General features: G+C 34.3%; 8 protein-coding genes across 10 annotated transcripts; 3 read left to right on the top strand and 5 right to left on the bottom strand.

The window, feature by feature from the left end:
* Nucleotides 1-7,438: 7,438 nt before the first annotated feature.
* On the bottom strand, nt 7,439-9,363 carry LOC113687845 (uncharacterized). Its single transcript, XM_027205364.2, has 3 exons — nt 8,973-9,363; nt 8,324-8,453; nt 7,439-8,186 (listed from the first exon to the last, which is right to left on the bottom strand). The coding sequence occupies exons 1-3, from the start codon at nt 9,103-9,105 to the stop codon at nt 7,649-7,651; spliced, it is 801 nt and encodes a 266-aa protein (XP_027061165.2). The 5' UTR covers nt 9,106-9,363; the 3' UTR covers nt 7,439-7,648.
* A 14,164-nt stretch (nt 9,364-23,527) lies between these two features.
* LOC140007070 (uncharacterized) lies at nt 23,528-24,454 on the bottom strand. The gene has a single exon (XM_072049774.1). The coding sequence runs from the start codon at nt 24,452-24,454 to the stop codon at nt 23,528-23,530; it is 927 nt and encodes a 308-aa protein (XP_071905875.1).
* Nucleotides 24,455-36,539: 12,085 nt separating this feature from the next.
* Nucleotides 36,540-39,831, top strand: LOC113743437 (uncharacterized). Its single transcript, XM_027271444.2, has 3 exons — nt 36,540-36,649; nt 36,786-36,908; nt 37,747-39,831. The coding sequence occupies exons 1-3, from the start codon at nt 36,584-36,586 to the stop codon at nt 38,185-38,187; spliced, it is 630 nt and encodes a 209-aa protein (XP_027127245.1). The 5' UTR covers nt 36,540-36,583; the 3' UTR covers nt 38,188-39,831.
* A 4,276-nt stretch (nt 39,832-44,107) lies between these two features.
* On the top strand, nt 44,108-45,705 carry LOC113687530 (uncharacterized). The gene is made up of 2 exons (XM_027205122.2): nt 44,108-44,727; nt 44,816-45,705. Exons 1-2 carry the CDS (start codon nt 44,437-44,439, stop codon nt 45,446-45,448), a joined length of 924 nt encoding a protein of 307 aa, XP_027060923.1. The 5' UTR covers nt 44,108-44,436; the 3' UTR covers nt 45,449-45,705.
* A 3,421-nt stretch (nt 45,706-49,126) lies between these two features.
* LOC113688488 (G-type lectin S-receptor-like serine/threonine-protein kinase At2g19130) lies at nt 49,127-52,223 on the bottom strand. Its single transcript, XM_027206306.2, has one exon. It carries the CDS (start codon nt 51,902-51,904, stop codon nt 49,388-49,390), a length of 2,517 nt encoding a protein of 838 aa, XP_027062107.2. The 5' UTR covers nt 51,905-52,223; the 3' UTR covers nt 49,127-49,387.
* Nucleotides 52,224-57,463: 5,240 nt separating this feature from the next.
* On the bottom strand, nt 57,464-60,294 carry LOC113687896 (uncharacterized). 2 transcript variants are annotated; one of them, XM_027205424.2, is made up of 4 exons: nt 59,811-60,294; nt 59,488-59,696; nt 58,795-58,902; nt 57,464-58,415 (listed from the first exon to the last, which is right to left on the bottom strand). In XM_027205424.2, exons 1-4 carry the CDS (start codon nt 60,100-60,102, stop codon nt 57,717-57,719), a joined length of 1,308 nt encoding a protein of 435 aa, XP_027061225.1. In that variant the 5' UTR covers nt 60,103-60,294; the 3' UTR covers nt 57,464-57,716. The 2 variants fall into 2 exon arrangements, with proteins under 2 accessions (XP_027061225.1, XP_027061226.1); XM_027205425.2 differs by lacking the exon at nt 58,795-58,902.
* A 3,759-nt stretch (nt 60,295-64,053) lies between these two features.
* LOC113743638 (universal stress protein PHOS32) lies at nt 64,054-65,657 on the top strand. The gene is made up of 2 exons (XM_027271684.2): nt 64,054-64,915; nt 65,450-65,657. Exons 1-2 carry the CDS (start codon nt 64,165-64,167, stop codon nt 65,497-65,499), a joined length of 801 nt encoding a protein of 266 aa, XP_027127485.1. The 5' UTR covers nt 64,054-64,164; the 3' UTR covers nt 65,500-65,657.
* Nucleotides 65,658-66,024: 367 nt separating this feature from the next.
* On the bottom strand, nt 66,025-70,737 carry LOC113743637 (uncharacterized). Of its 2 annotated transcripts, XM_072048776.1 has the most exons (6): nt 70,527-70,737; nt 69,411-69,671; nt 69,241-69,283; nt 67,852-69,139; nt 67,565-67,711; nt 66,025-66,771 (listed from the first exon to the last, which is right to left on the bottom strand). In XM_072048776.1, exons 2-6 carry the CDS (start codon nt 69,413-69,415, stop codon nt 66,152-66,154), a joined length of 2,103 nt encoding a protein of 700 aa, XP_071904877.1. In that variant the 5' UTR covers nt 69,416-69,671; nt 70,527-70,737; the 3' UTR covers nt 66,025-66,151. The 2 variants fall into 2 exon arrangements, with proteins under 2 accessions (XP_071904877.1, XP_027127482.1); XM_027271681.2 differs by having other exon boundaries at nt 69,241-69,671; nt 70,527-70,736.
* Between the last annotated feature and the right edge of the window lie 306 nt (nt 70,738-71,043).

Raw genomic sequence — 71,043 nt, 5'->3', positions numbered from 1 at the left:
TTGACATAACATTGAATTGTTACATTGCCCAAAATTTAAACCTTCCTCAATTTGTCACCATCTAAATCTGTGCAATTTAATCATTAAAACTCATCCGTGGCAAAAATTTCAATCAAGGCAAAGAACTAGCTGAAGATGTCTGCTTGTGAATCCGCGTCCAATTATTGAAGAATTCCTAAAACAGGCTGAAACCACCATGGAAAGGAAAGAGCAGCAAAGCGGGCTTCCACCCTTCTTCGCATTATTCGTCTACTCCACAACACCGACCTTGTTTTTCACGTGTTTTAGCAATACCCATGAATGCAAAATGATTAATTATATGACATGTTCACTTTGTTTTTATCCATTAGACTTTGTTGATTAAGAATCTAAGGTGGTTATAAAACCTCAAAGTCAAAAATGAGGTGCTTCTTTACATAATATCAAGAATAGTTAATGAATTAATCAAAGAAAGAGATTCTGCTCCAACTCTAAGTTGAGATGGATTCAGTTGCTGCATTGCTGCAACTGGAGATTCTGCCAAAGAAAGAGAGTATTAATGAAAAGAATGCCGTTAAAAATTTGAAGTTTTATGACTGTCCCCGCAAGAAATTTGCTCATGTCAGTACGCTGGAAAGCAGCTCAACTTTCAACTTATATATAATTGTATATATGTGACTTCAAATTAATGTCAGAATCAGAATAATTCATCTGTCGATGTTTTGTTTACCAACTGGAAGCAATTTGTCTATTATCTAGTAGTGATCAGATATAAAAAGCTGCTAATTTCTATGACATCGTTGCCAAAATTTTGAGAAAATTTATAATGTCTTGAAAAAATATACCAGTGTTAATGCACCAAATGCCAAACTCGAAATTAGACGTGCTTGGACGAAAGTGGTACCAGGAAGGGCAATCCCTAAAAAGTTCTCGTATTGCATCCCTCCCTTTTTTAGGGAAGAATGATAGGGATTATAAGTAGAAAATTTTGGGTTCAAAACCTCTCATTTACAAAAATTTGTAAAAAAAAAAAAAAAAAAAAATTAACTTCTAGCAATCTCTAAGTTTGCACAATTTAAGTATATGGCTTCTGGAAATTTGAACATCAAATTATGCTTAATTTAATCAGATAAATCTCGATGTAATGCTGAACTATTATAATTTTTGACCAATATAGTAAAAGATTTTTAAGGTTTATAGGTTTATGAGTGATGCAAATGAAGTCCTTCTATTGATAAATGTACCACGTGCAAATTGATATGAAATGTCTATCACAATTCAATTTCTAGTTTTTCCTTTCTCTATAGACTTGTTTATGCAAATAGTCATGCGAATTCTTACCTAGGATTTGTGTCTCAGTAGAATGTTTGAATATCTAAACTTCAACAACCATGGTAGGGTCACTTAAACATCTTTAGGAACCATCTTATAAATTATCCCTAACACAGACAGAAGTACAAAGCAATAAACTTTTCCAACTTTTTAGTTCGATTATTCCATCTTCTTTTCTGATACTCATTGCAAACATTTTCATTCAACTCAACATCTACCAGCCAGAGTTCACCGATCAATTTTGTAACTATCATTCATCTTAATCAGCCCTAATCCACAAATCCTTTATTGTGGATATATATATAAGGTCAGTAAATGTGATTCGAAGGAACTCTACTAATGCAAACTATATATATTAATCTCAATTATTGTTGATCTTGATCCCTATCTTTTGATGTTTACAAAACAAATGGATGATACTAATATTTCTTCAAGATATACTTTCAGTTTTGAAGTTGTTTGATTCCATGAACAAGTGCAATTGAAAGGGGACTAAGTATGCTGAAGCTGTCGGACGCTCAAATAGTCAGGATCGGACGTCCGAAAGGATGAAAAACATCAAGAAGGAAACTCTGTCGGACGCTCGTAAGGAAGCATCGGACGTCCTGAAGGATCGGACGCATGCTTCGGACGCACATCAATCTCATCGGACGTCCTAAAAATTCCACGAAGATTTGATAACTCTCTGGACGACGTTCGGACACAGAAGCTCGGACGATAAAATACCATCGGACGTCCGAACGACAACTTGGCTGATTTTCGGACGATGGGATCGGACGGTGTTTAATCTGTCCGACGTCCGACGTCCCCAACGGCTAGTTGACTATTCAGCTACTTTCTATCTGTTGGATGCTTTAATGAGGCACTTTCTTGGTCCTATATAAATTGTGGTTGGTCAGATACTTCAGATAACTTTTGCACACTTTGTTTACAAGATCTCAAGAGATATTTTAGTTAGAAAATAGTCTCCAAAGCTAGATTTGTAGTCTTAGTGGTGTGAGATTCATTGTAAGCTTTTCATTTGTGAGTGAATCTTTCATGAGTGTAGCTCTGTGAGGGTTGTCCTGAGGGATAGTAAAACGTCCTGGCTTGACCGAGTGGAGTTCGGGGCAAGGAGGAGGTGAACCTTCCTTTGTACACAAGAGTGATTATAATTCATCAACTTGAAGTAGCTTGTTTCAATTAATCTACAAGCTCAAGAGGAGTTGGGTAGTTAATTGATTTGCAACTCTTTCCTTTTTATTTATTTATTGTTACGTTTATGATCTTTAATTTGTTTATCTCTTCTACTCACAAGCACTTGTGCTTTCTTATCAACTGTCTCATTGGTTGTCTTCGGGCCTTACAATTGGCATCAGAGCTTGGTCTCCTAGAGATTAAGCTTAACCGCCTAAAGTAAAGATCATGGCAACCATAAATATTTCTTTTTTAGAAAGGCAATCTATTGATAGACCACCTATGTTTAATGGTTCTCATTTTAGCATGTGGAAACAAAGAATGATGATTTTCTTACAATCCGTTTATATTGAATTATGGTATGTGGTAGAAGATGGTCCTTATGAAGTTAGAATAGTTGACTCTACCACTAATTTGAGTAGATTAAAGATTAGACAAGAATTGAATGAAAAAGACAAGAGATACCTTTCTTTGAATGCCAAGGCCATGTATATATTGTACAATGCATTAGATGTAAATAAATCTAGTAGGATTAAAGGTTGTAAATCAGCTAAAGATATTTGGGATAAATTGTGTGAATTTCATGAAGGTAACCAAGATATTAAAGAACAAAAGAAATCTTTGCTTGTTTCTCAATATGAATTTTTCAAAATGCATCCTCTTGAAAATGTTGATAAGATGTGTACTAGATTTTGTGACATTATTCAAGATCTTAAATTGCTTGGAAAAGAATATTCTTTGGGTGAGAAAAATAGAAAGATTTTGAATGCCTTGCCAAAAGAATGGGAAAACAAAATAAATGCTATAGAAGAGGCAAAGGATTTAAATTCTATGTCCATTGAATCTCTTGTGAATTCTCTAATCTCTTATGAATTAAAGCTGAAATTCAAAGTGCAAGAGGAAGAAAATGCAAGAATGTATAAGAGTGGCATAGCTTTTAAAGCATCTCAAGTGGGGGATAACCCATCCTTCATGGGTAATGAAAACATAGAAGTGGACAATGATATAACTCCTCACATCAAATGTTTCAAGAAAATCTTCAACAAGAGAAGTTCAAGAGGAGATTGCAAAATTACATGGGATGAATGCAATTCAAAAAGAGAAAAAGAAGAGTTGGCCCAAATGGCACTAATGGCCATTGGAGATGATGAGGTAACATCTTATAACTCTCAAGTTGAAAGTGATGAAGAAACTGATGATGATATTGAATCTTTCATTATAAAATTGCCTGATAGTTTGAAACAGTCCTATGCTAGAAACAATGGGGTAAAACAGAAAATTGGTTTTTTGCTTCGAGATAATGCAAATCTTTTTCAACAAAATAAAAAGTTGAAAGCTGAAAATGATTACTTCAAAAAGAGTGAGACTGCTTTACATTTTGAACTTGATAGAAAAACAAAACTTTGTGATTTGTTCAAAAAGGAACAAGGTGATTTGAAAAGAAGAATGGATGGTCTAAATGAATTGCTTAAACACAAGAAACAAGTCTGTTTTCAAAAGAATAGGTTGAATTCTAATTCCAACGAATTTGCTATCCATAGGAGAAGACAAGTAAGATTTATTAAACCTGTTCATGTAGATAACTCTTTGGTTATGTGTAATTTTTGTTGTCAAAAAGGTCACATGAAAAGTGATTGTTATGTGAGAAAGAATATGAGAAGAGGCATGAAATGCATGTGGATAGTTAGACATGATGCTAACTTTAACAAATAGGAGATTTTGTTAATCATTGCAGTGATTCTTGTTCACAATATTTTTTTTGATATTTCCGATACTTTGATCTGTGTTTTCGCTGATATTTTTGAATACTACTGAATTTGTATGGTGTCAAAAAGGGAGAGAAAAGAACTATTCTGATCTAACGATGATTTGCTTATCTCTCTGTGATATGTTGGCATGTTGGTATTGCTGAATTCTGGTATCATTTCTCTGTTTTGTTTTGAATATTGGATTCTCTGTTATTATTGTTGGATTATGGTTGTTGGGTATTACTCTCATCTTATGATGACAAAAAGGGGGAGAAATGGATGCTATGTGTTAGGGGGAGTTATTCTGAAATTATAAGTTTGGTTGCAATGAGTGAGGGGGAGTCTATGCTCATATGCTCAATCTTTTTCCTTCCTTCCATCCATTGTTTTGTCATCATCAAAAAGGGGGAGAATGTTGATCTTGATCCCTATCTTTTGATGTTTACAAAACAAATGGATGATACTAATATTTCTTCAAGATATACTTTCAGTTTTGAAGTTGTTTGATTCCATGAACAAGTGCAATTGAAAGGGGACTAAGTATGCTGAAGCTGTCGGACGCTCAAATAGTCAGGATCGGACGTCCGAAAGGATGAAGAACATCAAGAAGGAAACTCTGTCGGACGCTCGTAAGGAAGCATCGGACGTCCTGAAGGATCGGACGCATGCTTCGGACGCACATCAATCTCATCGGACGTCCTAAAAATTCCACGAAGATTTGATAACTCTCTGGACGACGTTCGGACACAGAAGCTCGGACGATAAAATACCATCGGACGTCCGAACGACAACTTGGCTGATTTTCGGACGATGGGATCGGACGGTGTTTAATCTGTCCGACGTCCGACGTCCCCAACCGCTAGTTGACTATTCAGCTACTTTCTATCTGTTTGATGCTTTAATGAGGCACTTTCTTGGTCCTATATAAATTGTGGTTGGTCAGATACTTCAGATAACTTTTGCACACTTTGTTTACAAGATCTCAAGAGATATTTTAGCTAGAAAATAGTCTCCAAAGCTAGATTTGTAGTCTTAGTGGTGTGAGATTCATTGTAAGCTTTTCATTTGTGAGTGAATCTTTCATGAGTGTAGCTCTGTGAGGGTTGTCCTGAGGGATAGTAAAACGTCCTGGCTTGACCGAGTGGAGTTCGAGGCAAGGAGGAGGTGAACCTTCCTTTGTACACAAGAGTGATTATAATTCATCAACTTGAAGTAGCTTGTCTCAATTAATCTACAAGCTCAAGAGGAGTTGGGTAGTTAATTGGTTTGCAACTCTTTCCTTTTTATATACTTATTGTTACGTTTATGATCTTTAATTTGTTTATCTCTTCTACTCACAAGCACTTGTGTTTTCTTATCAACTGTCTCATTGGTTGTCTTCGGGCCTTACAATTATCGACAATAAAATATGGATTAACTTTTTATACACTGACAGTATAATTATTTTTTTACACTAACAGATATGAATCTATGCCACATGTATATAATTTAAATTTAAATTTTAAATTCATGTTGTGTATCATTATCTGAATATATTAGTGTAAAAAAATTATATACTGTCAGTATATAAAAAACTTATATGTAAAACATAAGCACAAGTGGAAGTGGAAACAAGCTTCCATCAAATGTCCAATCGTCTATAGAATTTAGCATGTTGAAAGCCTAATGTGATGTGGTGCAAAGATACTCTACATGTCTTATTCCAATCCTTGAGTGCATTTTTTTTTTTTTTTGCTATAATGCTGATTAAGAAAGGTCTATTAGAGCTTAAGCTTAATGTCCATTTTCTTGAGCATAAAATATTTTCAGGAAAGAGTAACTAAAACGGAAGGTATTGACCATTGCTGAGAAAATTTATTTGTGCTCGTTGAATTAGAAATTCATCCATGGGATCGTTAAACCATCAAATCGTGCATATGAGGCAGCTATTTTAGATGTGCATTCACAGATATGGCTTTGACTGGTTAGCCATTAAAAGACTCTTTTAATTATCTGTTCAACTCACATACGTTCTTTTCAATAAAATATTACAATAAAATGCTTTAAAATGTTCTCATAAAATAAAATATAAATGAAGGAAATTAAACGTGCAAAATTTGAATCAAGGTGAGAATGAAAAGCAATCTTTTCCAATCATAGGGACTATAATGTCATAATCCTCGGATTGAGTTAAACAAGCACCTAAACTTGTATATGTCAAACTTCTAGCCTATAAACAAAAGAAAAAAATAGCTCAAGAGAATAAGAAATCAAAATAGAACCACCAAAACAATTTGTTAAATGAAAATATGACGAGGACTCAAAATTTATTGATTTATCTTCTACATTTATACAATATATAAAAGGAGAGCAACCCTGTATGATATAAACGTACAGTGTCACTTTTTGAAATTCCTAATCTACCCTTAATTAAGAGCAAATTGGTCCCAATTAGCAAAGAATTATCTCTTTGAGATCAAATTACAAGTCCTTCACACTAACTCTCTCACATCCCCACCTTTTGTCTCCATGATTTTTTAAATATAATAGCTTCCTCTAAAGTAGTAACTACATTTTGTAGATAAATACATATGTAATCTACCATGATACGCAACTTAATACGCAAAAAAAATAATCATACATTTTCTTGAGATAAGCACACACCTAGAGCGTGCCAAAAGCAGTAGTTGTTATGGTAATCCTGACCGCTCCATCGGCTATTTTAAAAAGGTTAGAGGAGAAACCAAAATTCATGGGGATGTCCACGGTCAAAAAACTAGTTGATCCAATCAAGTGGGCTTGTAAACCTAGCACTACCAAGCCCAATGCTACTTCGATCATCATTCTTTTGGAGCCGTAAATTACAGCCTAACAACTAAAGGGTGCCAATCCATAGTAAAGTTGGGATTAAAATCACTTATCAAAATCGACAAAGAAATAATGGAACTTCAAAATAAGTTCAGGCTGGCAGCCCATCGTACTAATAGGTTTGGGATAGATATGGTTGTAGTTTTGTTCGGCTTCATCAAGTTATTGTATTTTTTAATTATTTGGTGTACAAATATATAATAGCATTAATATTATTAGTATTAACCATAATTTTAATTTGATTTGGCTGTGTATGAAATATAGAAGCACATACAACAACGCATAGACAATTTCATGCAAAAAAAAAAAATTGGAAGCTAAATTAAAACCAAAATATTCGAGAAAAGCAGCAGAAAGGCCAGGAACTTCAATATAGCATCTAATTCTTCCAAATTGCGTTGCATTTGCATTTGCACCCTTGATGAAAAGTCTGAAAGACAGAATTTTCATGCATTCACACAATTTCTTTGACTGGGAAGTAAACGTTAAACACTGGTTGAACCTTGAAGAGGCCTGACTAATTTACAAACAGCACTCTCTATATTGTACTTAAAATCAGTTTTAGCTCACCATAGCAAGGTGTTCACATTATCATCGTAATAATCATATGAGCATAACAATGCTTCGCTGGTAAAAGGAGAAGGTGGATAGTATGCGATGTTGCAGTAGTCTGTCACAAATGGTTCTGTCCAAAAAGTTCCACCGGATTCTGCAGCTAATTCAGCGATGATATCACTGAAACCAGCAAGGGAATTCGATGAGTCTGGAGCATGAATGTCACTAGTTGTTGTCGTAGAATTTGACGAGGAACGCTGATGATCACTTGAGGGTGATGATAACGATGATGATGGCGATGGTGATAGTTGTGATGAAATTTGAGAACTTTCCAGTATTTCCTGAGTTGCAGGATTAGCTGGAGGATTTTCTTGTTCCTCCTTTCTTCTCTTTCGGATGTTTTTCTCCCTGTTGGAACGGCTTTTGGAGCTCCGTTTTGGTTCACCTGATCTTGATTCTTGTTTTGTGCTTTTATTGAGAGTAGTGTGCCAATGATTTTTAATCTCATTATCTGTTCTTCCCGGCAAGTGGGTTGCAATTGCTGACCACCTGCAAGAAATAAATGTAAAATGACACGATCAGATTAAGAGGTTGACAGGACATTTAATAATTTTCAGATTTATTGATGTGGGATTGTAATAGTTTTTTGCACTTTTGCTTAATATTAATGCAAACAGAGACAATACCTATTCCCAAGTGATTCATGCAGCTTAATGATAAGTTCATCTTCTTCTTTGGTGTAGTTTCCTCTTTTAAGGTTGGGCCTCAAATAATTCATCCACCTAAGTCTGCAGCTTTTTCCGCATCTTGACAAGCCTTCACAATGAAAAAAAAAAAGTCAGAAAACGTACGAGTGTACGAACATGTAATGTCACAACACATTCAAAACAAAGCATAACCAGAAAATGATACGAAACCAATGGCTATAGACGTTAACCTGTTGTACTATGCTTTTCATAGTTTCATCAGTGATTAAGACATCAAAGCTCCACCAAATGGTACCCAAGAATAATTCTAGTTTGACAATGGGAGTTCATATTATCAGTTTAGATTCTAGAATAAGAAGATGAAACGACACATTCTTGATGCAGGTTTAACGGTTCCCTAGCTTAATCAACTCACTGATGACTCTAAATCAGACTCGTGGATCGACAGGCACGCAGTTAAAGAGTCCTGGGCTAGTCCTATAACCTATTGATAATTAAGGCTTGGCCTAACTTTTGAGAGGCTGAGATGGAGCTGCAAACCCATCCAAGCATATAGGCATAAAGATTTTGTTGATGGGATAATGACACGCATTCATTCAGAGAAGGGTTTTCTACAGGACTTTCGTACCGGCAAACTTGGGAAGTTGACGCCAGTTCCAGCAGCCGTATCTAGTAACATAAGCTGTTAATTTCCTATCTTCTTCTGGAGTCCAAGTGCCCTTCCTCAATCCAGATTTATCACAGCAAGGAGTCCTCACCATTTCTTCTTGATCAGTGCGTGTTTTCCTCCTGTACTGCTTGTCTGTGTGTTGAGCTTGCTAATTGGATGATGCTTTGAAACTGGACGCGAATTCAAAAGTACTGCATATTTATAGTGGAAGCCAAGCCTCGCTGCCTTAGTACAAAAAGACCACAAAGACTTGCAAGACTACAAAGACTCAAACGTGTAACACGGTTGCATAGGAAATATGAAACCGATGTTGGGGTATGATGCAAGAAAAACTGGAGCTATCAAAACCTTTGGTTCTGCACTGGTGCCAATAAGATCCATCCAAGAAAATTCATTTTGTGGCATTGGAGAAAAGAAGTGCGGACAGATGGACCATGCGTGGACCCCTTGAATCTTGAGTGTGTGATCTGTGTAACTTCAAGGAAGCGAGAAGAGGCAGGGGTCAAAGCTCCTCCACGTGATTTCTTCTCACCTTGGACTGTGGATCGTGGTACCTTTTTTTGCTTTCTTATATTCTTTTTGAGTAAATTGCTCTTCCAATTCCAAGCAGTTTTTTAAAGTTTTCATACAAATATTCAGGCAGAATACACTTGTATTTCATATTAAATGTCTCCACTTGATCCAACACAATTAATCTGGAAGAGATGTGTGTGTAAATGTATATATGGTTTGAGAAAAAAAGGTGTTACATGTTTTAAAGATTTCATCAAAGTGATTGCGAGGGACCTATTTGACTTTCAAGTCCGGCCATTTCTTCCTTCCTCTTGTATGAATTCAGTCTCTTTTAAAGTAAAATAAATAAATAAATAAATAAAATTAAGGGATTGTATTTGAGAAAAATTCGGAAGCTAATTCCACAATCGCTATCACTACTACAGGTATGACAAATTGGGAAATAAAAAATAAATTTGACAAAAAGCCATAAAAATATTTTATAACTTTACAGCAATGGATTTTAGTTATATAAAAAAAAAAACAATAGATAACTGAAACTTTATTCTTAATAATTGATCATGAAACACGTAGAAGGGTTTGGTGCAAGTCATTAATTGGCTCAGATTGGCCTTAAACAAGTATTATGTATATGATTGAAACTGAAAACACATTTCTTGTCTCAATACTAATTTGGCAAACACCTCTCAATTGCATTCAGAAAGACGTATTTTTCTGTGACCCAATTAGTGAGCTTCAATCACATTCATACAGAAATGCATTAGAATACTTTGTACTTAATTATCACGCATTCCAAACTAATTGGTATCCGCATCAACCGATATACCAAACTGACAGTACAGTTTGGCGAATGGTGTTAATGTATATACACCTAACAATCTTCCAAACATTAAGAATTGAATTACCTTAGAAACCACAGAACCTTTACCTCTGATTTTTGTTTTACCACTAGGAATCCAATTCCTTTTATAAAGTCGGGTAGGTTTTTTCTGATTCTTTTTCTTATTGAGTTTTGACTGATTCTAGTAAATTCTTAACCAGTCTTTACAATTCATTCAGCTTCACCGTTCAACCGATTTTCCATTAAACTAATGGAACTTGCAAATGTGATCCAAGTTCAATCATAAAAGTCACCCTTTTATATTTCGCCGTTTTATCAAAACAAAATAAAAAAGTCACTTTTCATGCTACATGGATACTAATAAGTTTCGTTGAATGCAAAACAAGTGAATCACAAAGGTTAGCCAGTGGGTAGGGAAGGTCGTTTAGAATTTTCTCCGCTATCAGATTTAGGTTTCAAATTAGGGCACTTAAAGTTTTCTCCGCTATTAGATTTAGGGTGACAATTAGAGATGGGGCGGATAAGGGGAGAGGTAGAAGGGTAGTAAAAAAAAAGAATAAAATATTAAAAAACTTCTTGTAATTTGCCAAATATTCAATTTAATTTTTTCTGATTTGGAAACCTATATTACAACTCTCTGTTGTTTCAACTAAATTGAAAATTGGATGTAAAGCATCCAATTTAATGGTTGCATGTGAAACGTTAATATTGCTCCTGTACAAATGAACCATGTGATTTGTCGAATGGTCAATTTAATTCTCTCTAGTTTGAAAATCTACACTATAATTCCTTTCGATTTTTTACTATATTGAAAATTAAAAGGAAAGCATTTCACATATAGCAGGAATAATATTGACATTTCATGTAAAACTATTAGATTGGATGTTTTCCGTCCAATTTTTAATTTAGTCGAAACCACAAAAAGCTATAGTATAGATTTTCAAATCAAAGAGAGTTAAATTGAACATTTGACAAATCACAGCAAATTTTTTGGTATTTTACCCTTAAAAAAAAACTCAGGAAAGTGTTAAGGTTTACGTTTTATCATGTAGTTCTAGGTTGGATCGAATATTTGGTGCAGCCTGATATTCCAAAAGCATTTTGATGAGGTAGGGTACATCTGTTACACAGGCTGGGACAGTTGGTCCATTGCCTCTATACTGCTTTGTGTTTTTCTGAGCCGAGTCCTTTCAAACCTTTCCTGATTATAATTGCAATTATGCTCGTAAGCCAAAAACAGTTTTCTTAATCAAAATTATTGAGTATTTCCTTTTATTTCAAACAAGAACAGCTAGGCATTTTTGAGAAGAGCAAGCGCCTATGATTGCAATTAGAAGCAGGAAAGATTTGTAAGGACTGGTTCAGAAAAATAGTTTTCTTAATCAAAATTATTGAGGATTTCCTCTGATTTCAAACAAGAACGGCTAACCATTTTTGAGAAGGGCAAGCCCCAAAGCCACTCTTGTGGCCAGAAATAATGGAATTGCTAAGCGATAATGACGAGGAACCTCATCCACAAGATAGACATATATATGGCATAAAAAGTTGTTTATAGTTTTTGGCAAGATGTTGTCTATTGAGTTAGCGGAGTTGGTTGCATTAAGCACTGGTTTGCAGTGGGCAAAGGAAGTTGGAATAGATGCATTCATTCTGGAAAGTGACTCTATCAATGTGGTTCAAAGGCTTAATAGCAGGGAAGTGGATCTCTCAGTGCCAGGGCATGTGGTAGACAAAGTTCAAAAACTTAGAGATGAATTCCAAGAATGTCGGATTGCACATGTATGTAGGACAGGAAATACTCCAGCTCACTTACTGGCTAAGTTATCTTTGTTTTTGGAGGATAGAGTTACATGGTGAGATAACATTCCACCTTGCATTGTAAACACGGTTCAAAGACTCTGTCGAGTCCGAGACGTCTTGACCGAGTCATCACCGGCACGGAACTCTCCGTTTCGATATCGAGACAAGATAACTCCAATATATATGGATTGCCGAAAACTTGGCTGAAAAGCCTCCGACATGGATAGAAACGGTCGAGTCGTTTCGAGTCATCCCGAGTTGCTGGCCGACACAGATTTTCTTTTGCTAATTTATTATTATTTTTGTTTAGCATATTTTATATTTTTCATAATTTTTAGAATATTAAATACTTCAAATTTGCGTCTCATCAAGATCGGGACTGATATGCTAAAACCAATGTGAAACGGTTCGAGCCGCAATCGCAACCACGACTTTGAAAGATGATTGTAAATGCTGCTTTTCGTGATATGAATGGATAGAAAGTTTCTCTTTCAAAAAAGGAGTCATTGGTTAATCTCCTCTTGTGACCGGTGCTTCGATATTAGGAAAATTTGTACCATTTGGCATCTTCTCTCTGGCCCTTGAATATGCATACAGACTATAATCACCATATATATTCTTTTCATTCATTTCAATACTTTGTATCTTTATCTATTGATTGGGTTCGTTTTAAGTCTCTACTTTCCAATTCAAGGAAAAAACAGGGAAAAAAAAAGAAACAAAGAGAACTTATTCTCCATTTATAGTTGATTAGGATGGCTTTCTTTTTTTGGTAAAATACTAAAAAAGTTCCTATAATTTGTCAAATGTTCAATTTAACTCCCTTTAGTTTGAAAACCTACACTATAACTCCTTATAGTTTCAACTAAATTAAAAATTAAATGGAAAGCATCTAATTTAACAGTTCTACGTGAAATGTCAATATTGTCTCTATATAAATGAACTCCTTATGGTTTATGAATGCTCAATTTAACTCCCTCTAGTTTGAAAAATTACACTATAGCTCCCTGCAATTTCGACTAAATTAAAAATTAAACGGAAAGCATTTCACATATGGCAGGGACAATATTAACATTTTGTATACAACCGTTAGATTGGTTGCTTTCCGTCCAATTTTTAATTTAGTTGAAATCACAAGAAATTATAGTGTAGATTTCTAAATTAGAGGCAGTTAAATTGAACATTCGACAAATCACATAGAGTTTTTTTTTTTATTTTTTACCCTTTTTTTTTGTTGGTTGATTTATGTATTTGTTTCTTTGGTGGTATTAAAATCAGGCTTAGACAGTAACACTTAACGGAAAACATCTAAAGGTGTGGTTCTCAAGAACTGGGTTATTGAAAAAGGAAGGATCCTGCTCAAACCTCATGTTTGATGAAATTCATTAGGATAAGAACTCTAGTTCAAGGTGGCTAAGATGTCACCATAATGAATGATGTTAGTTGCTATCACGTCAAAAAAGCTTTTGATGTCTGATCAAATGAAGAGAAACGAAATAATGTACATCCCTATGCTTTGGCCCCTTATACAATTTTCTTCTTCTTTTCATTTTTTTTCCCTTGTCGATATATCGAGACTTTTCAGAGTTTGGTTGATACGTAAAGAGTATTTATATGAGCAATAATCACGTTTCTTTTTTTCAGATGATCACTAATCAGATCTAAACACTTGGATTTTTTTGGAGGCTGTTTTCCTTTCTCACTTCTTCCTAGAAGAAAGTCCATGTCCGAGTTTGGAAAAAAACAGGACATAATCATTACAATTTGATACCTTTTATTTATAATAATGTCCCACGCTCAGAAAATCTTTCTCCAACATGACGTTGGTTCATTGACTTTGTATTTTTCCACTCGACATGGCACATTTATGACCTCACAAGATTTTTATTTCTTCATCAAGAAGAAGGTATAATTCTGTTGTGATGGGCAAGGACTAAAATTAGTACTCTCACGTCTTGTGCATGACGACGGTGTAGTAGTTTATAAAATAATGACAAAATAAAAGAAAAATAAATGGTCTGGCACCAAGCATGACTTTTTTCCTTCGTTTTTTGGAATAAAATTAGTCAGTCTTATACTATAAAGTCTCATTGGTTATGGCCTGTTTAATAATTCAATTCAACATTTAAATTTAATGGGTTCAAATTTTAATATGTTCAAATATATTTAATAATTCAATTCAACATTTAAATTTAATGGGTTCAAATTTTAATATGTTCAAATATATTTAATAACAAAAAATAGAACAGTTGAATTAATTTAGTGACACTTAATACATTCTAAAATTTATTTTCAAAAATAAGTGATAAATTATTTACTTATCATTTAATATGATATACACTCAAACGTTCAAATGCATTTAATAACATGCTCAAATTTTGATATGTTCAAATGCTTTTGACAACAACAAATAGAACATTTGAATTAATTTAGCAGCATTATTGAAATTTCTAAGCAAAACTTGTTTTAAAATATAAGTAATAAATGTATCAGATTTAATTCTTAATAATTTAATAACTCAATGGATTCAGAATTCAGATTTCACACTTCAATTTCAGTAACTTAACCTATTGTTTTAGGTCTTTAAAGTCTCATTGGCTTCTACGGGAACCTTCGAGACACTATGACCTATGAAGTTTGGGTTTAACAAAAGACCCATTCTTTTGCCTCTCATTTCGCTCTACCCATAACCAAATATTTCCTGATTCTCAAAAATACGTTAATATGTTTATTGTAGAACACTTTTGTGAACCAGAGAAACCAGATAATAACCCTAACGCCAACCAATTTATAAAATTCTGTAAACTTTTAGTGAGCATACTTTTAAGTTTCTTCAAAAAGAATTAACTTTTTTTTTTTGGAGAATTGGCAAGCTTTATATAACAAAAAGGAATTAACTTTCATTAGATTGAAAAGAAAATTCTATATTTTTGATAATTGTGCCAGACTGACGTTGATCCTCTTTTAGGCCAAGTGAGATTCCAATGACATAAAGTTAACAGCATTGTTAATTTTTGTACGATAAATTAGGAGCGTGGAATTTTTCATATAAAGAAAGCAGACAAAAAGTAAAAAAAAAAAAAAAGGATTGGAACTAGTTTCTGGACTTATTATTTATATTTTAATCGCAGTCTTTGTTACTATTTTGATAATTAATAGGATTACTCTTTTTTACACAGTTGGCGTAAGGACATTTTTACACTAGCAACATAGAATACTTACCACATAGGCAAAAAAAAATCATAAAATTAAATAAAGTTTATGTAGCATGCATTCAAATGGGCAAACAAAAAAAACCTTACACTGAAAATAGAAAGATTAATCTAGGGTTAAATACCAAAAACCCCCATGTGGTTTGACTAATGTTCACTTTACCTCCCTATGATTTGAAAACCTACAATTTAACTTCCTGTCGTTTCAACTAAAGTGAAAGTCTAACAGAAAACATCTACAATAACGGTATTTCTGTCAGACTTTCACTTTAGGTGAAACGACAGGGAGTTAAATTGTAGCTTTTCAAACCATAGGAAGGTAAAGTGTACATTTGACAAACCGCAGGGGGATTTTTGGTATTTTACACATTCTCAAATGCACAACATTCTTCCAAGGGTTTGACGTATAGCGGGGCAATTTTGACATTTTCCGTTCAAACGTTAGTTTAGATGTTTTCCGTCAAACTTTTACTTTAATTGAAACGACGGGGAGTCAAATTATAGGTTTCCAAACTATAGAGAGGTAAAGTGAACATTAGTCAAACCAATGGAGGATTTTTGGTATTTAACCCATTAATCTAATTAAGATGTTCGACATGACAAATTCAAAACCATCGAATTTGGAAGGGAGGAATGGATTGAGTGATACGAGAGAGTGTGTGTAAACAAGAAATTTCAAATTCAAAACCTTCCACTTATACTTTTAAAAAAAAAATCCTATTTGTAACTAGCAGCCATCAAAGTGAAGGGAGGAAAATGGGAAGAAGCGTCCGGACAGAGTTTCTGTTTCACACTCGATCTGAACCCACAGACCGAGAATTTCAAAATCGCGTTTGGCCCAATTGTATGTGGACCAGTCATCAAACCAACAGTACTTTGACCTTGATGGAGTCTTCACACTGAAATTTGACCCTTCCATCGTTGTCAATGTTTTTCTCACAATGGTTCGCGTAATAATTGGAAAATCAGCTTAAATTTGTGTAAGGCAGCCTGGATATCCGTAGACACATATTTGTATTGGATACGTTTGGATTGGATTGGTTAAATTGGATTGGTTTGGATACGTTTACAATCAGCTTAAATTATTATTGTTTTTGAAGTTTTCAATTCATTTCGAGAGAAAATTTTTGATCCGATAATATTGCTTAGCACTCTCGAAATTTTAAAAATTTTACTTACCTTTTCTTAACAATGTGACGTGACAATATATCCTACCAGGGGCTGCAAAATGAGTGCTCTCATGTATCATACAGAACAAATTGGCTCATTGATAAGTACTAGTTACTTTTTTACAAAAAGGTTGTATATTCATATTCCCGCTATTAATATGAGAACTATATTAGTGGACGATCTGTAAAAATCTCTGTAAGTGATCTATGATCTCAACGGTATGTTCTGAACCGTGATGATGACCGGAGCCGAAATCATCCAAACTTTTATTTACAAAAAAAAAATAAATCAATTTACTCAACCATTTAGTTTAAACAATATATGACCAGCGAGGCTCAAATAGTTGGGAAACTATTGCACAACTGAAATATCCTTCGTTTAGTTCATCAAATTGGTTTATAATTGAAATAAAAAAGATATATCCTATTTCTAGTTTATGACATCAATTTTAGTATCTAAATAAAAACATATATGGATAGAAATATGAGATTTATAATAAGCAAACATGGTGGTTGTTGAATTTGCTTGGTCTAATATGGCCTTTTGCATACTTTTATCCCTTCGAATATCGGAATTTCCTTTATGCCTGAGGCTATTTCTCATCACAATGTGCTACCGATCTTCTTCTTATTTGTTCTTTCTTTGCTCCCTTTGCTACTAAATTGTTTGCCTTAATATTCCAGTCTTTTCATGCTGTTGTAGTAGCTGCAGAAGTCTTACTGCGATAAGGGTTTTCTGGCTTCATTTGGTGGTGTAATTTGATTACTTACTACATATGCCCTTTTGCGCTTTATAAAATTCACAAATGTAATGGTATAAGGTAGCACTCGAAAGATAATCTATCTCCTCAGTCCTCCCATGCATTTTTTACTCTTACTTTTGCCCAAAAGGACTAACAATGCTAAACAAAATGTGAAGATACGAGGGATTTTTGAAACTTTAGAGACGCTAACTAATATTATGAGAAACATTAGGAAAGGTTTATGAAATTATCCCCAATTCCAATTGTTGCTTCATTGGAAATCAACTAGACCACAACTATATTTTTAATGTCCCTTGCACAGCATAAATGCTTTTTCCTTTTTTTTAAATAAAGTTACAATTATCTTGTAATAGTGGAATCAATATTAATAAATTAGTACGAGTTAATATTTGAGCAACATTACAATCTAAGCCACAATTTGTAGGATAAATACCAACATAGCTATACTACCATCTTGAGGTAAACAGTCAATTACCTAAAAGGAACAAAAAAATAAAACTGCTACAGTAAACCATTGTAAAATGTTATTTGCACTCTCATTTTTATTGGTCACTTTCTCAATATCATTCTAATCATATAATTTTTATTTATTATATTATATGATAGAGTAAATATTATAAACACTGATAGTGTATACACTATCACCGTTGGATCCGTAACATATGTGCAAAAGTTGAATTTCAAATTCAAATTTTGTACATTTGTCATTCATCTAACGCTGACGGTGTATACACTGTCAGTGTAGCAAAGATTAATTCTATATGATAATGTTGATCACTCTCTTAATATCATTATAATCATATAATTTTCATTTATTAGATTATATGATCATGTTGATCACTCTTTTAATATCATTCTAATTATATAATTTTTATTTACTAGATTATATGATAAAATAAATTATGAGAATGTAAATAACATTTTCCTAAAAAATTTATAAGAAAAGAAAAAGTTGGAATCAGAAAAGGCGTTGCACGTGACCACGTACCAGATGCTGACAGTGCACGACTTTCACGTAGGCTGCCGCAATTTTCAGGGAATGGCAAATCGTCAAAGGCAGCAAATGATGGCAGCCACAAGATTTAATTATTTAAGTTTCGGATAATGACACTTTGCCCCCCATAAATTGGGGGACAATGAGACTTTTCCCACCCAACTAGAAATATTCTGTTTAGTATTTTATCAGAGATGAAGATGATGTGACAAGAGTTTTGTTTGAAAAAAACAGAAAAATGACCAAATTTATATTAGTTCACAAGTCTACCCTTTTACCCGCTGATAACTAACGGTCATCTATTTTCCATTTATAAAGGATCAAAGACTTTTTTTTAGAATAAAGGATCAACAATATCATAAGTAACTGAAAGAAGCCCAAAAAAAGAGTAAATGAAAGAAATAGAACAATTAGGAATGTTCACGGATCGGGTACTGACCCGCGGAGTAAAATTTGTTTAGATAAATATATGAGAGATAATGGTTATGTTATCATTATTAATTTTAATGATGAACAACTAATGAAGTTATATATTTTTAATTTTTTAAATTAATATTTTTGTTAATCTTATTTCCTTAAACATAGATACTCAGGGGGGTACGTGTAGGTACTCGAACCTTGTGTACTAGGTACCCATCCATACAGGAACCTTATGGTCGTGGGGTTCATGTCAAATCTTTAGAATCAAGTCAAAAATTCATAATTTTGCTTTGCAGGTTGGCTAACTAACCCGTGAATAACCTAACCGTTCGACTTCTTTGATTTACTTATCATATTGTTGATCCTTTGTCCTAAAAAGAGTCTCTATTCTTTTATAGACGAGAACTATTACTTATCAACGGCAAAAAGGGAAAACTTGTTAACAAATATAATTCAATCATTAATGGATCCTTTGTCACGTCGTCTTTATTTTGAAAAAATACTAAACAAAATATTCCTGATTGGGTAAATTGTCATGATCCTCACCTTAACAGGAGCAAAGTGTCATTACCCCTTTAAGTTTTGAGTGTGACAAACAGATGCAAAAATTTGTACAGTTAAGGTAGAGGTATTAACTACAACCAGATATATATATTGACCTGTCCAAACCTATTCACTAATAAACAAGCTTGGGTATGCAATGAATTTTGAAGTAGTCTAATTGGATACCTAATTAAACTCATTTAATGTTGGGTAAATTGCAAAGGACTGGCAAATATGGTGACAAGAATTGGCTTCAAATCGTGATAGATATCACTTTCCTTTAAACTTTATTTGTCCGGCATAATGTGCAATAATCTTGGACAAATATCCTTTAGGATAAGATGAAATTTGTTTATCTTAAACTCTTACACAAAGCAAGATAAACCCTTTGTGAACTAAGGAGTGCTTTTGAGAGAGTATACAATAGTAGGAAAGTGATTTTCTGCAGCAAACCACTCTCTACTTGACCTCTTTATATAGGAAGATTGTTTGAGAAACAAAAGAACTCATTAAATACTTGTATGAATAGATTCAAAGTATTGTGTACAAATTCATGCACTTTAATTCATGCATCTGATGATCTTTAAGATCAAAACATTAATCTATCCTTTCATTCAAGGATTCCCATATACATGAACACATTCATAAATGAATGTACATTTTAAAATCATTCACAATACTATACATGTACAAAAAATATGAATGAATATACATTAATTACATGTATGTACATCATACAAATTTTAAAAAATTTCCAACAATCCCCCGTCATTTCCAAAATTTAGAAAATGGAGTTCAAAAAGGTCACCGAATAATCTGACACTCATATGCATAAATAATGGTGTCTTTCGATTGAATCACTATCTTAGTAAAGGTTCTTTGAAATCAATCCTTCAAGATGGTAGACAAGCTTTAAACTATTTGGACATTGGACCAACCTCATAAACACATCATACACTGAGCAATGCACAACCATAAGTTCTTCAACGATACATTTTATGGCATTGTATCACTATCCTTTCATGAATGTAACAAAGTAAAGTCCTTAACTTTGTGGTTTGCCGAAAACCAACATTCATATAGGCGACATCTTAGTGCTCCCGCCATAGATAGCACTTTTAAGATTCGTTAAGAGTCCAATGACTCACTCTTACATTTGCACTGGCGAGAAAAACATGCACTATTCAATATTGGGATGTCTAAACTTCACATAGTGTACCAACCACTAGAATGGTGTACTTTCACTCATTGAATTCAAGACTAGACGTTGTATCTAGCGTTGAATTGAGATTTCTCCATTAGTGATCAAGAATTTTGGATTTTAAACCCATCCCCCTTGATGTTCTTGACACCAAATTTCTTGATAATTCTTTTGTCAAAGGATCATTCAAATTTTCATTGGATCTCACAAAGTCAATTGATATGACTCCATTTGTGATCAAATCTTTGACATAACTATGTCTTAAACCGATATGTTTTGATTTACCATTATACACTTGACTATATGCTTTAGCAAGTGTAGCTGCACTATCACAATGGATTGAGATAGGTGACAAAGGTGTTGGCCACAACGGTATATCACAAATTAAATTACGTATCCATTTAGCTTCTTTACAAGCCGAAGCAAGTGCTACAAACTCTGCTGCCATTGTTGAATCGGTGATACAAGTCTGTTTCTTAGAACCCCAAGAAATTGCACCTCCACCAAGCATAAAGATCCAACCACTTGTCGATGAGTGATCATCTTTATTGGTAATCTAACTAGCATCTGAAAATCCTTCTAAAACTGAAGAATAACCGGTATAGCATATACCATAGTCCTTAATGGCCTTTAAATACTTTAAAATTCTGGTTATACCTTGCCAATGTAACCTACTAGGGTTGCTTGTATATCTGCTCAATATACCAACTGCATATACAATATCAGGTCTAGTACAGGTCATTGCATACATTAAGCACCCTATAATCTTGGTATATTCCATTTGATATTTTGGATTCCCCTCATTTTTCACAAAATTTATTTTGAGATCCAATGGTGTTGAGGCTGAAATACAATCACTTTGATTGAATTTGTTAAGAATCTTTTCAATATAATGTGATTGAGACAACATTATATTGTTATCATGTTTGAAGATTCTTATACCAAGAATAACATCTGCCCCACCCATGTCTTTCATGTCAAATTTGTTTGAAAGCAAAGTTTTGTGATTTCAACTTGTTTCAAGTCAGTTTCAAAAATTAACATGTCATCAACATATAAACAAATTATGACACCTTTGCCATCATTAAACTTGCTATAAATGCATTTATCAGATTCATTTATTTTGAATCCACTAGCAAGAATAACTTGATCAAATTTTTGATGCCATTGCTTTGGTGCTTGCTTTAGTCCATATAAAAACTTTACAAGTTTACACACCTTATGCTCTTGACCAGGTATCACAAACCCTTCGGGTTGCTTCATATATATTTTTTCATCCAAATCACCATTCAAGAATGTTGTTTTAACATCCATTTGATGAATGACTAGATTTTGGATAGAAACTATAGCAAGTAGCACTCTAATTGTAGCAATTCTAGCTACTGAAGAATATGTGTCAAAATAATCCACACCATACTTTTGTGTGAACCCTTTGGCAACCAACCCGACCTTGAACTTATCAATAGTTCCATCGATCTTCATTTTCTTCTTGAAGATCCACTTACAACCAATTGGTTTTGAACCAGGTGGTAAGTTTACTAATTTTCAGGTTTTATTACCCATGATTGAGTCCATCTCATCATTAATAGCTTCCTTCCAAAAGGGAGCATCTTGTGAGTTCATTGCTTCTTCATAGGTCTTGGGATCAATCTCAGTATTGAAGCAATATGAAATTTGGTTGCTCACTGTATCTCTAGTTCTTTCAACTAGATACATATAAAAGTCCGAACCGAAGTTCTTTGACTTTCTAGGTCTTTTGCTCCTTCTCAATTCAATGGCTTCATTTTCACCATCTTTTGTCAATTCATTTGGTTTTGGAATAACATCTTTTATAGAGGTGAACCTATTTTCTTCAAAAATAGCATCTCTAGATTCAATTATGGTATTAACCGAAATTGAATCATTAGGTTCAATTACCATGAACCTATATGCTTTGCTATTTTGTGCATATCCTAAAAATATACACTCCACACCTCTTTCTCCTAATTTTCTTTTTTTAGGTTCTGGGAGTTTTACAACAGTCCTACAACCCCAAACTTTCAAATAGTTTAGATTGGGTTTCCTTTTATTCCAAAATTCATAAGGGGTTATAGAACTCCTTTTATTAGGAACTCTATTTAGGATATGACAAGCCGTTAATAAGGCTTCACTCCAAAATCCTTGACTTAATCTAGACTTTGACAAAAGTACATTAACCATTTCTGTCAATACACGATTTTTTCTTTTGGCTACACCATTTTGTTGTGGTGTATAAGGAGCAGTCACCTCATGTTTTATCCCAACAGACTCAAAATAGGTAATATCATAATACTCTCCACCTCTATCTGTTCTTAGACATTTGATAAAGGATTCACAACGAAATTCAACTTCTGATTTGTATGTTTTGAATTTTTGCAATGCTTCACTTTTTGAGTGTAACAAGAAAACATGACAGTATCTACTATAATCATCAATAAACGTCACAAAGTAATTTTTGCCATGCAAAGTAGGAGTACCATGTAAATCACATATATCACTATAAATAAGATCCAAGATTTTAGATGATCTTTCAACTTTAGGAAATGAACTTCTTATGATTTTCGTTAGCATGCATGTTTTGCATTTTCCTTCAATCTTATCATAATATGGCAGCAAATCAAATCTCATTATTTCATGTATTCTTTTGTAATTAACATGGTCAATTCTATTATGCCACAATTCAAAAGAAGACTCAACCAAATATGCAGAAAGAATATCAATCTTATTATTTCTGATAGCAAATACATTCAATTTAAACATACCATTGCAAAGATAACCCTTGCCTACAAACATACCACCTTTAGACAAAATAAATTTGTCAGCCTCAAACACAAGTCTAAAGTCAAATTTATTTAACAGACTACCCGACACCAAGTTCTTCCTAACTTCCGGTACATAAAACACCTTTGTCAAGGTTACAACATTGCCGGAAGTAAATTTTAATTCTACTTCTCCAATGCCTTGAACCAGAATTGTAGCAGAATTTTTCATGTAAACAACGGTGCTTTCATCCACCGATTTTATGGACTTGAAGAACGTTACATGTGTCGCGTAGCTCCAGAATCAACCCACCAAGCAAAATCATCTTCAATCATATTGATTTCAGATATCATTGTCACAAGATTTTTGCTTGTGTTTTGGGAAGACTCTTGATTCTTCTTCTTGTTTTGAAGAATCTTGCATTCGGACTTGTAATGTCCCTCTTTCTTGCAATAGAAGCATTGTCCCTTCTTCCTTTTCTTGGACTGGTTCTTGGGTTGTTGACCCTTCTTGCTTCCTTGAAACTTTTCAGTTTGTCTCTCTTCAATCACATGCACTTTTGAAGTAGAATCTTTGTTCTCTTCAAGGATTTGAGTATTCTTCTTTTCTTGCATGTGAATTTCCTCTTTTACTCGAAGAGATTTAGCAAGAATCTCAAGAGAGATATCCTCTTTCTTATGTTTGAGGTCTCTCTTGAAATCTTTCCAAGAAGGTGGTAACTTATCTATTATAGAGCAAACAATAATGGCTTCATTGATTTGTAGATTGTGTTGTGTGAAGTGATTAAGAAGCCCTTCAATCTCACTAAATTGCTCCATAACAGACTTACTATCTACCATTTTATAATTATTAAAAGATGAGACAAGAAAATTATTACTTGTAGCATCTTCTTGCATGTACTTGGACTCCCAAAGTTCCTTGGCAGTAGTAATTGAATGGTAGACATCAAACATGTTGTCACTCATAGTATTGAGGATGTGATCACGGCATATTTCATCATCGTTCTCCCATTTCTGACGTTTTCGGATGCCTTCAAGAGTTTCTTCCTTGGGATTAATCAATGGTTTTGGTGTGGTCAAAACATAGACCACTTTGAGTGCAGTGAGAAGGAAACGAACACGTTTTTGCCAACGAATGAAATTTTCTCCATCAAATCTCTCGAGTTTGACAATGTTAGATGCCAAATCTTTCAGGGTACCAGCCATTGTAGAGTATAAAATAAAGCCTAAAGCTTGTTGGGTAAATTGCAAAGGACTGGCAAATATGGTGACAAGAATTGGCTTCAAATCATGATAGATATCACTTTCTATTAGACTTTATTTGTCCGGTATAATGTACAATAAATTTGGACAAATATCCTTTAGGATAAGATGAAGTTTGTTTATTTTAAACTCTTGCACAAAGCAAGACAAACCCTTTGTGAACTAAAGAGTGCTTTTGAGAGAGTATACAATAGTATGAAAGTGATTTTCTGCAGCAAACCACTCTCTACTTGATCTCTTTATATAGGAAGATTGTTTGAGAAACAAAAGAACTCATTAAATACTTGTATGAATAGATTCAAAGTATTGTGTACAAATTCATGCACTTTAATTCATGCATCTGATGATCTTTAAGATCAAAACACGAATCTATCCTTTCATTCAATGATTCCCATATACATGAACACATTCATAAATGAATGTACATTTTAAAACCATTCACAATACTATACATGTACCAAAAACATGAATGAATATACATTAATTACATGTATGTACATCATATAAATTTTGAAAAGTTTCCAACATTTAATTGGTGGATAATGGGTTGATTCGGTTTAGTTATTTATACTTATTTAAAAATAATTATACATTTAAATTCAATTTCGGTGGGTGTTAAGCAGATAAATTTGATTTTCCTACCAATTTAGTCATAATAAAATGTTGTTACTTATTTCTTATCAAACAACATACTAACAATTTTTTTAAAAAAAAATAGATAGAATTTTAAGTAAGTCATAACTGGGTAATTAGGTATACACATACCCATTTATTAAATGGGTATAAATAAGTAACTCATTTTGATCTATTTATTAAATGGGTATAAACAGGTTAATTCAATTACACTCAATACCCAATTATGACCCCACCCAAACTCGACCAAATCACTCATTTTAACACCTCTATGTTAAGCAAATAATTTAAGATTTCCAAAATGAAAATTATACTCTGCTAATGTAGAAGGGGTAGAGATTATCTTTAACAAACTATATGTTAGGGCTGCAAACGAGTCGAGTCGAGTCGAGTTTTGAGCTAATCAAGCCGAGTCTCGACTAAATTTTACCAAGCTCGAGCTCGACGAGCCGGCAATTTTCAAGCTCGAGCTCGACTCGAATCAAGTCGAGCTCGAAAAAAATAAAAAATAATTATTTTATTTTTAAAAAAATAAAAAATAATTATTTTATTTTTAAAAAAATAAAAAATAATTATTTTATTTTTTAAAAAATAAATAAAATAATATTTTTTTTCTTAATAAATAATAAAATATTAAGGATATATACGTAATTTTACTATGAAAATAAAAAATATAAATATAAAAATATAATATACCTAATTTTATTATTAAATAAAAATAAAAAAATAATATATATATATATATATACTCAAGCTCGCGAGCCTAACGAGCTTAATATTCTGAGCTCGAGTTCGAGCTCGAGTTTGACTCAAACCGGCTCGAGCTCGACTCGAGCTTGACTCGAGCCGCTCGCGAGCGACTCGATTCGTTTGCAACCCTACTATATGTGGATCAAAAGCCTCACAAATTGATTTTGTCCAATTTAAATCAGTTGTGTAATTCTTATGACTTTTCTTTTGGTATAAACTCATACGACATGAGTATTGTAAATTTAAATTTGTCAACTCATACGACTAGGTTGGCGACGATATTAAAATTGTACGAATTTACACCAAATATAGTAAAAATTATATGAACTAATTTGAACTGGACAAAACTTAGACCCTGTTTGATAACTCAGTTCAGCAGTTAAATTAAATGGATTTAGATCTTAATATATTCAAACGGTTTGATAACAAAAAATTAAACATTTGAATTAATTAAAGTGACACTAAATTTTCTAAACAAAATTTACTCCCAAAATTAAGTAATAAACTATTCACTTATCACTGAATGTGATATGCACTCAAATGTATTAGATTTAATACTTAACAATTCAATAACTTAATAGATTTAAACTTCAGATTTCAGATTTCAATTTTATCAAACGCACCCTTAATTTGTAATGTTTCCGATCTGCTATATCCAGTATGTACTCAGACATGTCATTGATCAAGAGATTTAAGTGTTTAATCACTTCATTTTTCCTTTTGAACGTAAAGTATAACAACAAAAGTGTACGCTACAAGTATTGCTAACTTGAATTTTTTTGTGTAGACCGAAGCATGCTACAAATCGATGGACAAGCCATATTCGTTACTTACCGTATTCTAAATGTACTGAAACTCTACGAATTTCAGAGTTACCACAAACAACAATATGGATTTTCAAAAGAACATTGACATTATGAGACAAAAAATGACAGTTAATTATTTTCGAGAAGTTTCAAGAGGATCATGTCTAATGTTGAGAGAATTGATGACGAATTTGATTAATCTAAAAGCAAATAATGCTCAAAATCAATGACCAGACCAACCATAATAGGTGGTATAACTAGCTACCAAGAAATAAAAGGTAACAAGCTAAAGCCGTGTTGAGCTTGAAAGGCTGAACGCTAAAGGAGTATTAAATCTTTTTCGAGTTTTTGAACTTCGGCTTGAATTCTCTCCCTGAGCTTAAAAAAGAAAATCAATTTAAGTTCAACTTGATTGTGCATTAATTAGGCTCAAGGTCAAAAGATGAATTTTGAAAAGAAAAAAAAAAGAAAAGAAAGAAAAAAATTTGGTTCAAGGCTAGGATAAAAGCTAAATGTTTGCCTTTTTATTATTTCGAGGTCTGTTTCACGCTATTTTTCATATTTGATTAGAGAACTATGATCTTAGTTTGAACAATCACACAATTGAGGAATATAATTTAGGGCACGGGAAACTTTTACATCTTTTTTACCTATTACGGATTTCGTCTACCATACATGCTCCCTATTTCAGAACCAAAAGGTGTGCAAGGAACTAAAAATGGTTGGTAAATATCATGACCCATACACCGATGTCTACCCATGTTAGCTATACGGAAATGATTTTTATGCACCCCTGTTTGGATTGCTATTTTTGGATCAAAATGTTATATTTTTCATAAATATTTATCTTATACGTTTTCTAATTATTTTATTACATAGCATACATTACATCTTAAAATGTGCTATAGTATTAATTTTGTCCCAAAAAATTTTCGAACTAAACAATTTTTTGCGCACCTTTTTCACTTATTATTAGCACAGCATTTGCACTGAACTGTGTAAGAAGCTAAAAAAGAAATAGTGTATACTATCGTTTCTCGATACAAAAAAATAAAAATAAAAATGAAACAAAACAAAAGTGCATTTGACTATGACTCGCTGGTTTTTGAATTGAATGCTTTTTGATTCAAACTTTCTTTCTCATCCTTTCCAATGGAACAACAGTTTCCCCCATTTGTCAAGAAACTATACTTCCAAATAAGAGAGACCAAGCTACATGATGTTAAGTCAGCAAATGGCCTTAACCCGAGAAAAGGGAACATGAAACGACCAGGTACATAAAAAAGTGCTATCAACATCAAGAAAATTAGTGGCAATAAATTGAGAAGCTTCTTGTCAGTAACAGTGGAGGGTTTAACACTCAAGAGTGGAGCCTGGAGGGGGCTCCCCCCCCCCCCCCCTTCTCAAGTTCTACAAATTTATGGTTTTACCGTGTTAATTTCTGAAAGTTTTTAATAATAGGGTAAATTATACTTTATCCCCCTATGGTTTAGCATTTTTTTTTTACATAATCCTTCTATAATTTCAAAACTATACATATCTCCTTCATGGTTTGTATTAAAGTGTTAAGGTAATGGAATTTGTATTCCATAATCGAGTCAACTAAAATATCAAAAGTATTCCTCTATAAAATTAAAAATTATTTATTAACCATAGGGAGATTATGTATATCATTTGAAAATCATAAGGGTTCATGTGGTAAAAAATTAAATCATCAGAGATTATGTGAAAAAAATACAAAATTAGAAGGGGTTAAAGTGCCATGCATATTATATTTATAAATTTTGGTCATTTCAATCATTTCAATTTATAAGTAAGGATAATCTTTAACATGTCCTTAGGTTTCGTTACAGATGATCATTTCTATCACTTAACACTTTAGTCTAAACAATAAAGGAGTTATGTACAACTTTTGAAACTATAGATAAGTTATGTAAAAAATTGTTGAACTATGGGAGGATAAGATTTATTTTACCCTTCACAACTAAAATCTTTTTCACCCTCAAAAAGTTTTAAAAATTTTTAAGTTAACTATAAGGTATGTATGTGTATGAAATTTGTCCCATCAAAGTACTTCTGGTTAATTCCATCACTCTCAACACTAGCTTCAGTTGGTTTATATCGTTTCATACTTTGGCTCATGAAAATTGATAAAATTGGATGAACTAATCCTTAACAGTTGGGTAGTCAGAAATGGGAAGTTGCCTGCCTACAAACCTTTCCATTTTATTTACTAAATAGGGGAAAAAAGGAGAATAGTTTAACAACCCTTCTTTGCTCATTAACAGCTTCTGAGGTGCCATTATGAACCCATCGTTTTTTATTTATTCTTTATTACAGATAATTCAGGTGAAGTACTTCATTTTTATGAAATTCTAAAAATTTTCAAAGCAAGACAAAATAAGAACACATGGTGGCTAATACGCTGAATTGACAAAACGGGTCGAGATGATCGTTGATCGTTTGCAATCAGTGGTTCAAGACTTCAAGCTAACACGCGACTAAGTGCTCAGCACCCTTATCAAGTTCTTCACGGTGAAAACTACATATTCCTAACTAGGAATTAAGATACCATCTCCTCTGTGAGGATATTACCTGAAGAGGTTACTTGTAAGCAAACTTCTGTTGTGGACCATCTCACAATCATGTGTAAAGTAAAATCACAAAAGGAAAAAATATTGAAAAGTAAAATTACATGCTTCATAGATCATGTCCTGAGAGGTAAATCTGGCTAGGAGATGTTTGGTATTGTATTCCCGGATTGGAACTCGTTCTTTCTCCTCATATTGAAAAATAGAATACATGTCGATTAAACTACAATATTAATTACCAGAAAACTGCCATTCATTTGGCAACGAAACCATCTTTTTCCTTTTTCTAGACGAATCAGACTTCATCAAGTATTGCTTTCTTTATTGGCACTATGGCGTCAGGTCAAGGTCGTTTTAGAATATGTAAATATAGCTTTAATTTATCTCATCGTGCTTTATGCTTTAGGGTGCGTCATCTTGCCACTCATCAGTCTGATGACGATGGAATTTACCGTTCACAAAGAAAGGAAGACTCTGTTTCTTCGTTTCCATGAATAACGTGCATTGCATGGGGTAGGGTCTACACTCTACACTTGTGCAAAAAGAATTGTTGCGTGATTAATTCAAAGTCGAAGTCAATCATACGAGTTTTTGGTTTTCATTTTTTTTTTTCGAGTTGAATTGAAGTTGAATATATGCTTCCATTAGTAAAGCACAACTTTTTTAGCAGAAATTTATGGAAAAGAAATAGTAGTCAAGATTTACTTCTTTTTGCAGTCAAGGTTTAAAGTGAAAGTGCCTAACATGTGGTGCTACTGCTCGGACGTAGGTTTCGCGTTTTCACACATTCTGAGAGAACACGGTTTATTCTCAATAATTGGAATCCATAAGTTTTTTGTCAAGTTTGTCTGTTATAAATTTTTTAAAAACTTTAGTTACAGTAACCTCAAAAATTTTTTTAAAATTTTTAAACTATATACTTCAAAATATTAAAAAATCTACACATTTCAATTTTTTTTTAAAAAAATTTCTACAGTAAGTTACAGTAAAGTTTTAGACAAACTCCCAAAAAACTTACATTCCAAACAGGACCTATATAGTGGATTTTTTGCACTTGAAAGTATTTAACATAACGTAGAAAAGTGACAAGTAAGATGAACATTCAATATATTGAAGGTTCCAATTTTGAGTCTTATTTCATTGATTTTGAGTTAACTTTACATTTAGTTGTTAAGTTTTTTGTAAGTGAGAGTTATCATAATGACATGTTTCGAGTTCAGCCCAAGTGTCTTTAAGTTTGCGTATCACGAATTGTAAAGACTTAAAGAGTGCCGATACAAGTTGACTCAATTGGTGAGAACAGACCATCTTCTCACAGAAGATTGTGTGTTCAAATCCAACTGTTGATGTGAAAACTGTGTTTGTAAGCGATTTATAATCTGATTGCTAACGTCGTGAGAACTGTGTTGATGAACGATTTATAAAAACTCCCAGTTTTAGAGGCATACGTTCGACATATATTGATGATTAAAGTCGAACCCATTCAAACTGTTTCCCACCTGAAAAAAACCCAAAATTGTGACTAATATTTCTTTCTCTATCCTCAATTTAATTAACCAATATATCACAAGGGTATAAAACCCGGACATCTAGCATACCCTTTTATTTGTGTGGTAGAAGACAGTTACAATACACGTTCAGTTTTATTTGAAATGAAATAAACATGCTCTCTTGAATTTTGTGTCAATGGTAAAATTTTTAGCATGTCAAGCCATATTTTATATTGGTTTTTTTTTTTTTTGGTTTTTTGACTGTTTTCCGTCTTAGTCAATTTTCAGTCCATTCTACGGCCAAAAACTTGTAGGCTCAATCTACAGCCCCACCTGCAGACCGAGTGGTGTGAAATTGTCTTATTAATGTGAACAAAAGAAATTTCTCTTCCTTCTTCTTGTCAAACTATTGTATACTTAACTATTTCAGTCTTTACTTCTCTCTACTCTTCTAATCTTCCTCCGCCTCTTAACCCCGAAAAGCCCTAGAAGTAGAAGACCTCGTCATATCTCACAATGGCACCTGAGAAGAAGGAGGGTCTCACCTCCGTTCTCAAAAGCCAAAGCCAGCCAAGTCCTGTAGCTGGAATAATGATAAAATATAAGGTAGAGCAATTAAATGCAAATGAAGAAAGAAAGCCAACAGCATTCAGCTGTTTGACAAGGCCACCTAACAAGCTGCAATCCAAGGCTCCTAGATACAAGCTAATCACCATTCCCTTTCTTTCCTACCATCTCAAGACTCAATCACATTTTAAAATTTAGATAATTTTTTTCCTGGTTTGACAAAATAAAATCTTTATTGCATTCTAGACAAAGACAAATGGAGAGTTAAAGAAATACTCAAACACAAACAAAGCCTATTACTCCTCAATTCGATTCTAAATCTTTAAAAACCACCCTGTAAGTTTTATGTTTCTTGAAGGAAATGAAGAGGAAGATGAATCTATTTATGGTTAGTTGCTGGTGGGAGGATGCTTCAAAAGTTCATAGTATTTGAAACAAAATTGTCTAACTTAAAACCAAAATCCTGTTTTCAGTTTTGATTGGAGAGAGAAGATGGCATGAAGTTAAGAGTATGGAAAAGTTTTACCTTTTCTTAAACAGTGATTTTAGGAGCTTCTTGAATTGCAGAAAATCTATCCGTCAAAAGTCCAACAGAAAAAAGGAAAAAAAAAAAAGACGAAGAAGAAGAAGAAAAGCAGAAGAACATATTCGGTATATACTGCAAACTAACTAATTGAAGATGAACCCTTCAAAGCACGGAACTGATTTATACAAAAAGTAATACTATTTTGGAGACAGATTAACGACTGAAACGTCCTATGCAGAATCGATGTTGGAGCTTTAGAGAGGTTTGAGCAACTCTGGATGTCGAATTCTGAATTTTGACGACCACCTGAAACTTCATTTTACGCCATTTTTTGTCTAACCAGGGTAAGGTTCGTTTGGGTTACACAGCATTTTGGATATAAAAAATTAGGGATAATTTCACAAACCTCCCTTGAGGTTTATGACAATTTCACTCGGCTCCCCTCAAGTTTTACAAATTACAATAACCTCCCTTATCACAATAAAATGACTATAATGACCTTCACTTATTAAATAATTTATAGTATAATGAAATGAAATTAAGAAAAAAAGGAAAAAGAAACCTGACCTCTTCGACCATTTTATTTATAAGTTACAGCTAACAACGATTCTCTCTCATTTGCTATTATTCGATTCTCATCCATCAACCGCTTTCTCCTATAACTCGCTCTCAAATTATCACCAACTATTGCCTATAATTGCAGCCAATCATACTACAAGTGACTCCTCAAACTTTATTATATATTTCTATTCCTCATTTCTTCTCTTTGGAATTGCAAAATCGTAAGTTTAATTGAAGGATTAGATTCGATTTCATGGTCAAATTAAAGGGAGATGAAGAGGCACACAATAATAATGGAACAAATAATGCAATCATTGGCTAAAAGAAGAAGATGGACTAAAATTGGTAAATTTGCTAATTTGTCTATCATCTATCCAAAAAACTTTTTAAGATGTTAATAAATACATTTATATTTCTTTTTATGCTTGATAATTGTTGGTTGTGGTTTAGCTACGGAGATAGAGTTTTTTATCTGTATTTAAGACGTTAACATGTTTGAAGATTTAATGGTAGGTTAAATTATTTTGTTTTGAGAAGGTGTGGACATTAGGTTTGAAATTTGGGGTGTGATTAGTTATAAATAGAATTTTGATTTTTGGCAAAATGAATTTCTTGAAGATCTCTATAGTCATAATGAAGCATTTCCTTTTCTTAAACTTGATTAATCTCATCCATGCCTAAATCTCCCCCAAGGATTTTTGTCAAGGTCATAATGTAGCTGATGTAGTAGGAGTTAAGCCACTTATATGGAAACAAACCATGGCATCCTATGTTGAAGATTATGCAAACATAAGGGCAGTTGATTGTGAGTTTGACCGTTTCATAGAACCATATGGTGAGAATATTTTTGAAGAATGGAATGAAACTTCAGAATTGAACGCATGCTTTGGGTGAAGCAATTTTATGACTATGATGATGGAATTGCTTGGGTTTAGAATTTGGAATTAGACTAGTTGTTAGGCTAGTTTGTTAGTACAGTGAGTTTGGTTGAAATATGAAAGAAAGCAATTGGCAAAATAATTTTTGTTTTAGTTTTGTACAAAAAGGGTAGTTTAGGATTTTTGGGCCTATATTATTATATAAATAGTAAAAGCAAGGGAGGTAAGTGTAATTTAATATACTTGAGAGGAGGTCTTTGCAATTGTCAGAAACCCCAGGAGAGGTTTCTGAAATTATCCCAAAAAATTATACAAGGATGATGTGGAAACTTATGCACCACTGGGTCCATGTGTGGCGTCGTAGACCAGGTCCATCCAAGTGTTGGCATGCCCCCATCAATTGGCTTCCGAAGGAATAACCAAATAGTCCAATTGGAACAACTATGAACTAGGAAAATAAGAAGACAGAATGGTAAGACATTATAGAAATCTGGGAACGGCTTCATGACTGTGGCGGTGAATCCGATCATATATTCTTTCTGGAAGCCAAAAAGTTGTAAGAGTAGTACCAAACACGTCTCAAGATTGTCATTTTCATCTCCACCTTCTCAGTGAAATTTGTATAATACAAACATCTGCATTATTATGTACTTGTGCATCCATTACATCAACAAGTCGGGCGGTAAGCAAAGACAAGAGAAGAGAAGAACAAGTACAAGAAAAAGTTTCCGGCCGAAAACATCATCGAGTTTGAGTTGTCACTTCTTATCTAAAATAATTTCGTGGTTTTGTGAGTTACTACTTAGTAGTCGAAGTGCGATAATAACTGTTGATAAAAGAAAAACATTTAACATCTTTTTTCTATACATTGGCAGCCGTCATATACACAGGCAGAAGGCAAAGAAAAGAGAAGAGACAAACAAGTACGAGGAAAATGTTTCTAGCCAAAACGATGTTTGAGTCGTTAGTTCTTACGTAACCCGTCATATCTATAGAGTCATCCTCTCCATAACTCATCCATATCTTGAGTGTGGGAATGGAAAATGAAAATACGGACAATCGTCAAGTTTCACTTTCACTAGTCCATGTCAAAGATAAGATAGTTACATCGTACACGTTACATATTATTACTGTTCTTCTTATGGCTATCAAATATAAGATGGAACCTCGTACCATATTGTAGAATTATTGTATTATTGTTTGGATTAATCTTATATATACTATCACCGTTAGATATATAATATATGTGTAAAATTTGAATTTCAAATTCAAATTTTGCTCGTATGTCATTCATCTGACCGTAATAGTGTATACACCGACAGTGTATATAAGATTTACTCTTATTGTTTTCAAAATATGGAAAAAAAAAGAATGAAATCATTATGCGGAAACAATTAACTCACAGAATTAGAATTAGGGTTCTTTCTATTTTGTTTGTTAAAAAGCAGATTTATGAGTTTGTTTCATCTTACTAACACACCTCTCAAGGCAAGAGAACTTCTTCTGTTTTCGTTTTTGGACAACAATCTCAATCAAAGTATACAAGGCTTTAAAATATACACACTTTGCTTAAGAAAGGCTAAGGTTTTAACCTATGTTAACTCATTTATAAGCAACCTTCCCTCAGCTTTGAAAAGGCAAACTTTATTTATGAGAAAATGACTTCTAATATATCTCAAAGAAAATTCAAAGGTTGAATTTTCTGACCATGCTGACAAGTGCCACCGAGTCCGAGAATTCAGAATAGCCGCCCGCGTGAAGTGCGTATCTTGGCTATGTAAAATGACATTAGACCGACTTCTATTATGATTTTCTATCATGAATGAAACCACTCATCAATTCTTTCTAATTCATGATACTACTGTTTCACAAGCATTTGGCCACACCATCTTGCTCCGATCTGAGATGAATAGAAGATTTCAGGGTCTTTCCTCATAGGCTCATGTGCTTCCAGGATCAATAGATTGCCAGAAATTATATACCACAAATTTTAATAATTGATGCTCGTTAAACAAGGATGAATTGAATTGGTTCGACAAGCTATATAATGAGATCAATAGTAACTTGCTCGTTTATTCATAGTTTGTAAGTAAAAACGCCCCCCTCTTGTAGTATTAAATGTTCATTTCAATCCTTTTTTTTTTTTTGGCTTCTTGTTACTTGAATGCAAGGTGATCTTGATTTCAGAAATTTCTACTAGATTTCTGTTTACTATTTTATAATACTTAAAAAGGGATAGTCTACAAATTATTGTACAAGGTTCCTTTTATTTTTTTCTTCAGAATTTCTTAATAGGGTTTTTTTTTCCTTCCTTGAGTCTTTATTTTAGCACTTTAGGAGCGACTAGATGGAAAGTAAATATTGGGAAGGAGCACTGTTAATGGTCAGAATGCAAATAACCTCATAACACAAGGATCAAAGATAGTCAAAGATTAAGTTCAATTGTACGAGGAACAACACCATTGCAGATAGTTGAGTATAAAAATATTCTTTTAATTTGGAAAAAACAATGTAAAATACCCTTTCAAAAAAATCAATATATTTGTCATTTAGCATTTCTAGTGTTTTTTTTTCCAATTTCTCAAATTTTCCTAATAACTTTTTTCTTTAAACAGGATCAATAGTAGTTTTTCACTTACCCTCTTGATAAATCAAACCTATAATCTCTTGATTATAGGTGAAATATTTTTCCAACTAGACCACATTTCACTGTCCTAATAACTTCAATAACATTAGCTTGGATATACACATGCATAGGCCAAGATACTGAGCACTTGGAAATTTGGTGCTTTAATTTACCACACAAATTGATTATGTATTGAATTTTTACAATACTTGATAAATAATTAATGAAAATTTAGGTCCCATTTGAATTGCAATTTTCTTGAATTTTTATAAAAAAATGTACTGTAAAAATTTGATGTATGTACTGTAGCAATTAGAGTGTTGTCACCAAAAAGAATAAATGGCTAGGGGATGTGTGAAGTTGCATGCTCTCCAATTGCTATTGGACTACTCCTCTTTATTTGATGGTTCTTTTGTCTTAATTTTTGACAAACAAATTTAAAGTGAGATGTAGTGCCTAGTTCTGGGCCTTTTAGTGTAACTAATGCAAAACAAAACTTCTATTGGGCCTGTGTCAATCTGGGCCCAATGGAGCCCACACCACCTCCGTTCGCCTATAAATTTCCTTTCCATCAGTTCAAATTCAATCCTTACCGCCACCAACTCCTTCCTCTTACACACAGTCTCACACAAAAACACGCAGAGATGACGCATCAGAAAAATCAGCCGGTTGCAGATCGCCGAAAATCGATCTCCGATCGCCGTTTCAAGGTACGGCAGGTTAAAATTGCTAATGTAAAACTTAAATTTCTCTCTCTCTCTCTCTCTCGATCAATCTCCATTCATCGGATTGGATTGTCGCTTTTAGTTTTGGAATTCTTTCAGTTGTTATTCAATTTCCTTGCAGAATGAGAAAAAGAGCTCAAGTTCCGAAAGTTTGGGTTTCTTTTCTGAATCACCAAAGGACTGGAACGATTTCGCTTCGATCATGGAGAAGTCGGACGAGAATCTTCTCAGTGAATCAGCTGAGGTTGTTCGAAAATCTTGCTTTTTCTAGCTACATTTCGTTTTGAGCTTTCAAGTGGTAAATGTTGATTTCACAATTGATTGTGTCTCTGACTGCAAAGTGATTTGATGAATGTAAAACAGCAGAGAAGGGAAAAAGAAAAGAATAAAAATGTTTTGATTCTGCTTGACAATCATTGTCGCTTGTATTGTTTACTTTTCTTTTGCTCATCATCTTGGCGATTGGAAGGGAGATATTTATGGACTCTGAGAGGAAAATTCTGACAATACTTTGTTGGATTGTTTATACAATTATGTACTTATATATTTCTAATTGCAAATGTAATATCAGTTTATTGTTAATTTTTCAAATGAAAAGCTCTATCAGTATTCATTAGAGCCTGGGGATCAAGTTTTGCCGAGAACCGCTGATTCGGAATCTCTGTATCTTTGTATTCTGTTTCTCTTTATTTTTTGTTTCTTGTTTATTTTATTTTTTCTGCTTGATCTGTCTCCTCGAAAAGTGATGTTATTTCTGCTGCTTTCAGAGGGAATTTTTGGTGATTAAATACTTGTGATTTGCTGTTATAACCATTTGAGTAGTTTGGAGTTCAAACACTTTGGATGCTTTTCAATTTTTCATGATGCAAATTTTCTTTAAAACAGCATTTCTGTGACTAATTTTCCCCCCTTAGATTCGTGTATTGTTATTTGATTCTACTGCATGGGGCTTTTGATGGCTAGCGTGTTTTAGGAGACCTGAGAGAATGTTTACTTGTTAGTTAGAGCTTGCATAATTGCTGATGGAAGAGTTTTACGAGTTTAGAATTATTGAGCTGATTTAAAATGTTTTTCTGGTACAGAATGGAATTGATTTATTGAGTCCAGACACTTCACTTGCATTGGCCACTGTTGCTTCATCTGATCTCTCCCCTCTGTCATCAATAACCATGTCTGATGAGCACGAAGAAGCTACAGACACAACTGATCCATCTACAACTATGAATTCAGAAACAGGGAGCTTAACTAGTGTTGAGGCAGAGCTAGTAGTGAAACTTCTTAACAGAGCTATAAAGTCAAGAGGCACGAACTTGAAAACTAAGAAGGTTTTGGATGCTTTGGTTAATCTCGTTGTTGAAGAGTTCATTCAGTTGCCTGAGGAGAAGGACAGCTTCAATGAACTCATGGCCAAAAAAGCCAATCTTGTTGTTCTGAGCTTCTTGCTGTGGACCATTGCAGTCTTTGCAGCTCTTTTCTTCTCTGGAAACCAACGATCCTTCAGTGGAGCAATACCACCAACCTGAAGGATGTTTGCTGCTTGATTAACTGATAAAAATCAGCTTTTTCTGCAGTCTTTACTTCTCCCACTGGATGCAGGTGAAAACTGGATGTTCTTGGGTTTTGATATGCTTTTACCTTTAGCTTGTGGCATTATAGCTACAGTAAGTCTGGAAGATTTGATAATTGTGTAAAAATCAGATAAAGCAAAATTTTGGATTTAGTTAGATTGCATTGCCTCTTACTGGTTTACTGCACTGGATGCAACACATTTCTCTCCTGGATAAGTGTAACATGTGTCATCCTTAAGAGTTCTACGTTGTAATTTTCGAATGTGAATGTGCTTCCTTGCAGAAAAGCTGTAAGTAAAGCCCCTATGCTGAAGAGTACACTTCACCATAAACAGATGTGTTACTTTGGGTTGAATATATGCTTGTTGCAGGCGTGAGTACTTTCAATTATGATGGTTATGAGATAGTTTTACATCCCTTTCCTTAGTGTTTGTCTTTTTAATTATCACTTGACCTTGAATTCGTGTCTAAATTGAGACATGATTATCATACAACGAGAAAATACTAAAGGCAAATAAAACCAAATAGATCCATATGGCTGTCTACTGCATTTTGCATTTATTTGAACAGTCTTTGGCCTGCCTGGAACCCTGCGTTGCTTTATGATCAATCATTGTTTCACTAAAATTCTAAAGTATTAAAAATTCATCCTGATGAACCTAAAAGAGGACAGCTGTTGAACTCCTCGGAGCCAAGGAAGAGAATTCGACCCTTTGACATAGGAAATGCCTGAGTCATACATAATTCTCCTCTTCGAATGTAATTTCTCCCTTCTGTTGTGAACTGATTTTGCTCCTGTCTGTGCTAAAGAAATATCACCTTTGCTGAGAAAATGCAGAGTTTAGAAGGTTTGAGCATCTCAACGTAAGTTTTTATCAGCTATGACGTGGCTTGAGGTAATTATTTCTTGGTCAGTGAATATATGCGCTCTGAAGCTCTGGAAAATTTCCGTTGTTGGCCTTGTTAAAGGCTTCTAATTCTGTTCATTATAGCTTGCTTTCAGATGATTTCTTGAAGTCATTTAATAGATAGGAGATCATACTTGACCACGTTGCCTGACTGAGGGCTCAGAGCACATATTGTAGAATTAGCTGTGGCAGGATCTGAAAATTGTAACATGGCTTCATTGATGCTAGTTTACTAATTACTACTGTCTTTTCAAAAATTTTTGCTGTAAGTTGGTGCCCTAACTGTTTGCACTAATACTTGAGGTATAAATATAAATTATCCGCCAGAGAAAGAAATTAGTCTGGTATATGATGGAGTTATTCAGGGGGACCAATTTTCACACTCTTAGTTATGGTAAAAAAGCTATAAAACTACAGATGATGCCCTGAAATTCTCTATTTTTGTGCTGCCAATTGATTTCAGTACAGCAGTAACAATTTCAGTGGAAAATGAAGAGATGAGTCTTGAAGAAACAGAGCCTCACTGGTCCCTATTTCATGGGGGTGGACTGTGAAGACAATTCCAGCATCACCTGGTGCACTGAGATCAATTCAGCCATTTCTAAACTCCAGTATGCCCTTGCTACTACTTTTTACAGTATCCATCTATTATTGGAAAAATTAATGATCAGATTTGACTGTTATTGCATTTTGTCCTTTTTCTCTTATTGTTAAGTTTTTTAATGCTTACTGGTAATCTTGTGTTTGGTTTTTTTAGGTTGATAGTCCAAAAACTGAATGTGTGTTTTTTGACCAACGGATCCAATAAGATTAAATAGAGAAGCTTCTCAGCACCTCATTCATTATTGTTTAACCCCTCTATGTTCTGCTTCAAATTCATTACCAAGAAATGCCAATTTTGAAAACACTCTCCAATACACGAAAGAAGCAAAACTAGCAATTACTCTAGACATGGAAGGTGGAGAAGATTAACCCCAAAAAATGAAGAGATACGAGACGTCTAATAGTAGTAAATCCTTAGTGAGTCAATGCTGGCAAAAAACAGATACTCTGTAAGTTCCCAAACCTCTCACTTGCATGATGCACCACAATACCAGCAAGCAGAGGGGTCCAGTAATTGCCCAAGTAAACACATGTAAAAATGATTCAGAGTACCTATAAAAAGCATATTGATCAAGCCAATCTTCCTACGCAATTGCAAAACAATCGAAGTAGGAGAATTGCTATATGTTTGTTTGTAGTACTCTTGTTTTTTTGGGTTTTGGCTAACAGTTGCCCAAGTAGCACTCATTAAGAAGGTCTTATGCATTAATTTTTTAACAAAAGTAAAAAATAATTTTAAAAACTTTTACATACAAGAGATGTGTCCCAGCGTGTATTCATGTAATGAGTTAGATGTGATTTTAGATACATTATTGAACCGTCAGAAAAGTCCTTTGTTTTTTTTTTTTTTTTTAAGTTTATCCACTTCAATTTTACAAACTCGAACTGTTACAATGAACTCGTAAATAATGGGATAAATCACGGGAGAATTGGATTAACTTTACAATTGCTAGACTTAAACTTCTAATTTTTTATGCTTCATTCGTTGATTATCTCAATGCTAAACCAAGTCCTCAATGACATTTTAGTTGGTGCTTTTAATTTACCATATCCACTGTATTCGTATGGTTTCTTGAAAAAACTGTTTTAAGTGGGTACAAGATCAATGAAGTAAAAATTATTCTATTAGCAGATATGAATGTGATACAAAAATAGGACAGCACCCACAGTTTAATCAGCATTGGTCTTGTTGCTGGTTTTCTCTAGAAATGGCAAGGAACTAGGTAGTACTTTGTTTCCTAGGGGCGAGTATCGGAATATCAGAAAATGGAGAGGGACCATCTGAATCAAAATGGATTAGCTACAGAAAATATATGCCCACCACTTAAAGATCATTGAATATTTAGAGGAGAATTTGTGGTACATATGAATCAAATGCCTTTTCCTTATATCATTCAAACTATTGGACTACTAGCAATCTCATTTAACTTGGATACTTCTTGTTGGATATTTTAAAATGTTATAGGGTAACATTTAAGAGATATTTTAACAATTTTCACATATAGTACATATTATTGTTGACTTTTTCAATGTAAGTCTTGATCATTTCCATGCAGCAAATCCTGGCTCCTGGGATTTTTAAGGCTTGAAGACTCAATCTCGTAAAAGTTTTTGTAAGTCAAGATAAATGGCATCCAGGAGGCATGAAAAGCCCAAAACTGCCAGATTCCATTTTAAAGATTTTTCCTATGAAAACAATCATGATGTATTGTGTTAGACTGGTAGTTGATACTTGAAATCTTTTGGTAAGTTATACATCCAGATTGGGAAAATTTAAAAAAAAAAGAGAAGAAAAAAGAAACACTAACATATTATTGCGATTGACTTAGATCACTAAAATACAAACAATAGCATTCTAATAGGTTATCAAGAAATCATCTTTGGAGATTTGGGTGACATGACTTCAACTGACTGGTAGATACATAAATTGCCAATAGGTCATTATCCAGAAATTAATTCCCCAAGGAGTTAGGTTGGTAGACTATTTGGCACTTATAAATTACGGTCCCATCTCTATGTGAAATTAAAACAAGGGGCAATTAATAAGAGGAAGAAAATGTTGAGACATCCTCAAATAAAACTTTTTTTTTTTTTGGAGAAATCAAATAAAACTTTTCAATGGATAGGATTTGTGGTAGACATTTAAAAAATGAGAATGAGGGGGACTTCAAACAATAGCACTATTTATGCATGTGAATTTCGATTGTTAAAAAAAAAAAAAAGGTGTCACTCTGGATTCTCCGTGGACCTTCTTTGAGACACTAATGATATTATAGTACATAAGTTTCCTATTGTTAGTGGAGAAAGATCCATTTAGAATTGTTGAAATTGATATGCATATTTGTCAAAAACTTCAAAGTTGTTAATTCTAGACCACTAATTATATTATAGCACGTAAGTTTCCTATTGTTAGTGGAAAAAGATCCATTTAGAATTCTTGAAAACTGATAGGTATATTATTGTTCTTTCTGAGCATGTCATATTGTCATCTTGTACAAATTTCAAATTCCTAGACTACAAAGAAACGATAAGCATACATGTTTCTTCTCATTGTGGATGAGTTTAGTGGGATAATCCTATATTTGTTGTTTAATGATGGCATTTGGCTAATTATCCGTGCACCATAAATAAATCGAAGTTCAAATGCTAAATATCCAAAATAAAAAAGATTAATTTTTTACACAGACAGTGTATACACCATCTAGGGGTGAGCAAATTCGGTATGTATCGAATTCATACCCGAATTCAAATTCAATTTGGTAATTTGAAATCGGGTATTTGGTAATTTGGTACAAAAGTGGTATTTATCGAATTCACCGAATTCTAATATGATATGAAATAGGTAATGAGATTATGAATTTGGTAATAACCGATTTCGAATTCGTTTATAAAAAATTGGTTTAGTATTAGTATATACTACTAATATATTATTATATTATATAGGTAAATGCTATTAATAATAGTTAGTATATGGTATTATCATGTACTTATGATAATAATAATATATAATAATGTACAATATACTATTCTAGTATTTGTTAATTGTTATATGACTATAATAATACAAATATACAACAATACATAACATAACTATTATACTTATTATTTTATACATGATGACTAGAATTAGATAATAATTAATAAGTATAGGTATAATACATAACTATATTTAAGTATAACTATAATACTTATTATTTTAATTAGGTCGGAAACTACAATTAAAGGATTCAGCAAATTTTTTTTTAAGATGAATTCGGTTAACCCGAATTCATTACCGTTTCTGAATTCAAATTCGGAATTGAATGAATTTGGGTATCTCCAATTCGGATTTGAAAGCGGTTTAGATTTCTGTAAGTCCAATAACCGAATTTACCGAATTCATATAACCGAATTACCGAATATGCATCGTTTGCTCACCCCTAACCATCACCATTGAATACATAACAACTTATTTTAATTTAAATTTAAAATTCAAATTTTGCTCATGTGTTATGTATTCAATCTTGATAATGTATATACTGTCAGTGTATATAAAATTTACTAAAAAAAATTCAAATGCTAGAGAAAGACTACTAAAATGGGAAGATATGTACACAATGGCGCATTTGGGCGGTTTTATGTCAGAGCGTGCATAAAATTGGAAGAATTAAATCTAGTTGGGCTATGTAAGAGACATAAAGGTTGTGTAAAAATTGGTCGTCACCGTCTCTGATTTGTTTTCACTGGTCTTTGTCCCATCTTATATGTAAACATGTTTGTGAGTGAAATTTGAAAGTAATTTTGATATAATAAGGATAGATAACTTCGCCTGTGAAGACCTAGAAAGGGTTAATAACGCAAAACCAGTATTCTATTATGAGAGACAAAATTCAAGAAATTGTCAAAAACAATGGAATGAACGGCATATTCTACTTTTTATAGTATTTGGATTGGGATCATTTCTTTCCATACAAAATGACAAACAAAACTAGGAACACCATATAGAGCAAAAGATAAAATAGTAAAAAAAAAATAATTAGATGCACACACAAACATTGACCAAATCGAAGATGTAATATTGTTCTTGCAAACGCATTACACAGCAATACAGAACCATCTAATCAAGTATCAACTTTTCTGCCCGATTGACCTTGTCTTAATTAAACTAGTAGCCTGTACTTTTTTTTTTTTTTTGTCGATAGGATAATTTCCTACACTAGGGAGAGGGGAGGATCTGAAGAGATCTTGAGATAATTCGGAGAAAACTGAATCACCACCGGATTAGACATGTATATTATGCACCCACGTGGACCTTTTAAGAAATGTCACATTTAATTGTGATAAATTGATGAGACTAATGCATTGGTGGTAGCCACCCGTCCAAAGGCTGGTGGTTAACTAGTAGTCTCTACTACGAACCTTTTGTACTCTCCAAATTCCCTTCTCGTTAGTTCATTGTCCTGACGAAGAAATTGAAACAATGGCACATTGGCGCTGCCGGCCTATGCTTCCTAAACTAAGCTCTAATCGATACCAAATAAAATATAGACTTTCTTTCTCATGGCTCTTATTTTGATATAAATTTGCATTAACACAATCCAACTTCTTAGCCGAACCTTTTCACCGACCAAAAAGTTACATTCCTTCCTCAGTTTTTCACTCTCAAACTGCTTTATCACTTTGGATAATAAAGACTTTTTGGAGGAGCAAAACAATGAAGAACAAGTTTGCCCTATGTTTTCGACCTGTTGTACTCGAAACAGAAGAACCTGATCCTGATGATCATGATCACAACAGTGTTATCGATGATGTTGCGGTTTCTAAGGCTATCATCGTTGCAAAAGCACAGAAGAAGAAAAATAGAATGATCCCACAAGTAATGAGCCCTTCAACCTTGGATGGTAATGGTGGAAATCTTCGAGTTCCTTGCTTTCCTCTCCCTAAAACACACTCAAGAAAAACCCTCCCAGGAGTTCTCAAATCCATCTTATATGAAACCTCACCTGTAAGTTTATACAAAGAAAAAATTTTCTAGCCATTCTGTTTTTCTTTCCAATATTTTTGTGAGCAGGGTTTTTTTTTATTTTCTGCAGAGAATGAGGGTCCAAAATGGAAAAATTCGTCAACTGACACCCCCAGAAAAGACTGATGATCATGTAGAAGAAAGCATTAGTCCTTCGGTGAAAGTGGATGATGATAAACGAGTGAAATTCAAGAAAGTGAAAGAGGCTAATATTTCTGAAGAAAACGAAATTATTTCAAGAATTTCTTCATCATCTTCTTTTTCTTCTTCAAGTACGGTAAGCTCATCATCTAATCAATCATCAACAGACTTCAGATCACTATCCATGAAAAGGGCCTTAGCAAGATCAAGGTCCAATTCATTTGATCAGAAGAAAAGAGCAAAGACTTCTAAGCCAAATGACAAAACATTGGATTTCTCCTCTTCAGATGGTGGTAAAGATAAAGGCTTAGTTTTTTATTGGATGGTTTTGTCCCTATTAGCTACCATCTTATGGGGCAAGATTTTTGCAATCCCTTTGGCCTCATTGTGGCTGTACTCTATTCCTCGCCGGAGAAGTGGGATGGAACAAAGGCTGCCGGAAAATAAGGCCGGGAAGTTGCCGGAGATAGAGCCACCTAAATCTAGGGAATATAAGAAGAAAATCATAATGGAAGGCTTGCTTGAGAGGAAGCCACTGCAGCAGAAAGCATTAAATTTTTGACGTGAAAGGAAAATTAACTTTTTGCGTGTATGAATGTGTAAATACTTTGATGTCGTCCCCTGTCATTGAAAGCACTTAGCAATCTCTCTTTTCCATTTCCATGTTGACAATTTTGGGAGGAGTGCATCAAAGAAATATGGTAATGTTCTCCTTGTCTTACATTAAATTGATCCTTGTAATAGGAATGATGATTGATACTTACTAGAAGCTTGTAATTGAGTAGGCATTTGAAAGTAGTTAATGGAATGGTTATCTTATTTTTGGGTGGTTTGTACCATAGTTATTAAAATCAAATCGGGCATAAGGGCATCAACTCGACAAGAGGACTGAGTTGGGAGGTCAAGTAGTTCAGTTGGATCACACTATATAATAAAAAAATATATAATATAATTAAATAAATATATAAATTATAACATAAGTACAAAAATTTTTAAATATTAATAAGTTATAACCTATTTTTATTTAATAGTTCATATACACAATCCATACCCATACGTGTTCTTTAGTTCATGAATTCATATTGATATTATAAATAAATATAAACGATATATCTAAGTATCAAAGAAAGAGAGAAACCCTAATTCTCAAATCCCTTTTCAAATTTTCTCATATAATTATCAAAAAAATGACAATGCCTATGTTGGTGTGGCTAGTCAAATTAAAAAATTGGGTAAAAAGATAATTTTAGAAAAGTTTTCAAAACCCACTGGGTTTGGTGGGTTAAAGGTTCGACCATCCGGGTCAAACGATTTAAAGCGAATCATTTGTAATTTCGATCCAATTGCTAAAACAACCCAATTCCATGGTTGGTCCACCAATTTGACCGGTTCAACCGCCGAACCGCATCAGATTTAATAACTATGATTTGGACTGCGTGCATGTCGAAAGTAAAATATTTAATCTAATACTCCATTAGCCAGACTAAAAGAATGTCATTTTTTATTTACTTTTTAAATTGCAGTAAACGTTACTGTCTTCATTCTGATCGACTAATAATATTTATTTATTAACTACGATAGAAAATACAATAATTTTGTATATTAAGGATATATTTTCAATCTCAATTCAATTTACAAGTATTGGTCAGGTCATCTAGTATTCAACTAATCTATCACATATACATACAAATACTAACAATTATTATCCTCTCTTGCATTGATATATTTTTTCTATTTAATCTTGTCTATCCTATTTTATATTTATTTACTTTCTCTAATTAATCTTATCTTTTTAAAAATATAACATCTGAAATATATTATAACGAGTGCTATATGAACATTCGTTAGGCAAACCGTATTTGCAATCTGTCCTCTTCAACTCTTCGAATTGATAATAGACAAGTTTACGACGAGACTGCAATAGACACATGGATTACAAAACCACAAACTACTCCTATTACCTTTTATTTTTCTTCGAGCTTAAGTATGTGTCACCATGGGACAAAGTACCACCTTATCTATTCTTTCTCCTTGTTTTTTGTCCTCCAAAAAACAAAACTTATCTGTTCTTCTTCTTCTTCTTTTTTTCAAGTTCTTTTGCTTCTCTTTTGTTGGATAATGGATCCGAGACAGCATGGTGCTCACATTCACTACAATTTTTAATGCTGATACCTTTTCAATCAAAAGTTGTCCATAAATGAATATACAGTGCTACAACAGTTACCCAAAACTTTAGTGAATATCTATCTCATCTCCCCATCAAAGTAAACAAGAAAGGCAATTAAATAGCCACAAATATTCCAGTGCCATAAAGGTGCCGCTTAAACAATTATGTATGAGGCCCACAAATAGCACAAAGTTGAGTTCTTCACAAAAGTCAAGGCCAGGAATTTGCTATCTAGGCTATCTAAGTTGAACGAGAAAGAAAGGCAAAGGAATGAAATAGCACTAGAAAAATTTTTTTAAAAAAAAAAAAACAGACAGAAAAGACAGATACAATGCAAATGTACACTAGACAAGATATTAATTTTTTCTAATTTCAATTTTCTTTTTGGTACAAATGGAAAGGCTATTTAAAGTGACTGGGGCCTGTCTCCATGCTAAGCAATTGTTCATATTTACAAGTCAAGAATTCATTATCATAAAGAGCCAAATGGAAAGAATTGGATGCTTTGGAACCATGCAATAATATAGGTGATTATTGTGGTTGTGGGCTAAAGTATTAATGCAACAAAAAGGATTAGAGGTGTATGTCAGTAGAAATCTGCCATTTGGTAAATGGTTAGTTACATCCAAGGAGCCATCATGTGAATCCCTTTATCATCCCACTTCAGCAAAATCAATCTCTTCTTGGTTAAGGACATTTTTGTGTCATTAAAGTGTAATTAAAGTTAGCCTTAAAATATGTTGATTTGGCAATGTTAATTATGAGCCTGACAGCTCTTGTGCTGTCCACCAGAACCATCAAACCACGGCTAGTTACATGATGATGATGATAATTCAGTCCATTTGGACTAATATCAATATGGCTATTTTCAACCTACTTAGTCTAAGTGGAAAATTTGATGATTAGATTATGGAATCCCATTTTTGGTCATATGGTAAAATGAAAACATAGGAATCAACAGCTAATAGAATATTTTCTGACTCATGCATGGAAATCCAAATTCATGTTCCATTAAGGCCAAAAAAAAAATAAGGCATGTAAAAATTGTATTAGTTCATCTTAAGTTGAAGGCTAGCAAAGGGATCTTCTTGATATTGATCCATAAGCGATAATTTTTGCCAAAAAAATAAATTAAATAATAAATATACAAGAAAGTCATTATTGATTCCAGTTTTGCTTCTTTTTTTTTTTTTGGTGAATTACCGACCATGGGTCATGTAGCATGCACATCAAAATTAATTCTTTCCTAAAATATTAAAAATGCATGAATCTAGGACAAAAGCAGAGCTTAGCCACTGGAACAAACTTTCCAAAGCAAGGCTCTTGGCCAGAAGTTTCATCAGCTCTTATAACTGAAGCTAAAAGGGAAAGAACAGTTGCTGTTTTACCTCGAAAAAGTATATGTTACTTTGAGGAATTAGAGATAAAAAAAAATAGATTTTGACAATATCTAAAATTTTACAAACAATCAGAAATTTTTTTTCCCTGATTATTTCTTAAAGAAAAACTCGAGTTAAAACAGTAAAAGGGCTCTAAAGGTCAAGTTTGTTTCTGCCCTGATCGCAGAATTGACAGATCTAGCCCAAGAATGAGACCATTTATCATCAATTAGGCTTGGCTGCCAAGAATTTGCTCCCATTTGTCATCATTTGTGCTTGATATCAGGCATCTGGGTAAGATGTTACGTGATCTTGTCATATTAGATGTGGTAGACACTTCTGCAACTTACCATGAGTTTTGTTTTGTAGCACTGCACAACTTTGATTAAGTAAAAGGATATGGAAGATCAATACTTAGTTGAACAGGACTACTGCTTTTGAGTTTTGACAGCTAGTTAAATAAAAGACAGGATTCTGAGCTAACCATTTGCAACTCTGATCAACTCAATTGAATTGATCAATGTACCTAGAGAAAAGCAGAAGATCTATAAACCCCAGGTAAGGCATTATATTAAGTGCTAACTGGTGACTGAAATTTTGCATAACATGTTGTTTGCAAGTACCTCGAATTTGAAGTTTACTGCATACAAAACAGCTTATAGTTACATAACATCCAAATTAAATGCTTTGACAATTAGCAAAGAATTAGCCTTCAAATGGCTACAACATTTCAATTCAAATAGAGAATATAGATCGACACAATGCTTAGGAGGGTATTATTACATATTATCTCATCTGAGCAATTACAAGCCAACTGCATCATTCGTGTGCTTGACAACCAGGAAGTTTAGCTTAGCTGCAAAAATGGTTTGCAAAAATTTGAAAAGTTTCTACCTACTAACTGATATTGCAGACTATACAGCATCCGACTGGTAATATTAAATTGCTTTCCTATTTAGACTGGGGAATCTTTGGATGATATGGTGCTCTTGGAATTTGCAGAAGTACTGGAAGTCTTGCTTTGCGCTTCTGAACTCTGGTTCGATGATGATTCAGTGAAGAAAACTATATGCTCTTGGTTGTCCACAAACGCTTGGAGAGATCGTGGTATTGGAGGTAGATTTACCTCCAAGAGTCCTTCAAGGATCTGAACTACCTGACCCATAGATGGCCTGTGATTTTCTTCATCTTGAACACACCAACATGCCACTTTACACAGTCTTGACACCTCTTCTGCATCAGCCACCCTCTCCAATTTAGGGTCTAATAAGCTGAGGATGTCACCTTCTTCAATTATGACCCTAGCAGCCCAAGTGGGAAAGAACTTCACCACTCCATCCAATGAATTCTCTGAGTTCCTTGTTCCTGATATGAATTCAAAAAGCATCATCCCGTAGCTATAAACATCTGCTTTTGCTGTTATGGCTACTCCTGATATCCACTCTGGTGCAAGATAACCTCTTGTCCCTCTCATAGTTGTTAGGACCCGACTAAAATCACGCCCCATGAGTTTTGCCAGACCAAAATCTGCTACTTTTGGACAGAGTTCAGCATCTAGAAGAATGTTCTCTGGCTTGATGTCGCAGTGAATGATGACTTCCCCACACTTTTCATGGAGATAAGCCAACCCTCTAGCTGTTCCTAGAGCAATCTGGTACCTTGTTTTGAAGTCCAAAACCATGGACTCATTGTCACGGAAAAGATGAGAATCCAAAGACCTATTTTCCAAGTATTCATACACCAGTAATCTCTTATCACCTTCAGAGCAAAATCCTCGAAGCCTTACAAGATTAACATGTTGGATTGTCCCAATTGTGCTAACTTCTGTGCGAAACTGCTTTTCTCCTTGGCCTATGCTTTCAAGCTTCTTCACAGCTACAACAGTTGAATCAGGCAATGTCCCCTTAAAAACAGAACCAAAACCACCTCCACCCAACTTCTCAGAGAAATTTTTAGTTGCATTCTGCAAGTCTCTGTAGCTAAATGCCAGTAGTGAACCCTCAACAGCTTTTCCACTTCCAACCATTTTACTTCGACTTCTCCAGATTACAAACAGAACCAGACCCAAGAGGACCAGCACAAGAACAACAGACCCCACAACAGCACCTATCACAATCCCTGTGGTATTCTTCCCACTTGAAAACTCAGAAGCAGCAAGTCTAACATTAATTGTTCTTCCACTACCATCATTAGCTGAAAGTTGTTCGAGACCCAAGATACCCCCATTCCAATTAGAACAACTTCCATTGCTATCGAAAGAGTAAGCGGTACAAGAACAATTATTCAGACAGGTAGACTCACATTCTCCAGCACTATCAACTGTCACAGACACAGGATTTGTAGGTAATTGCATCTGAGGGTACTCCCAAAACTTATCTTTCTTTACTTTACCACTGCTATTACTTGGACATTGCAACTCCATTTTCCTCTCGCAGCCACCAGAATAATCATTCAAATCCCAATCCTCCTCAGACTTAGGCTTGAAACCATCCAAACAATTGCAAAAAGGCAATGAATTCTCATTACAAGTACCAAATGCCCCACAATAAGCATATACTTCACATTGTTGTCTAGGTTGAGCCCAAAACATATTCCATTCCTTAGTATTATCCAACCAAGAAAGTTGCTTAATCTGCCCTGACACATCCATTATGAATCTTGATATAATTGCTGGATTGTAGAGACTATAAGTGAAGTAAGTCTCATTAGTATTATTAATATAAGTAAAATTGTATATATAATTCAACCTCATTTCAGGCACTAAGCTAAAAATATTCCCATTCCAAGGTCCACTAGTCCAATACTCTTGACTCCTATTCCACTTAATTAGATATTGATTATTACTTCGATCAAGCTCAAGAGAGAAAAGCCCTGGTGCAGGATCTTCAGAATTCTTCCAAGAAGTAAGAATCTGCAACTTTCTTGTAATTTTATTATACGAAAGCTTTCCCCCAGGCAACCATGTATGAGTAGGATTATCAAAACTTTCCCAAAGGGATGGTATAGAACTAGGATCTGATAAATTTAATGAACTTGATGATGACCCTTGAGTCAAAATAAAGTTACCATTGTCCAGAAGAACAGCAATAACAGGACTTGATCTTGAAGAAGTGGAAGTAACATTTGTGAACCAAACTGGCATCTTGGATTCATTCAAAAGTACCAAATTTCCATCTTGAATTGTGAGCTCTGAAGAATACTTGTCTTTGACTGGGATTTCTCTGTTTGCTACCCAAACTACAGTTTGCACACTAACTTTCTTGTACCATATTCCAATGTACAAGTTGGAAGAATTACCTGGTTTGAAGAATCCCAGTTCAAAGTTTCCATCTTTGGAGACGAGGGTCTGATCACCTGAAAGAGTTTGGTTAGCAGAAATGGTGTCAGCTCCAATGGATAGATGGGGCTTTAAAGAAAGGTATAAGAAGAGCAAAAGAAGCATCGGAGGGGAGATGCTTTTCTTGGTTTTCATGGTTGCATCAATTTCTGTACAGACAAGAAGGGTACAAAAAGGAGATATATAAGAAGAAGATGATGGTGAAGAAGAAGTGGAATTTGCTCAGATCATCTGAAGAATTGTGGTTGATACTTGAAAGCTTGAAGCAGAAAGTTTGTTGTGGAATGAGTTTGCAAGTTTATTTGCATCAATTTCTGTGCAGACAAGAAGGGTACAAAAAGGAGATATATAAGAAGAAGTGGAATTTGCTCAGATCATCTGAAGAATTATGGTTGAAACTTGAAAGCTTGAAGCAGAAAGTTTTGTTGTGGAATGAGTCTGCAAGTTGATTAAAGCAGAACCCCAATTCCCTCTTGACTTCGGCAAAGACTTTTCCTCAGTTGTTTCATGGTCAACACGACAGAGTTAAAGTGGCAACTTTGCCCTTTGTCTAAGATCACATTTTCACCTCAATAATTTTTTTTAGGGTAAAAAACAAAAAAGCCCCCTGTGATAAGCCTAATACACAGAAAAGCCCCCTATGATTTCTAAATATACAACACGACACCTCATGCTTTGAACTAAATTGTAAAGAGTAAAAGACCTGGGGAGCCCTTAAACTATTACCGTTGTCAAGTTTTGGCCCTCGATCTAATTTTTGTCTCCGATGAGCCCCTAAACAATTAAAAATGCATAGTTTAAGTGCTTCCGGTCATTTTATACTGAAGTCAAGCCGGAATTAAAGGGCAATTTCATCCAACTATAATTGAAACATCAGGACCAACTGCTGAGTTTGCCCAGCTCCAATGTCCGATTTGATTCGCTCAGAAATAATGCCCAACAAATATCATCACCGCCTCTTTTCCATAAATGCCGAATCCCTCCACCACCACCACCTTCATCTCATATTACACCGTCGCCAAAAAGAAAGAAAAAAAGAAAAAGAAAACTCGCAACGAGGGCTTCTTCCCTGTTATTGTTAAACACACACACACACACACATGTTGATATGCATACGTGTGTTTGCGTACATATATATATATACATATATTTCCCTGGCTCTGTTCGAAGGGCTGTTGGTTTTTTAGTAACCAATGGCGAAATCATAGGCAAAGCAGAGATGGGCAACCACCCTTGAAGAAATCCCGTACTCTTTCTGAGCTGTATAATCATCAGAGAAAAGGCTAAGCCCGCCGTGGCTGCAAAAACTGCCATTGGAAGATTTTGCCGAGCCAAGATACGAGCTAGCTCAGAATCTGACTTAATTTGGAAGAGGCGGATATCATCGAAGCTTCTGATTACAAGGATTTAGGATTTAGGGTTTTTGTGGAATCACTAGAGAGGTTTGTACTACATCTAGCAAGCATCAACAGGGGCTGTTTGCTTGTATTGAAATCATCGGCAGCGTAGTTGCAGAGAGGGGCAACAATTCCGGCTTGACTCACACATAAAATGACCGGAAGCACTTAAACTATGCATTTTTTATTGTTTAGGGGCTTATCGGAGACAAAAATTAGATCGGGGGCCAAAACTTGACAACGGTGATAGTTTAAGGGCTCCCTAGGTTTTTTACTCAATTGTAAATGTGACGAAATCCGTTAAACTTAACGGAAATGACTTATTGGAAGCTAAAAAAAAATTTTATACCTAATTTTTATCAAATATACCTATTCTACCCCTTAACTCTCAATTCTCTCTATTTAGAGAATAAAACAAATGATTTTTTTGAGCTGTCTTTTGTTTAATTATATCAGGGCATTTTGGTCATTTCGTCCATTTCCGTTAAGTTTAACGGATTCCGTCACCTTTACAATTTAGTTCAAAGCATGAGGTATCGTGTTGTATATTTTAAAACCATGGAGAGCTTTTCTGTGTATTAGTTTTACCACATGGGGCTTTTTTGTTTTTTACCCTTTTTTTTATTATTTGTTTTATGCACACAATTCACATCAGGTGGCAATAATGTAGCAATAGCGAGAAATGCAACTCAATAATTATTTTAGTGTAAAAGAAATAAAGGAAAACTACCCTAAGTAGAGTAGTATTGTATTTAGGTAGGAAAAAAAATCTTTTAATATATTTAATAGTGTAATTATCTTATTCGTCATTAGAAACCAAAATTTATGCTTTTTGTTTTACCATTTAGCATATTTTAGGACTCGTTCATGTATGCTGTAGAATCAAATCACCCTTTTTGGCATAAATTTGGAGCAAATTTATTCACAATGATGTAAAGATAAGTGTTTAATGTTCAAAAAAAATGAAAGATTTTAAGATTACTATTTTGCCACAAAAATGATGAAATGTTGTATGGAATTAAGGGATGGTTGAGTTGGATAGTAAGATGAAATATTAAATTTAGTTTAATATTTTGTTAAAATACCTTTACATTAATACTAGAAATATCACTAATCACTGTACCTTTTCATTGATTTATAACAACAATGATGATGATATATTGCACCATTCAAAACATACATCAAATCAATTATTGGTAGAAAAATCGACTATATTAAATAAAGTAAACTATATTTATTGATACCAAAGTATATAAAATAAAGGTACTTTAAAGAAGTTAAAAGTTAACTATATTTTTCAATTGAAATGTAAACTAATAATTTGGGATGGATGAAAAAGAAAACAAAACTATTAAAGTGGGATGAATGGAGTATTATTTCATTCTTTTTATACTCTTCCATTTACTTATTATGTTATAACTTCCTGCCACAATGCAAACCATAATATACGCTTGCAAATTCAACATTTGAAATTCAAGAAACCTAATACAAGAAATTCTACCAAAAAAAAAAATACAAATGGCATTTTGGTCAGTTACTCTGAGTTGGAGTCAAGAGCAGCGGCCGAGTAGTCATCCTCGTGCTTCTAATGAAATTGAATGGTCAAAGACAGATTTCCATTAGTACCCTTCGCCCAAAATAGACAACTTAAGGTGTCAATGGAATACTCAAGAATGACATGACTGTCACCTGGCTACTTGAACCCTAAAACCTCACTGGATTTTCCCATCAAAAAAACTGGAAGAAATTTCTTTACCGTTTATTGGACTGTCTTAACTGTCATCAGTTACTCAGCACTAAACATAGTACTATTTTCTAATCCACCATGAATTGTGGTTGGAAGTCGCAATCGCCTTGAATGAGTCTTAGCCACCCAATCAGTACAATAATTAATGGATGAGAAAATTAATAAATGCAAGCCAACTAGCAACCGGGGTGGATTGTGTCACGTAGCAACCTAGATTATAGTTCACTTTTTAATTGAAAAATATAATTATATTTTAATTTTTCTAAAATACCCTTATTCAATGTAAGTAGTTGTTACTATAAACCTACCCCATTTAATGAGAGTTGATTCTTTTTTTACCATAAATTCAAGTTCCCATAAAGTTGTACCATATTTAATGTGAGGGTATTTTAGAAAAATAGTAATCTAAATTTACTTTTCCAACAAAGTTAACTACTTTTTCTTAAACTGTGTGAAAAAAGAAATAGGACTGTCAAAGTGGGACGAAGGGAGTATAATTTTCTGTTGCAAAACATTAAAGGAAGGAAGCAAGGTACAATTCATGTCTAAGGTAATCTCACACGAAATCTTGGATATCCAAATCAAGCTGACTAAGAAACCATCATCAATCATCAAATACATTAATTTGCTAGATTGAAAAGGGAAGATAATTCTCTGCAATTGCTCGAATAATTGCACCATGCAATTGATGTCTCGAGTTTAAGTTTAGAGATGGGCTAAATCCACACTCTATGCACTCATTGGATAAGAGTGTTTTGATCTGTTAAGTTTATTTGATACTTCTTATAGTTTCAAGAAACGTATGTTGAAAAAGCAAAAAAAAGAGTGGAAAAAATGTTTTCATTGTAAAAGAGAATATTTTCAAGCATCTTACCAATGATTAAGAATATTAATTTTTAATTTAACAATCCAGATTTTTTTTTATTACCAATAAGCATGTAAAATGTCTACATATATCAAATGTATAAAATTAAAGTTTCAATAAATTTTAAGGTGGAGCGTGCAATCATAATGATTTTTTTATATGAATATCTGCCATTTGATTATGTGTAAATAAGTATTCAAAACAGTTCAACAGAATAAAGGTAGTAGGAAGACGAAAAAATTATTTTAAAGCAACTTCAAAGAAACATAAAAAATATTGGAATGAAATAAACAAGAAAGAAATTTCTCTATAAAACTAAGATAAACAACTTTGAATAAGTGACAAATTTTGTTTTGTTTTTGCACCTGCATATACAATATGGTGCAATTGACATAATATAGTTTAATAAAATCAAATCACTAAAAGATCGGATATTATTTCCACTATGCTGGCCTAACCCCTTGTAACGCACTAGAAAAAAAAAAAGGAAATATTTTTTCATAAGCTAATTTGTTTCTTATTTATAAACATCATAATTTTATTAAATCTACACTGATTGAAAAAAAAAAATTATACTATCAGACATACAAGAGATCTCAAGAAGAGACACTACAATTCAAGACAAGTAATACTACAAAAAGCTAACTTGTTTCTTATTTAACATTGAGTTGGGTTCACAATCTGTTGGAACATTTCGTCCATTCTATGGACAAAAGATCTAATTTTGTAGTGAGATGCACTGCTTTTCATGGTTGGTTTCTTGGTTTACAAATGGGACCAAGCAATTTATTGTTTAATGAAAAAAAGAAAAAGCACCAAAGCCTAATCAACCAAATACATTTTTTGAGGTTACCATCAACCAACGTTGACAGCATAACCAGTCTTAAATTTAGGAGGACATGTGGGAAAACTCGGTGTCAAATCTAGAGAAAAATGATGCATTCCTCATCCTCACTTCTTAATTGAGAAAAGAAAGTGTTCAATCGACCAAACCAGCCGGTTTTTCTACAGTCAAAGGTTAATGTGATGCAGAAAAGGTCTTAATAAATATTAACCGAGAAACCACTTGCAGACATTTGAGTTTCCATTTACACTAGGAGATGGCCAATAAACCAATAGACCATTAACATGTTATTGGTGTTTTGTGGTGGGGTGTTGTTGGTGGGGGGGCAGGTGTGGGGGGAGGAAAAAAGAAACAAAAAAACAACAACAACAGCTTCTTGTCATGCTTAGTGGGAAAATGCAATTTGGTCCTTCAAGTTATTGACCTGTCTCCAATTTTCAATTTCCTGAATTTGAACTTTGAAAAGTAACTCAGGTCCAACACCACAACAGCAGGAACCTAGCTTGTGGAGACTGGAGATTACCCAAAAGAAAAAACGCCTGATATTCTAGACAGAGCTTCTAGTCTTTAACAACATAAAATGAAAGACAATCTCACCAGCAGTAAATGTGGACAATACACTAAATCAATTGAAGACGCCTAGATATTTAGCAAGAAGTATTGAGAGAGTTGATCAGTTCACTAAAAACAAAGGGAGTAAAATTCTTGCCTTTCTAGATCATGCATATCTGACTTTTCATCAATCTAGACCTTGAAACGCAATCCTAAAGGCACAAAGAAGGACCATGACTTGCTAAAAGACCATGCTATACAGGAAAAATTAGGAGAAGCAAACATCAAGTATGAAACATATTTTTATTTCCTAAATAGCCTCTGTACATCCAACTCATCTTGGAAAACATATAGATACAAGCCTTGGCTGCAGGGAACATGGTAAAAGGATAGTTCCTTGCAAAGTATCAACTTTAAGCTTTTCTGTGATAAATATGCATTTAAAAGATCCATCTACGGATTCTGCAAAATTGAGATGCTCGTTCTCTTTTTCAGTTGTTAAGTGTAGAGACAAGGTTGCTGATTGACAAGGAGCCATTCATCTAAATGTTGTCCTCATATGCAGGAAAGTCGGTATCTGTGATCTTTATGCCACGCCTCAATCTTCTTAATAAGCTCACCCTATTCACATGAGACACAAGAAGCCCCACTTGCTTTTTTCTTCTCTTTTTCCCTTGAAGATTGGAATTAGTGGTTTTGGTAGCAGATTTAATTTGAATAGTTTCGACTCTTTCAACTCTTTCTTCACTCCAAAGCTTCTGGTACAACATACTTGATTCTTGCTTTTTACCACAAAATTTGCCAAAATAATACAGGGGCTCAACATAAGACGGTGATGAAGCTACAATGCCCTTAATACTGGCGGGCTGCAGAAGCTGGACAAACTCCTTTATCTCAGCAAAGCATGAGTGCTCAGAATATGGAACTGTATATATGTATTGATTGTAGATCTGGCCACCTGCCAAACTTCCATTTGGCTTCTTTCTATTCGTGCAGGTGACACTATGCGAAGGAGAAGGACCAAAGGCACTGCCCTTACCTTTAAAGATTTCCTTTGCCCATGGAAGACCAGATGGCATGATGCCAATGGTAGGACGCATCATGTTCAATCCCTCAAGAGTTTCAATGCTAAAGCTGTAACGAGGAATGGCGCGAACTCTGGTAAGCGAGGTTTTGGTAGTAAAGTTGTCTTGGAATCCAAGAAGGTGCATCGTCTGCAACCGTTCGGGCCATACCCAGATCTGGATTAAGTACAGAAAGCAACTGAATTTATACTTATACAATGTTAAGGAACTGGTAAACACACTTCTTTTCTGTAAAGAGTAAATCTTCATTCCACAAATCAACATCTTAGCTATAGAAAGATCAACAAATTTGACATTCTCGAATTCCTATGTTGAATTTAGACCACAAAAGAGAAGATGGTTTCCAAAAATCCAGAATTTGTCAGAAGAATGCCAAATAGTTTGACCAGATTCATGCAAAAAATATTAATCAATTCATGGGCATTTCTACAAAACTTTCTTTAACAGTTAATTTTGTGTTGCATTACTTTGCAGATGGACAGTGTAGAAGTAAGACTGCTAACACTCAATATTTTGTTAAAAGGTCCCTGCACACCTTTATTTTCAGCACTTGTGAAACATAGTGCAAAAGATCTTCCTTTCCTAATGAGTCCACACCAATGACTATATCATGATTAGGATGAGAGGAGATGATATTGACAACCTGTTGAAAGCAAAGATTTGTAAGAAATGAGGCAAGGCTTCTCAATATATCATCAAATTCAGGCGGACACAGAAAACATTGAATCAGTCGATAAAATTCTAATTGTCATATTATCTCATAAGAGATGGATAAACACTAAACATGGAAGCAGTTACAGCAATTTAACAGAAAACATTCAAGAATCATGCTGTACAATTCCCATCAAATCCAAAAAATGAAACCCTACTATAGTGCTTGAATTCCTACATATATTACTTGCTTCCTACAATATAAGCCAAAGTAATTAGAACAGGACAATGCAAGAAAGAAAAGCCAAAGAAACAGGAAAAAGCTTAATCAGCAGAAAAGGTCTAATTGTCATATTATGCCCTTAAGTTTTAAATGCTACCTCACTTGCTCAACAGTTTCCAATTCCATAATCATGCTTTACAATTCTCCATTAAATCCCAAACATAAAAGAAGTTAATTCTAACTAGAATGCAGGTATAACTTATTTGCTTACTTCAACATAATGCAAAATATAACTAGACAACTCAAAACACACACAAAACCAAACAAAAGATTCAGCAAGAACAGATCACGCACCTGCCTAGCAGCAACCTCACGAGAAGGAAAAGAATATAACGGATTACAGTAAGTATTATCCAAGTACAAACTATCAAGTTTCTCTTGCTTGAGAGCATTAAGTAGCATATTCCTTGCAATCTGTGCTCTCCTACTCGTTCTCTCCCATCGAAAATCACCCGTATAAAGCATGCATCCGAACTCACCACGAAATAAATACATCACAGCACCTGCAGGATTCACACTAAAGCAATCTCATTCAGGACTTTTATCAAACCTTTGGCGATCAACTAATAACAATACAAACGATTCACTAAAAGCATAGAATTTCAAATTGGAATTACCGGGGCAATGGTGGGCGTCAATGGCCATGACATGGACGGTAATGGGCTGGCCAGACGATGGGGAGAAGAGCGGGAGAGTGTACCAATGGCCGAGGTCGAGGACGCGGAGGAGGGAGAGCTTAAATTGGGGGAATTTCAAAGGAAAGAGCTTGGCGGTGATCCGGGAGCAGAAGAGCGGACCCCATTTCCACGTCGGAGTAAGGCCACGTGTGTGATCGGCGTGGAGGTGCGTTAGGAAATAAGCTTGGCTGCCTTGGCTCCACCGGTCCACCGATATTATTCCGCTCTCCATTTTCGGGTGGAGATGAAAATTAATGCTCTGTTTCTTTTTGGGTTTTCAGTCACTTAATTACACGAGAATTTGGGATATCTTTTCTGCTTTGGTGCCGCCGGGGGGGTGGTGGGGAACGGTGGATTTTGGATATGGGCGGTTGAGGCTGGCGGAGGCGCCAAGGCGAAGAGTGTAGATGGGGTTGGCGGGGGATTTTCGAATTTGAAATCTGAAAATTTTAAGAAGAATGAGAATCACATCCAAGCGACGTCGTATTTGGAGAACCAGCAGTCTGGGTTGGAAGTTAGCCCATAACATTTGTGTTGCAGGACGAGCCCCACTACATCTCCCTTAGCCTTTTGGCCCACATTTCTAGTTTGAACTATTGAGCCCACGTACTTTTTTCTTTTTAATTTTTTTCATAATCTTTTTTATCAATTAAATTTCTCAGTTGGAGCATAGTAGATGAAGACTCTTGCCTCAAAATATATTAATCTGACTTTTCTAACTTGTAAGTTGAAATCAAAATTGCTTAATGATGCACACATTGAATAAAATTCAAAACAAGGCCTTTTCACCAGCAAATCAAGAACCAAATAGTTTATTTGTTGGCAGATATAGGCATCTTTTGACAAAATTGCAGTCCTACAAATTTCAAAGCCCAATAATATATGAATAGCTAGAACATTAGTATAAATAAACACATGTATCACTTTAAGCCATTATAAACATATAATTGTTAGTAGTTATTTTAATTATTTTGTTTAATTTCTTTTGATAAAGTGTTCTACTCTCTTTGTTCAAAAATATTTATCGCATTTCGGGGTTCCAATTTTTTAAAAATAGTGGATTGATAGTAATATTAGTGAATTTGGTTTCAAAATTACCCTCAAAAATTCAAATTTTAAATTTAAATTTAGTATGAAATATAAATAAGGATGGGGATAAAAAAATTTTAAAAAAAAAGAGCAAAAGTAACTTTGACTTTAGTAAGATGACAAACATTTCGAAATATCCCAAAATGGAAAACATAACAATTTTAATGGGACGGAAGAAATATATCAAACTAACAATTAGTTTCCTTATAAAAGTATACCATTAATATATACTTTACCATATGATTAGTACTACTTTTGAATAACAATTATAGAAACATTAACTTTTCTTTTAACAAGTCTCTTATGATAAACCAACTCTTAGTTTCTTTGATTACTAAACTTTAAATATCAGCTAAGTTATCACTGTACATGTTACACATGAAATGAAAGTCAAATAGAACAAATAAAAAATATTTTCAACTATCATACAAATTGAAGAACTTTCAATCACAGTTTTGAAGGCCTCACATTGATAGTGAATAGAATGGTATAAAGTCTAATTTTCACATTTTTCTTTATACTCTGTCTTTTTTCTTAAAAATTTCTTATTCCTAAGTATAGTCTATTGAATACTCATTTCACATTTAGTATGCTTTATTTGCAAAAAAAAAAAATTGGTTATTATATCTTTGATTATTCGTTCCCTTAAACTAAAATCTTAGGTCCGTCGCTGCATGGCATAATGGTCACGTATCTAATTTCAAACCTTTTCTTTTTTTTGTCTTTTCTAATGGTCTATTTCTCAATTTAAAGAAAGAAATTAATGTGGTATGATTTGTGAACATCACATCAAGAACCACACACATTGCACATTTATTTTCTTATCTTGGAAAATAAGAATGAATACTTGATGCAAGAAGCATAGTTGCATCATGCAAGCATGATTAGCTGTTCCGCGTTACTGTCGTGTATCCCCACCCAATCGCTCTTTCAACTGAAATCGTTCACGTAGCTATACATCTCAGTAGTGTTCTTGTGACAAAGACGAAACTTACGGCTATAAGCATGGTTCTCATCCGTCCACATAAACTGAAGTCTACGTTTTTGGAAAACTCCGCTAATTTGAAACTTATTTATTTCTTTCTTTATTATCTGTATAACGTGCCAACTCTATATTTGTCAGCGTATGAAGCCAAGAAAAGAAATGAAAAGCAAGAAGAAGAAAGGGTTTAAAAGCTTTGAAGAGAAGAGAGGAGATAGTAAGATATATGAAGAGAAAAGTTTCATCCTTCTTCTCTTTAGTAGAAGGACAATTACACAATTTAAGAGAAAAGTTTCCCCTGTTTCTTCTATTTATCTTCCTAGAACAAAAGTCCGACACAAAAGAATTTATTTTAGAAGTTTTTTCTCTCCATTTTGTTTTTGTCTAATTTTCCTTGCCGTTTCTTTGCATTCAAACTAAGCGTTAAGAAGTCTCATTCTAGCCCTTTTCAACAAAGCTGGCAACTCGTAAGCTTGATAGCTAGGGAACAGATGATAGTACTAAGAGTAATAAGCCAAAAATTGAAAGGACGAGAGTGAAAGATCAAACACGAAGCCACTTTTCCCTTTACTCCCAAATGCACCTCTGCAGCTAGCGTCTAAACCACGGTATGTACACTTGAATCTTCAAGCAATGGTGCCAAGCTATCACAGTCATAACTTCATTAGTTTGTCCGATCAATCGTTTGACATCGTTACTAAGACGGATTTAGGGAAAAAATGGTTGACGATCCATTGCTACATTTGGCGAAACGAGCTTTTACAGAGTCGAACTTAATTAAGCTGTGATTGTTAAATATAATTTTTAGTATATATTGTTCTAAAATTTAAGTGGAATATCTTTCTCCTTGGGAGGAAGATTCAATTAGTTTCTTGATCTTGTTGCCTTTCATGGATTTTTTTTTTCTTTGATTTCTGTGTAATAAGTCTCTTTTAGGTTTTTCCAATGAAATATTTCTCCTCTAGAGGTCATCTAGTTTTAATAGTTACGTAGTCGAGTTGGACGTATTACCAAATGTTCAATCGTATTCATAGTAGTTAAATGACAAATCAAATCTGAATCAAGTCTCAGTCAATCAGGTTCAAACGTGCATTGAGAAGTTAATTAGTTTGTCTTCTTTCGCTCTAAACAACATTTGATAGAAGTGAGAACTTGAGTTGTTCCCTACTTAGAATCGATGGTACTGTCACTTTCGGTTCTTCATTTTTCTTTGTTTTTTCTCTTCTTTTTCTGCCTCTCATAGATGAATGACAGATCAGAAAGGTACAACTGATGAACTCGTGGATACAATTTTTATTTAATATATATCTAAATACACAGACTAAGGTTGCATTTGATAAAACTTAAATCTGAAATCTGAATTCATTAAGTTGTTAAGTACTAAATATAATACATCTAAATATATATCACATTAATTGATAAGTAAATAATTTATGTACTTATTTTTGGGCGAAATTTTTGCCTAAAAAATTTAGCGTTATTTAATTAATTCAAATATTTAATTTTTTGTTATCAAACGCGTCTGTTAATATTTGAATCTATTAAATTTAAAGGCTGAATTGAATTATCAATCAGTTTCTAACTTTTATTTCTATATCTAAATACTTGTAGTTCTTATGCAAATAGACAGGGTGTCCATCTGAATCTAGTGATTTATTGCCCCAAAAAGAACTTACAAGCTAAATATTTCTTCATCTACCAAAAAGAAGGAAAAAAGAAGCAATATTTAGTGTGTTTCTTTATCTCTCAATCCTCAACTCGTAAACATATTTGCACCCCTAAAATTAATCTCAAATCTCAACCCTTTGTAGCCAAAACATTCTAATTAGGAATATTTTAAACATTCTCTCACTTTCACACCATCAATTTCGGCCTATTTCATTGCCTTCCAACAAAACATCTAATTGTCACTTGCCCCAAAAAAAAAGATAAAGAAAAAGAAAACTAATTGTCACTAGTTACCACAAACAAAACATATTCCACAACCCAACAACCCCCCCCCCCCCCAAAACAAAACAAAAAAAACCCCCAAGAAAAAGAAAAATAAATAGAAGTCTTCTTATTAGTTGTTCTCTATTTGTTTGATTATGCATCTCCCTATATGTATGTGTATATATATTAGTATGAGGCTTAAAATTGCATGGTAAAGATCACTACAACCTTAGCAACTTTGCAAAGGCAAAAATTAAATCCATACAAACTCAAGCAACCACCACCACATTCATGAATTCTCAACAAGAAAACGACCACCGCCACCCCAACGACCTTCCACCGGTCCAAGTCAAGCCTCCGCCCACCTCCCCAGCCTTCTCAATCAGCTTCTCCACCCCAACATCCGTCAGCCCTTTGACCCCAACCCACCGCCGTATCGCCATTGCCGTAGACCTCAGCGATGAAAGCGCTTTCGCCGTGAAATGGGCAATCGAAAACTACCTCCGCCCGGGCGACGCAGTCATCCTCCTCCACGTCCGCCCGACCTCCATCCTCTACGGAGCTGACTGGGGGTCCAACACCCCCACCTCCACCGTTACACCTCCATCCTCTCCTTTCCAAGCCCACGCCACCTCTCACGACCAAAAACTCGAAGAAGATTTCGATAACTTGACGAACTCGAAGGCCACAGGCTTAGCACAACCATTAGTAGAAGCCCACGTGCCATTCAAGATTCATATAGTGAAGGATCATGATTTAAAGGAGCGGCTGTGTTTGGAGGTGGAAAGGTTGGGGTTGAGCGCGGTGATCATGGGGAGCAGAGGCTTTGGGGCGTCGAGGAAGAATAGTAAAGGCAGGCTTGGGAGTGTGAGTGATTATTGTGTGCACCATTGTGTGTGCCCGGTGGTGGTGGTGAGATATCCTGGGGACAACAATGAAGGCAGAAATGGCGGTGTTGAGGTTGTGAAGAAGACGGCTGCCGTGATTAATGAGGCGGAGCTCCACCCTCTTCCAGAGGAGGAGAATGAAACGAACGAAGAAGGTGCATGACCTGTTGCTATAAGAAGTTAGATATGGTTTTAAAAAAAGCAGATATTTGTATTAAATGAATTCCTGTTTTCCCCATTATTTTCTGATTTTGATCACCTTGCTCTTTTCTTCTCCAAAAAAAAAAAAATCTTGGATTTTCAAGTTGTCCGCATCTTTGTTTTTGAATAGCACCATAAGCATAGTATGTAGTACATAGATATACAAATGTACTGTATAATATACAGTATATGTGTGTATAGGTTAAATTGTCTGTATAACATAGCTTTTATTCAGAGTTACCTCAAGAGATATAGAATTGGATGATATTTTTATCCCAAGGCAGTGATTAACAAGTCAAAATATTCGAGTTTTCCACAGAAGCAGAGCAATTTTAACGTCTCTCTTACTCAGAATAGGGTCCACACAGCAAAAATCTATATAGGAATTACTGGAAATCTGGAATGAGAAACACTGTAATTTCCACCATTTTGTTTGCAGTGATTATAAAACATGGGCAAATGACCGAAGTTTCCCATTTTGTTTGCAGTGATATCTGCAGAAAAAAGGGATTCTGAAGGAACGGAGCCGGGAATGTAATCCGCCTCTTTTTCCGTAGGATCAGTTCAGTTGTATTCATAATGATGCAAAATTTGTGTATTCTTCTTTCTCCAGAGGGATTATTATGTTGTCATTTTCACCACTAGATTAGGAGCTTCCTCGTTTGAAAAGCCAGACATGACTGCTAGTTTCCTGTACTCTTTCAAGTGTGTTTATTCCCCGAGTTTCATTCTGCACCAGTCATTTTATTTACACCAAATGTTGTATGTCAATTTACAGCAAAAATTTATAAAGAATACAACAACCGAACACAATTGCACCAACCCAACAAGCAACCACTCAAGAATATATTATAGGAGAGAACAAGATCTCAAGCAGGCTTGGATCAATCATTATTCCTCTAGGGCGAGTAAAAGCACTGGTTTTAAAAGTATTAGGAGCCCAGACTGGTCGTTCAAATATGACCCATTCCTCAAATCCAAACGAGAACTGACATATCTGCATACACTTGTCTGGGAGTGATTTTCAATGGGTTGAATATAGAAACAAACACAGCCACCTCAATAACAGAAATAGAACTCCTCCATTATTTCATAATCCTCGCACCAAAAACTAAGACGACTAAATGGGTGACAAGTAGCCCGACTAATAAGAGGAAAAACAAAGTCAAAACAGCAACAAAAACTAAAATTTAAAGAGCAGCAATAGTTCCCTCACTGCGGCTTCTGCGCATGGAGAGTTCAGATCTGAAGCTCAGAAGCTTGTTGCTAAAATCATACACCTGATTCTGCTGAGTCGCTGGCTTAGTTCCACTAGGTGGCAGTCGCGCATGCCTGCTCTTGGAAGGCTTTGACAAGGCTGTTGCTTGACCCCTACGACTGTGAATTGACGATGATGCCACCTTGTTAGCAGCACCATGAGCACCCCTGCGCATCGCCTTGGCGTCTGCTTTGAGGCCACGATCAATCTGATGAGCACTAATACCTAATCGAGCCGACCTATCTGCTGTGTCCTTCATTGTGCCAACTTTAATAGGTTGCCGATTGAAATATGTTAAATGAGGAACAAGGCCTTGTAAGTATTTTTTCACTTGCTCATCACCAACATTCTTCTGGGCTGGGTTCCCTTCAAGGCTAATTGCTTGTAAAGAATTATAATTAGAAGCGAGCTGGCCCAGACACTTTGTTGTTGAGATTTTGTTGAATCGCAGGTCCAGAACATTCAACTTCAGAAGTCGATGAAGACCTTCAACCTCACTAATTTTATTACCAGCCAAGTAAAGCTCTTTCAAGGAGGAACAATAAGCAAGGCCTATTCACAATAAGAGGAATTGAGTACACAAAGACTACAGAAATATGCAAAAGCACACAAAAAATTAAAGCAGATGACAAAACTTTGACGAACAGTTCTACACTATCCACATCAAAGGAAAAAAAGGAACACACCACAAAATAATAAATAAATAAAAAGGCAAAACGCAGAAATGAGAATCTTACCGGACTAATGTACAGTAACAGAATACATGCCTAACAATGAAATCAAGAATTTATTGAGCTCCTCAGTCAAAAGTAAATTACCCTCCTTTCTTACTTTGCAAGAGCAAGTAAAATGAATTCTCGACCACCAGTATTTCATCATCCTACCAACTTAAATAATTAATAAAGCAGGCACAAGATTTACATTTTTCAGAGAGCAATACCACACAAATAAAGAACGGAAAACAGACAATTTTCACCTTACTTTTTTTTTTTTTTGCAACAGATGCACTGAAAGTGCAAAAAGCTTACCACAAAAAACTAGCAAAAGTTGTGGTTCCTAGTTGAGCAAGTTGGAAGCAAGCTAAAAACCATGCACGTACTTGTTACCAATCATTTTTGATATGTTAAGAGTTCTCCAATGGTTTTAGCACTGAACTCCATGTGAAATTTCTTTACTTTAATATATTTTTACCATGTCTAATTCTAAGCTTTTATTTGTTTGTAACATGTCTATTCTAACCACTACTCGGAAGAGAGGACTTTGAATATTCGGTCCAGCGGTGCTCTATATGCCAATTATGTCAATCGCATAGAAAAGAATAACCTCAGAACAATGTATTACATACCATGACCGATTCGCAGTATACGATTGTAGCTTAGGTCAAGAACACGTAGGCGTGTAAGATCTCGCAAGCCTTCTATTGTGGAGATGTTGTTTTTTGATAAGTTCAAAATGTGGAGTCCTCGAGGGAGAGATCCAGCAGTTATTCTAACTGGTGAATAACATTTAGAGTGAGATATTGATAGTCAACCCACAATTCAGCAGAAAGAAAGTAAATCCTATTGACATGAGATAGTTCTGAACCAAAAGAAGGAAAAAACAAAAAGTTTGATAAGCTGGCAACATTCTTACCTATGGCATTTCCAGATAAATTAAGTGCTTTAAGGCTAGAAAAAGCACTCAGAAATGGAATAACAACCAAGCCATGATTAACCAGCTGAGCAGCAGTGGCTGTGGGACTCAATGAAGAGATATATTTTTTTACAGCTTCCATGCCAGGATTAACCTTACCCTCTATTGATGTAGCAGGGACATTCAAAGAACTTTTGCCTGTTGATACAACATGATCTTCTGAAGCAGGTAATTCGTTAGACTCTTCTAAAGGACTGCAGTGCTGAAGATCAATTACCCATTCCTCAATTCGTTTAATCTTGAAATCCCTGCTCGGTAACTCATCCCACCGGCGAGATGAAGAATTCCCAAAAAGATGATTATCCATGTTCACTTCATCTCCCATGGGTATAATCCAGTCTTTTGCTGAACCAACATAGTTATAGGTAACAAAGTTGTCATCAGCAGGGTTACCACAAGCATTTTTATCATGAATAGTACTTACGAGATCACTTCTTGCCTGATGCTGCAATAATTCTGTTCCTACTTCATGCATCAAGATATCCCTCCGTCTTGAATCTAGAACATTCAGATCCTCAGCAGACCTAGAGCGAGGTAAATGGTTCACAGTGGGCTGACCAGAAGAACTGATGTTGGGCAAGGAAATGGATCTCACAAACACAGGGGGCGTACGAGGTGTATGTTCACCAGATAATTGAGCATCAGAATTCTCATGAGACTCCTTTTCCCTATCTGGTGTATGTTCACCAGACAACTGAGCATCAGAATTCTCATGAGACTCCTTTTCCATATTTGGAGCATCTCCCATGGAAAATGTAGATCCAATGTTGTCACAAGTAGCATGAACAGAATCAGATGGAAGAGTTTCATGAAACTGGTTTAGCAGACTAGTCCGAGAATCCTTGGCTCTGCTAGGAACAAGAGACCCACAGTTATCAGGAGAACCATCACAAGAGAACTGTTGATCTATCTCATCTTCAGAGCCACTACCACCAGAATCCCTCCCTTTCATGTCTAAACCACTTCCTAAAGACTTAGATTTCTTAATAAGTGCAGCCTTAGGAACTGAAATATCACAGACCCTATCAACCTCCTCTGATTTAGAGTCGCCCTCAACAGCAGAGGTATCTTTTGGACAATCAACAAAACTGCTAAAAGTATCTCTCTCAACCTTCAACTTTGAGGAGGAACTTTCTGCTGTCAAGGAAGTAAATTTCTGCAGGGCCTTGTTCTGTGAACAATCTTCCAGGTTCTTCTGCATTGCTTCAGCAGATAGGTGAACAGTTTTCTGATCCAAAAGATAACACAAGTTAGATGGAGATTAACAATACAAAGAGATAAAAGAACAACACAACCCCACAAGCTAGTTTCAAAGTTTTATCCACTAACCTTCTGCTTGTGCGACTGCATGTGAGTGTTGAAGCATGAAAACCTAAACATAATTGTAAGTTGACGGTTACTCAACTCACATGAGAAACTATTTATTTTGCAATCCTAATCACTATTAACCAAAAAAATTCCAGCTCAATTATGAGCACAAGTTTCTAATACAAAATTACATCATATACTGTTGCGAGAACTTAGCCGTGGGTGACCTTAGCCATAGTCAAGCGATAAACCCTCTGAGACACGGCACAACCTCCAGATGTATGATGATGTTGATCTTCCTAAAACACATGGTGATAGCACTTTCTCATAACAAGCACCCCACACCTGCTTAGAGGTGCGAGAAAATTTTGATGTCGTTGAAGCGGCCAGACTGAAAGAAGATCTTTGGAACTCTAAGAACTATATCTCTATCATGCATAAGAGACCACCACCTGAAAAAAAGAAAAGGAACAACATCCATCAATAATCGTCAGTATACAGTAAGCAGATAATATCTCAAGCAAAACAAAATGAAGCTATGCATGAAATATCAGCAGCCATTCTACATGAAAATACTTAGAAGTTTCAAAATAAGGAAATACAAGCTAATCCAGAAATCTACTTGATGAAACATTATGGTCCTCAGAATTCAATAGCAAAACTAACTCAAAATGCAACTAAGTAACAACCAAGAAACTTCTATATTGTATAGAACAACTGTTTTCATTCTCATTTTTCTAGTCACCTATCAACTAATAGGTAAAGGAGCCTAAAGTAATTAAGTCCATTATTAGACATATGGATCGAGAAACTTTCTGTTTCAAGAAATCAATCACAATTATAAAAATTTATTAGCTGCACAAAACCTTGAACATCTCAAACCTCCAGTAACTTGAAATTTCCAGTTCATCAGTATTTGAGATAAGTTTCAACAAGACAAAGGTTTCCAACATTAATCTAATTTTGAGCAAACAGCCAGACCAATCCTATACAAATATAAATTATACTGCAAATAACCATATCCTAATTTCCACGGAACAAACAACGGAACACCAAAAGAACCCACTTCAAAGTAAAGATATTAAACCCATCATTAGGTATCAACAGAAATTTCAAAATCGAGCAAACCTAATTAAACGGAATAAATCATTAGAAGTTTAGTAAATTCACTTAAATTAAATCAAAAACACCAAACATCAGAAAAAAAATAACAATCAGACAGGCACTGAAGATTCTGACCAATAAATTAAAGCCATAAATCCAAACAAATCGATTAAAATTTGTAACAATAATAGTAGAGATCTAGCCTCTTCTTAGCCAGGTTTTTTGTTTTCGCAAGCTGCGCCTCCTTGATACTGTAAATTAACCGGAAACTGAGAGAAAAAATTGCGAGAATAATATAAGAGAAAAGGAAAAAGATTACAAAGAAAATGATTCTTTTCTTTGCCCTAGCAAACTTTCAAGAGTAGCCATTATCAAAAAAAAAAAAAAAAAAAACTTTGAAGAGTAGCCCGTGTAAAGCAGTGAAGCAAATTTGGGCAAGTTATATAAACCTGAACGGACGGTTATGATTTGTTCCGTCACGCCAATCTGAGGTAATATCTGATGACTCAGATTCCATGCTGGAGATTTCCAGAATTTATTCTTCTGTCCTATATTTGGTCAAAAAAAATTTATTTTATTTAATTAGTTATATTAATTTTGCTGAGGATGTCAATGTAACTATTTTAGGACTTTAATGGGTAATCACATGGTATTTATTCAAGTTGTAAATCCTTCTTTTGCACGTATTGCATGTATTTAAATCTGTTAGTGTAAAATTTT

This window comes from Coffea arabica, chromosome 5e (genome assembly GCF_036785885.1).
Source record: "Coffea arabica cultivar ET-39 chromosome 5e, Coffea Arabica ET-39 HiFi, whole genome shotgun sequence".
Classification (NCBI taxonomy): domain Eukaryota; kingdom Viridiplantae; phylum Streptophyta; class Magnoliopsida; order Gentianales; family Rubiaceae; genus Coffea; species Coffea arabica.
This window is presented reverse-complemented; position numbering and strand designations above follow the sequence as displayed.

What these genes read in the sequence shown, in the direction of transcription:
- LOC113687845 (XM_027205364.2), bottom strand. Translation starts at nt 9,105, where the DNA reads ATGGTGAGGACTCCTTGCTGTGATAAATCTGGATTGAGGAAGGGCACT. An exon ending in TCAACTTCCCAAGTTTGCCG is followed by an intron (nt 8,454 to 8,972) that starts GTACGAAAGTCC and finishes TTCATTGTGAAG; the next exon opens with GCTTGTCAAGATGCGGAAAA. An exon ending in CATGAATCACTTGGGAATAG is followed by an intron (nt 8,187 to 8,323) that starts GTATTGTCTCTG and finishes TATTTCTTGCAG; the next exon opens with GTGGTCAGCAATTGCAACCC.
- LOC140007070 (XM_072049774.1), bottom strand. Translation starts at nt 24,454, where the DNA reads ATGGCTGGTACCCTGAAAGATTTGGCATCTAACATTGTCAAACTCGAG.
- LOC113743437 (XM_027271444.2), top strand. Translation starts at nt 36,584, where the DNA reads ATGACGCATCAGAAAAATCAGCCGGTTGCAGATCGCCGAAAATCGATC. An exon ending in TCTCCGATCGCCGTTTCAAG is followed by an intron (nt 36,650 to 36,785) that starts GTACGGCAGGTT and finishes ATTTCCTTGCAG; the next exon opens with AATGAGAAAAAGAGCTCAAG. An exon ending in TTCTCAGTGAATCAGCTGAG is followed by an intron (nt 36,909 to 37,746) that starts GTTGTTCGAAAA and finishes TTTCTGGTACAG; the next exon opens with AATGGAATTGATTTATTGAG.
- LOC113687530 (XM_027205122.2), top strand. Translation starts at nt 44,437, where the DNA reads ATGAAGAACAAGTTTGCCCTATGTTTTCGACCTGTTGTACTCGAAACA. An exon ending in TCTTATATGAAACCTCACCT is followed by an intron (nt 44,728 to 44,815) that starts GTAAGTTTATAC and finishes TATTTTCTGCAG; the next exon opens with AGAATGAGGGTCCAAAATGG.
- LOC113688488 (XM_027206306.2), bottom strand. Translation starts at nt 51,904, where the DNA reads ATGAAAACCAAGAAAAGCATCTCCCCTCCGATGCTTCTTTTGCTCTTC.
- LOC113687896 (XM_027205424.2), bottom strand. Translation starts at nt 60,102, where the DNA reads ATGGAGAGCGGAATAATATCGGTGGACCGGTGGAGCCAAGGCAGCCAA. An exon ending in TGACGCCCACCATTGCCCCG is followed by an intron (nt 59,697 to 59,810) that starts GTAATTCCAATT and finishes TGAATCCTGCAG; the next exon opens with GTGCTGTGATGTATTTATTT. An exon ending in GTGAGGTTGCTGCTAGGCAG is followed by an intron (nt 58,903 to 59,487) that starts GTGCGTGATCTG and finishes TGCTTTCAACAG; the next exon opens with GTTGTCAATATCATCTCCTC.
- LOC113743638 (XM_027271684.2), top strand. Translation starts at nt 64,165, where the DNA reads ATGAATTCTCAACAAGAAAACGACCACCGCCACCCCAACGACCTTCCA. An exon ending in GAATGAAACGAACGAAGAAG is followed by an intron (nt 64,916 to 65,449) that starts GTGCATGACCTG and finishes TTTTGTTTGCAG; the next exon opens with TGATATCTGCAGAAAAAAGG.
- LOC113743637 (XM_027271681.2), bottom strand. Translation starts at nt 69,291, where the DNA reads ATGTTTAGGTTTTCATGCTTCAACACTCACATGCAGTCGCACAAGCAG. An exon ending in TGCAGTCGCACAAGCAGAAG is followed by an intron (nt 69,140 to 69,240) that starts GTTAGTGGATAA and finishes CTTTTGGATCAG; the next exon opens with AAAACTGTTCACCTATCTGC. An exon ending in TTTATCTGGAAATGCCATAG is followed by an intron (nt 67,712 to 67,851) that starts GTAAGAATGTTG and finishes GTTATTCACCAG; the next exon opens with TTAGAATAACTGCTGGATCT.